This window comes from Nicotiana tomentosiformis, chromosome 7 (assembly GCF_000390325.3).
Source record: "Nicotiana tomentosiformis chromosome 7, ASM39032v3, whole genome shotgun sequence".
Taxonomy (NCBI): domain Eukaryota; kingdom Viridiplantae; phylum Streptophyta; class Magnoliopsida; order Solanales; family Solanaceae; genus Nicotiana; species Nicotiana tomentosiformis.
In genome coordinates, this window is record NC_090818.1 from 100,093,646 (window position 1) to 100,164,976 (window position 71,331).

The 71,331-nt window shown below is 37.0% G+C and overlaps 4 protein-coding genes and 2 long non-coding RNA genes across 10 annotated transcripts; 2 read left to right on the top strand and 4 right to left on the bottom strand.

The window, feature by feature from the left end:
• Positions 1–7,548: 7,548 nt before the first annotated feature.
• Positions 7,549–8,403, bottom strand: LOC108942931 (uncharacterized). The gene is made up of 2 exons (XR_001966817.3): positions 8,085–8,403; positions 7,549–7,978 (listed from the first exon to the last, which is right to left on the bottom strand). It is a non-coding gene; the product is annotated as an uncharacterized lncRNA (long non-coding RNA).
• A 287-nt stretch (positions 8,404–8,690) lies between these two features.
• On the bottom strand, positions 8,691–14,242 carry LOC104120872 (uncharacterized). 5 transcript variants are annotated; one of them, XR_011409880.1, is made up of 4 exons: positions 14,121–14,242; positions 12,628–12,684; positions 9,889–11,995; positions 8,691–9,580 (listed from the first exon to the last, which is right to left on the bottom strand). XR_011409880.1 is itself a non-coding variant. In XM_033652731.2 (3 exons), the coding sequence occupies exons 1-3, from the start codon at positions 14,232–14,234 to the stop codon at positions 12,130–12,132; spliced, it is 492 nt and encodes a 163-aa protein (XP_033508622.2). In that variant the 5' UTR covers positions 14,235–14,242; the 3' UTR covers positions 12,012–12,129. The 5 variants fall into 5 exon arrangements, 1 of the variants encoding a protein (XP_033508622.2); XR_011409883.1 differs by lacking the exon at positions 14,121–14,242 and adding an exon at positions 13,971–14,114 and having other exon boundaries at positions 9,894–11,995; XR_011409882.1 differs by lacking the exon at positions 9,889–11,995 and having other exon boundaries at positions 14,121–14,235.
• Positions 14,243–25,409: 11,167 nt separating this feature from the next.
• Positions 25,410–45,919, top strand: LOC104106349 (uncharacterized). The gene is made up of 24 exons (XM_070181772.1): positions 25,410–25,721; positions 27,167–27,291; positions 28,591–28,675; positions 29,402–29,455; positions 31,272–31,363; positions 31,455–31,558; positions 32,467–32,542; positions 33,344–33,800; positions 34,644–34,982; positions 35,082–35,285; positions 35,387–35,485; positions 35,567–35,636; positions 41,895–42,022; positions 42,125–42,413; positions 42,496–42,716; positions 42,800–42,924; positions 43,584–43,701; positions 43,818–43,873; positions 43,972–44,062; positions 44,135–44,330; positions 44,447–44,518; positions 44,591–44,688; positions 44,779–44,841; positions 45,393–45,919. The coding sequence occupies exons 1-24, from the start codon at positions 25,662–25,664 to the stop codon at positions 45,504–45,506; spliced, it is 3,336 nt and encodes a 1,111-aa protein (XP_070037873.1). The 5' UTR covers positions 25,410–25,661; the 3' UTR covers positions 45,507–45,919.
• A 324-nt stretch (positions 45,920–46,243) lies between these two features.
• Positions 46,244–50,298, bottom strand: LOC104106335 (selT-like protein). Its single transcript, XM_009614861.4, has 4 exons — positions 50,027–50,298; positions 49,851–49,924; positions 48,284–48,602; positions 46,244–46,669 (listed from the first exon to the last, which is right to left on the bottom strand). The coding sequence occupies exons 1-4, from the start codon at positions 50,198–50,200 to the stop codon at positions 46,550–46,552; spliced, it is 687 nt and encodes a 228-aa protein (XP_009613156.1). The 5' UTR covers positions 50,201–50,298; the 3' UTR covers positions 46,244–46,549.
• Positions 50,299–52,788: 2,490 nt separating this feature from the next.
• LOC104106327 (uncharacterized) lies at positions 52,789–54,957 on the bottom strand. The gene is made up of 2 exons (XM_009614854.4): positions 54,005–54,957; positions 52,789–53,191 (listed from the first exon to the last, which is right to left on the bottom strand). Exons 1-2 carry the CDS (start codon positions 54,813–54,815, stop codon positions 52,887–52,889), a joined length of 1,116 nt encoding a protein of 371 aa, XP_009613149.1. The 5' UTR covers positions 54,816–54,957; the 3' UTR covers positions 52,789–52,886.
• A 13,543-nt stretch (positions 54,958–68,500) lies between these two features.
• Positions 68,501–68,856, top strand: LOC138896543 (uncharacterized). The gene is made up of 2 exons (XR_011409885.1): positions 68,501–68,533; positions 68,704–68,856. It is a non-coding gene; the product is annotated as an uncharacterized lncRNA (long non-coding RNA).
• The last annotated feature ends 2,475 nt before the right edge of the window (positions 68,857–71,331 follow it).

Here is a 71,331-nt window from a genome sequence, read left to right on the forward strand (position 1 = left end):
GGATCCTCCCACACTCAATGTGAAGGATACTTCTTAGCGTTGTCCTCCCATTTGGCATTCGGCCAGCTCTTGGGACGACTCTTGGTGAGTACTACATTCTCAAAGTCATAGCATCGCCGCACTGCCGAACAAAGCTCTTTGTTTTCCAACTGTCACTTCCTCAGCAAGTACCCAATGTTTCTGGTAGTAGGTTACTACTCACCCTATAGTCAGGTACTCTCTTGGTCCTGCTAGCAAGGCTTCCCGGTCCGGTTGTGCCACGCACTTGGACTCTCAACGGTCCCCGATCATTCGGCGTACCCCTTTCCAGAATGATGACATCTTCCAACTTGGAAATCCGCCCAAGCTGAAGCTTCGATATTCCCTCGAATGCGTCTCCTCACCTTGACAATGCCCTGAGGCAGTACAAAAGTATATCTCGTAGGAAAGACACTCAACGGATGCATTGCACGCATCTTTGGCAAGATCTCTGCTATGATCATGCCCAACATTTATAGTCCATGGCTCCCACTCTTTGTAATATGGTTGCACGACCTGGCAAACATGGCCTTCTCTTGACCATCCGACTCATCGGCATATCACCTCATTTAATAGAAACCTAGACTTTCGAAAGAAAATGGAATCACCTATTTCTTTCTTCGACCAGCAGTATCGGGTTCTCGATTTCTGGTGGCATATGAACATCAATCTCTGTTTTGACATGATCTCCGCACTGACATCCAAAATGCACTCGCCATCTCCACCCTTGCCTTGACATTGTGTCATGGCATAGTATGGCCTTAATCAGCTCTGATACCACGTATCACGGGCCCGTTTCCTTACGCTCGCCAGCGGCACCGAATTGCCTATGCGGCGCCTGTAGTTCCCTTCGCTGCAGGCCACCCTATCTCCTTTCCCAGGTTTTTAAGCACGATCATGTGCCTGTTGGTGAAGCCTGCCTAAAAGGCATGCTCTAATTGTGTCACCCGTAAGATGTCTAGGCACTTGGCCCTAGACATGTCGTGGCGCTTCTCATCTTAGGATCATAATCCTTTCGCGCCCTGGGGGTTGGCTTAGGACATATCTTGTCCTTCACCTAAGACTAAGGCTGTCCAACGGGACGGGTCGTCGCGTCCCGTCCCGTCCCACTTAATTCTAAACGGGATGGGCCCATGTTAAACGAGACACGGGATGGGACGGGATGGCCATTTCGTCCCGTTTGTCCCGTCCTGTCCCGCCTATCCCACGTCCTACTTATTTATTTATTTATTTATTTATTTTTTAAATTCTAGTCATTGGGCAACGACTCCAATTGCAAAAATAGCCGTTCCCAACGGCCAAAAATGGCTATAATTGGCCTCCATCCTCCCAAAACACCAAAAAAACCCCTACCCTCCCAAACTTTTAATATAACCCCTAAGTTTATTAAATTATACTTTGGCCCTATTTTTTACTATAAATACTCCCATCCTTCTTCATTTTTTCCCACAAAAATCAATCATTCTCTCTCAAATCTCTTACATTCTATCTATATTATTCTCTCAATTTTTTCACTATCAACTATCAAGTGAGTTTTAAGTATTTGGCTAAATATTTGGAGCAACTTTCAAGTTTCAAATTAATTCGTCAAGTATTTGGAGTAATGTTTTGGGCAACTTATTCAAGTTTTAATATTTAATCACGGTGCACTCGTTCCATCTCCTAATTTTAATATAATTTTTGCGTATTATTTTAGTGCTTAATTTTTATGTTTACTTTACGTGTTCTATTTTCGTATTTCATTTGTGTGTTTAATTTTTGTGTTAACTTTTTAAATTTAATTTCATATTTAAATTATGACACCTAAATATGTATTTGGCTTTAAAAAAATTAGTAAAAAAGTAATAGTAAAGGTGAAAGTAGTAGTAATCCTAATCTTAGTCCTAATCATAACCCTTTTCCTAGAATTAGAAATCATATAGATGAAATGACTCATGTTGATGAAACTTCATTTTTAACCCCCCTCCCCTTTTCCCAACCCCTCGCATGTTATAATATTAATTTCGGAGAACAACTAGATCATGAAATATTACAAAGACAATTTGGCAATGATATTTTTATTGAGGACGAAGAAAATGAGGAATAAGATTTAGATGAAACACCCACTAGTCCCGCAATACAAGCTCCAACTCAGACTGAATCTCGGTCTGGAACTTTACCCCTCGTACCTTCTGTAAGGGGTAAGCCTAAGGATGAACGTCCCAAAACATCACTTGTATGGAAAATTTTTAAACATGATAAAGTCAATCAACGTGCTACATGTGGAATATGTAAGCAAAACTTTGTGCACACCAAAAGTGGTGGGACGAGGGGTTTAACTAGGCACTTAGGTAGGGAGCACAAAGCTTTATGGATACAAGCTAAAATAGAAGCCGGACTAATAGCGGATCCTAGCACCGGTACTGGCACTCCTAGTAGATCTGGCGGGGGTTCTAATTTTTTTACAACAACAACCTGACCATACTTCAGGTACTATTTTACGCCCCTATAACAAAGATAGAGATCGTGAGAACTTAACAAAAATGATGGTTGTCTGTGGCTTACCTTTTACTTTTCCTTCTCACCCTGCTTTTGTGCATTATATACAAGAAACTTATAATCCTGCTTTTCAAGATTTTTCTAAGACCACGGTTAGAAATGATGTTTTTAAATTTTAAACTGAATATCTTTAGTATATTCGTTCTGCATTTTTTCACTTAGATTGTAAAGTGTCTATCACATCTGATATAGGTCGTAGTCCTAATGGATTGGGTTGATCATTACTGGAACATGCAAAAACGTATTATTGATTATAAATTTGTTGATTCAAAACACACTGGAGCATATATTGCAACTACTGTTCTACAAATTGTTGATTTTTATGGACTCATTGATAAAGTTTCAACTATCACCTTAAATAATGTTTCTGCTAACACAACTGCAACAACTAGCTTAAGAACTAGACTTTGTCCAATTAATCCAATAATTTTTCATATTAGATGTGCATGACATATTTTTAACTTGGTTGTAAAAGATGGTATTGATTTATTTTCTGATGCTTGTAGTAAAGTACAACATGCTTGCAGCTATATTTTTCGTGCTAATAAAGCTAGTAAAATTCGTGAATTTGCTCAACAATGTGCTAGCGCTAACCTTCCATATAGAAAAGTTCCAAAAGATGTTTGTACTAGGTGGAATTCTACTTATGAAATGCTTAAAGTTGCTTATGATTATCGGGTGCCTATACAAAAGGTATTTAATATGCATAATGGTATCCCCGCTGATCAAATTGTTGATTCTGATTGGGATCATATCAAAGAGCTCTTACTAAATTTTTAGAAAAATTTTATTATGCTACAAAACAACTTTCTGGTATGTATTATCCTACTGTTATACAAATATTATGGTATATTTGTGAAATTTCGGTTGTATTTGGTAAGTATAAAACTAATCCAACTTATGCACCGGCCATTAATGAAATGATTGCAAAATTTAAAAAGTATTTTTTCTCTATTCCCCAAGTTTATTTAATTTCTACTATACTTAACCCATCTTTAAAATTAAGAGGTGCAAATGAACTTGTTCGTAAAATTTATGAGAATTTAGCAATTAAAGAAAATGAACAACTATCTCTCGAAGACTGCGAAGCTAACATATATTCTTATGTTAGATCAATATTTGATAAATATAAATCTATGAAAACAACAGGTGGTGAAACCGCTCCTTCTACTTCTAAGCCTAGAGTAGAAGTTTTATGGGAAGATATGGATGATATAACATGTTTTGATTCCTCTATTGATGATGAACTTGATTCTTATCTTAATCAAGGATTGGAAAGTATTAAAGACGAATAAGGCAACAAACAACTTTTGGCATGGTGGAGGGAGCGTAGCAAGACTTTTCCAACACTTTCAATAATGGCCCGAGATATCCTTGCTATTCAAGCATCATCAGTAGCATCAGAGAGTGCTTTTAGTGCGGCAAGATTTCAAATCGGAGAGACATTCATTAGCGGAGGACAGCTTAGAGATTTCCGTATTATTCAGAGATTTGATTAATTCAGAAAGAAGAAATCTTGGTTTTGAAAAATTAACCACTAGGGAAGAAGAAGAATACAATGAGATACTTAGCACTGGGAGCGATGACGGCATGGAACTCATGGAACATCAATCAACATTGCCAATTCCAGAACAATGTCCGAGAGAAATTATAGATAAGTTACAACGAAGTTATATAGGAGCTTACAAATATTAGTATGATAATTTGTAATTGGCTACTAAGAGGCCTAGTTCAAACAGAACCCTTCCTAGAAGGTGGCTGCGTAGATTATGTGCTCTTCAAAAGAATTATATTTGTATGTGAGATTTAAAAGTTCTATTAATAAAATAAAAGGCTCTAAGCGTTGAATTTTTTTTATGAATTGCCTTACACTCTTACTTAGTTACTTAATGGCTTGAAATTATATTAAATAAATTATAACTCTATTATAAATTTATAATTACTAGAATATTTCATTACAAGTCTTTTGTTTTAATATTTTATAATTCTTTATTTAGTTTCCTAATTTCCGTTTAATTTTTAAATTTATTAAATAAGTCAAAAAACTAGCCGTTGCAAACTTTAAAAACTTAGTCATTGTCAAAAAAATAATCGTTGTCAAACTTAATGCTTAAATAATTTTTTTTTAAAAACGACACTTAAGGCCTGTGAACCTGTCCCGTCCTGTTTGTTAGTGGGACAAGATGGACCTAAATATATTCAATTTTCACGTAAGGGCGGAAAAACCTTGAAGCAAGGGGGTTCAAATAAAACTCTTTGCTAAAAAAATTCACTTACTATACAATATACATACTAGATAGCCCGTGCGCATATCAAACAAAACCAAAAAGGAAGTAATACATCAAGCTAAATATTCACATAATATGATTCATACTATGTATATTCATTTGTGGGACAAAGTTGACTAACACAAGAGTTGATGCTACAGTTGGATAAAATTTGGATTCTAACAGCTGCAGTTGCAGATGGCATCCACCGGAAAAAAAACATTAGAATCAGAAGGTAGCATACCAAGCTAGATATATGATGATTAATGCCAAGCAAGAGAGAGATAAAGAAATGTTTTCTCAAGTCACATAAAATAATAAAGAAAAACCAATATTTCCCAATTTTCCTTTTCAAAATTTTCCGCTTTGGATATATCAGAATCACATACTGTACACGTCACACTTATATTAGGTGTTACTCATGATTTTGGTATCCCATTTATTTTTTTCTAACTTTCTTACATGTCCAAAGCTGCTTTAGTATTTGATTATTCTCTTCTAACATTTTATTACACCAATGATATTCTCGAATTTTAGATATTATTTTGAACTGTTCATTATATATTATAGTAATAATTGTGAAATAGTACACCACTGCAATGTAAGAAGAATTAGATCATCCAAACATGAATGGAGAAAATGACGAATAAACATTCTCAAAAAGTATATCCATATCTGCACATGCAGCGAACAGAGGGCTAAATTCGTCATAATTTATGATAAATAAATAATCCCCTAAGAGTTTCATTAGTTTTTCAATCTCTTGAAGCAAAATCAGAGCAGCATTTATCACTTATCACATGCCATTTACCCGTTAGATTAGACAATGATATATTTCTCTTCATTTCAAAACTCTTACCTTAAATTTAGTCATTTCCCTTTCATGTTCTCTCTTTTGTTGACCTCACAGGTTTGCAGGCAAACTTTACCTTAAAAATAGGCATCTCCCTTTTATGTTCTCTCTTTGCTGATTCAATGATAATATGTATGTACCGCCATTGTTGTAGTCCCTTGCCAAGGAACTTCAACTAATTTGGCCGATTTAGCATTGCGCATCGCTAGACCTGCCTCACCACCAACTTGAACTGGAATTCCTCTGTTTTGCCTTTTTCTTCCCCATAAGCACCAAAGAGAGGAATATAGGTATTATAATCGCAATAACAACAGAGCCAGCAACCCCAGATGAGACCCCTGGTCATTGAATAAGGAGACATAACTATTGCTGGCCATTCTCTCCACTATATTCCGATTGTAATAACTTCCTTCAGAAGCTTCTGTTTTATATGCTATACGGTTCTACGCTTCCGCAATACTCTTCAATATAAAAAATTAAAATAAAAAGGAGATACATACGACATAATACACAAATCAGTACCACAGGTCATTGTCTACATGCAACTGTGAGCAATGCAAATGTAGCATTTCGGACGAAAAGGCATTCTCCCATGAAATGAACCAATTAATGCAATTAGTATGGCATTATCTGCCCAAAGAAGATACATCAAATGAATAGCCAATGAGCTAAAACTACAAAAACTAACAAGTATTTGTGCATTATAAGTCAAGTTTCATAAGATAAGCATCGTGAATACTTTCAAATGCGTAAATGAGTAGACTAATGGTGTGAGATTTACAGTCATTATACAGATTCCTCAGCCTCATTAATTTAATCCCTTTTCATCTTTGAGGCTATGTTAGTTTTCAGAGACATAAAGGTACAAGGAGAGGATAAGTAAACTTCAACACACAGTACTAACTAAAATCTCAGATTACTTCAATTCAAATTTTATGATTAAATTCTTACTTCTAAATGAATTTGAACGCGTATTACGTAGTGAATCCTGATCTCTCATCAACATTGATGTACATGTCCTTAAAAATGTTTTTTGGATAGAGTAGTCCTTGTAGCCAACTGCAATTTAAAGATATTTGAACAGGAGGGTGATGCAAACACCATATAATCTTTTTCTAATATTAATCTCAACAGAATCTTTAATCTGTTTGACAGTATAATAGATGGTAGAAGAGGTGATAGTGAATATGTTGCGCTCTTCACGGTATTAGTTTTTACCATGTTTTATCTTTTTCTTTTTTCCTTTAATCAATAAAATGAAAATTTTATTCACAAAAAGATAGTATAACTAAGATGGAGTTATAAATTGTGCAACCAAATCAAAAGTATAGTTCCTCTTTATTCTGTAGGTACATTTTCATTTTACCCTGTGTATCTTATATAGAAATTAATCAGATATTACAACTTAGCAATCCAGGACTAACAATTAACCCAAAATACCACTTGAAAAAAATATCCAGAAACATGGTATTAATAAAACGGGAATACGAAATTGGACTTTGGCATAGTCAAGATGATTAACAGTTACGGCAGTGACGGTCTTGGCGGCCAAGCCACAACATTCTAATACACAATGTGATCTATGCAAATCGGTGAATAAGAACATGCATGTCCGAAATGGGGTGGATAAATATATAATAAATATGTTTATCCTTAAAATTGGATAACAATTAAACTTATAATGTGGTTTTAAGGATCCGTAATTTCACTTGATACCAATTGATAAATATGAAGATTAATAACATAAATGAATTATAAAGTAAAGTAAAGCAAACCAGTGTTAGAATGGAACTCAGCCCTCGAGTTTGGATACCTTCGAACTGGTTGATGCAAGAACTATTAAAATATAACAAGATGATGAACAACAGTATAAATGAGAAAGAGAATTATATTGCTTTGATATCTATGAACAATGTATCTTACAGATGATTAGAGCCTCTTAAATAGTAGAAGAATTTCACTTGTGGTATAATTCTAATTAAAGAAGGAAATCCATGATTAACTAATTAACCGTTTCTGATTTGATCCGTTTCGATATTTACGCCATGATCCTCGACCAGTCACGGATATCTCGCCTTTCTATTTTTGTGCTATCTTCGATCTTGCTCATGTCTGTTTCATTTGGCTTCGATCGCTAGTAGCCTCGATCTCGACAGGTAACTCGATTCTGAACTCGGTATCTTATCATCGTGATTTAGTCTTTTTCGTTACGAGGCTATCCTTCGATGCAACCTCTAGGTCACCGGTCAAATAGTAAAATCGGGTAGGCCCGATTTTAACCGAATACAAAATAAAATATTTCCTAAGAACCCAAGAAGAAGTCAGTAAAAATGACTGTTGATGGGAAATTAAAATAACCATATAACAATTTAATAGTTTTCCCTAAATGTGAAAATTTTATTTCTTACCTCTCGGTATGAGGCTCCAATAGATCAGTATCAAGCAGCTTCTACGCAGTTCTCTTTGTGTATACCCCTTGAACTCCAAAAACCCATGTCTTTGGAACCTTTCAATTGTTTGGTCCATCTTTGAATTAGAGTTAGATTGATATCTAAAAACCTAATTTCAAACATTAGGTTTAAGAGTCAAACTTCACAATGAAAAATATAAAGAGACACTTCAAGATTGTAAAGAAGTAACAACTAAACAAAGAACAAAGAAAAGGAGAGAGAACTAAAAATATGAGAAGCTGCTCTCAGATGGCAGAGAAAAGCCAAAAAATGTAAACCCACGTAGTTTTTGCAAATTACAATTTGACACGTTGTAATATGTACGAATGGAATGGAGGAAAATCAGAATGTGCTCAGCATGAATGACAGAAATGCCCTGTGTCATCCAACTAAACTTTCACTTATATAACTTATGGCCCCGTGCACGGGCATTTGTGCGAAATTGTTGTGCGCAAGATAGCTTTATTATTTAGTTAGACTATGAAAAAATAATAGAAAGTAGTACCACAAAGCTCAAAGCTAAATATTGGCATAATGTGTTTAATATTAACAAAAAGTACATCATACATATAGATGTATTTTTTTTGATGAAGTAAGTGATTTCAATAGATGGCATCCAGAAGATGCAAGAAGTACATGATTTGGCATTTGAGCTTACAAAAAATATTCCGGCTTCTATACTTAATTGGCTAAGCCAGACCTAAGGAACTAATGAAATCCAAAAGATGATCGATATTATTGATAGGGTAGAGTCTAGACCAAGTATACAAATTTGCAATACACATAGCCTTTAAAGAACCTATAGAAGTTGAGTTTCCATCAAAACATCTCTTGCTTCTCTATCCAAATGCACCAGAAAATACAAGCAGGGACCATTGACCAGACCAGATTTTCATGATGGCTTCATCAACTCTCCATAAACTCCAGCTCTTATAAGAGTCCTTGACTGTGTAAGGGATGACCCATTTGAGACCAAAAAGGCAAAAAAACATGTACCATATGTCTGAGGCCACTTCAGAGTGTAGGAGCAAGTGGCAGGTACTTTCAGCTTTCTTTTGACACATGTAGCATCTGTTAGGTAACTGGAAGTTCAGGTTATCTTGTGTGAGGCATGACTCATATAATGCTCTCCAGGTGTAACAGATAACCTTTGGTGGCAGCTTGGTTCTCCAAATAAGTTTCCAGGGCCAGTTATCTATCATGGGATTACTAGAACACATCTGTTGATATCCCACCTATCTACATATAGATGTATGTAGATAGGTATAGATAGGTATAGATATCCCAGTTATCTACATATAGATGTATTTGCGGAACAAAATTGTGCAGGTACATTCTTAAGCTTGCTAGAAATACCAAAACAGTCAGATTGTTCATGTTCATGTTGGTGAGATTGGATAAAATCTTGAGTTTAGGAGCTGCAACTGACAACACATGCTTCATCTTGTTATTCACTGAAAGACAAGGAAAAGCACGCATTAGAAATAAAACATAGTATGCGAAGCTAAATCCATGATGATCTACAATAAAAGCAATGGCAAAGACAAAATATTAACATCAGGAAATATTGGTGAGGCGTAAAAGTGATAATTGAGAAAATTGAGTCAATGCAGGAAACAGAATCCCACGGTAGCAAAAATTTCAACATAATGATATTCTTATCTCATTAGCCAAGAAATTTCGAAAAAGCACAGAAATAATCTGGTTCAACATATACTTAACTTATTGTAAGATCAGCGGATACATGAGTCCAAAAATGCACGTTACTGCTCATATAAAGTAATTCTTCACCATGGTCATTAACATGGAAACAACAATATACGTAAGTGGCACATAAGCAAACGGGGAAATGTCATCTGATTCTAAAGTTATATCCAAAATTCAGTACCCAAAAGAAGACCAATATTTCATTGTCGCCATTGCAGAGGCAGCACATAATCATCAATTTAATTATAAACTAAACCAAATATCTGAAAAAGATTATTCAACAATGAAAATTAGAGTAATGCACCATCTTTATATGTAATAAGAAAGCTATCAATTGTAAGTTAGAAAACCTTATAACCCCTTTAAAAGGGTAAAGAGAGAACAATTATACGTTATATACAACACCAGGAGGTGTTGCCAAATTTACAACACGGGAATATCTAATAGTCAAAGTATTGAGAAAATAGTATATGTTTTCTAAGTGAACAAAGATAATTCTCAAGTGTTCTGCTAATATTGAATTTTCTTCTTCTTTTTTCCCTTAGAGCAGATTCCAAAAGCATCGGATGAAAACACAAAACAGAAGAGTTGGACCTCACATTCAAGTTTTTATTCAGATGCAAAACTTTACTTGGGGGACTGATTTCAATTTCAATTTCTTAAAAAATAGTATTATTACATCTTAAGTCGAGGCATGATCGTCAGGAATGGCAATACTTATGAAGAGTATATACAATAGTGTCAGTTTGAAAGAGGTCATGAATGCATAGTGGAAGAGAACAAAGTAAATACTGGTCTTTACTAATGAAGAAGGACATCATGACATATGATGTAAAGCTTCCACACATCAAACAAAATTTCAAATATTTTGCTTGATTACGCTCAACATTCTAAAGAGTTTCATTTAACTTTGGGATGAAAAGTGTAGTAAAGCTCAATATGCAACAAAGAAGAACCTTTCAGATTCCCGGCTCAATTTGCTTTAAGAGTACTTTTTATTTTCTATCTTCTTCTTTATTCTGTTTTTAATTATTTTGGTTTTCCTAGAGATTTTTACTACACATTTAGAATTCAATTGATTTACATTCCCATCATGTTTTATCCAAAGAGGTACATCATGTAGAGCTTTTTAATACATAAAAATATTAAAGAATCCAGAATGTAAAGTTCCATTTTCTTCGTCGTCTCTAATTTGAAGTTTGTAGCAGTAATACAGTATTTTTTTTCTTCCTTTCTTTTTGCAAGATTTCTTGTTCTATGTTAAGTAGTCCATCAATTGAACACATATTAGTTACACTTGGAAGTTGCTCATGTTTGCAGGAAGCACGAGGCCTAGGAGAGCTAGTTTTTTGTTGAACCTTTTGGATGCCGCAATGCCATCCATTTTCACCGTAGGGAAAAAACAAAGGATATTGTAATGGGTCGTAGCAGCCATAGTAATAGTGAACTAGTTGGTTACTGTTACTATGGGTGTAGATACGAATATTGGGGGGTGTAGATAAAGAACATTCCAATTCTTCGTCAACCCATATAGCTGCGACTTCTGATACACTGGGTAAATTATATGTTCGCTGGTCCAAGGTAGAATCACACTTAAGTGCGATGTAGAAGTTAGATAAATCTGGAATGTCTGTCAAAGATTTCAGAAAGATAGAGTATGGATTAATTTTTAGAATGTTCATCAATTTTGCAATAACCGACCTGTCAAGTTTTTCTGAAAAGGCCATCTTGTTGACTACATCATCATCATTATCATAAAAATAAAGCTGTAAATTTCTGGCTTTGTTATCTCTAGGGGTGAGGTTATTTATAAAATGGTACATTTGTCCTTGAACTCTAAATGTATAGACACCTTGAGTTCTTTTTGCTAATTTCCTTATCGTACTTTACTCCAAGTGAAGTAAATGCAAACATGTTGTATGTTCTAATATAAGTACGGAAATGATTGGATTCATCGTTCACGTCAAAGTAAAGGCTTTTTAACTCAGAAGGTAGGCGTTGTGAAACTAATTTTACTGAACCATTACTACAACAAAAGCTAGGAGTTTCATATTGAAATCTTCTAGCTCCGCAGAATTTACAATTCGGAACCCTCTTTAGAACGAAAGGACAACTGGGTAGCTGGTTGATATTCCAGCACCCCACCTGTGTTGAGGTGCGTCCTGCAACATTATAAGTACTTAAATTTTCATTATATGATCCTGATGTCGAGCCTGTAATATACAGGCAGCACCTCAAAATATGTTAACTATCTGAGGGTAGCCTAAAATGCCGGAAGTTAATGGAATATTACGGTTCAATTCAACCAACCATTTCGGGAAGAAGAAGGTATGTCTCGGATGAAGGTAGCAGCTTGTCCTGGAATCATCCTTTGAGATTCAAAAGAAGAATGACTTTGATCGGAAGGATTGGCGGAAAAAATTTCAGAAAGACGGCGCTTTCTCGCAACATATTCAGTCTGACGTCGCTCTAGAAGTACTGCCTTTTTATCAGGTGGCATTTCTCTGTATGCGATACATCGCCTAAGGTTTCTTTCACTATTTTCGGCACGAAGATATGGATGGCCTGTCGTGTGATCAATTTGGTCTTCATCCATCTTTCTTTTGTTAGAAGACATCTGACTTGAACGCATTTCATATAGGCCTTTTGTTAAAGTCGAAAGTTTATAAGGGTAACATTTAATCTATTCCTATAGGTACACATATCTACATATCATAACACAAAACGTAAGGTAGACGCAAGTTGCATTGTAGCTAAACAGATAACGTTATAGATCAGAAGTTGCGAAAATTACCTGGTGTTGCAATACTGTTTTCACTTTCCCCCTAGAGCAAAGTTCACTCTCAAGAGCCTGGAAAATTAGAATTGAATAACCATTATATTCTAGCTGAATCGAGGAAACATATGCGATAATTTGCGGGGAAAATATGATATATTAGTATTGCTTGAGGTAAGTATCATGTGTGTATACAGTTGAAGGTAAAAGCAGACAGTGTTGTTTTCGGATGGAAAACCCATTCCCTTTTCTGTTTCTATTAGCTATAGAAGGATAGAAAGAATTACAAAACTTTTCACGAGTTGCAATTGGCAGATATAAATAAGAAGCTGCGAGGGACGTTGCGCCTCCAATTAAGATTCCAAAATTTGAAGTGCACCATCTGAAGAATATATTATAAATTAAAAGAAAGTTTACTTTACTTTCTCCAGCCGGCTTACTGTGAGGGAATTTTTGGAGTTGTAATTTCACTTTAAGACTTAAAATATTTTATAAAATCAAAATGGAAAGACTCTTCAAATTGATAAAGAGTTAGTATATAATGAAGTGGGGCTCTTGGAGTTATATAATCAGGCGCCTACAAATATTTTTTTAGTGAATGCTGGTTCTTTGGAATTCTTCTAAGGTAACAATTTAAGCAAACAAACCAATTCAGTGTAGTCGCAATCTCATAAGATATCGGAAAATACAATTTTGAGGAAAAAGAGAAGCCTAGTTGTAGAATTATTGACATGCATGTAAGCAATCAACAAAAAACTTCCCAAAAGATGGAGGGGTCCTTAATTTTATTCAACACAGCAGATATGAAGACCAAATTTACAAGTAACCACTATAAATTAACTTTCACTATTCATCCCAAGACATAGCTAACACATGCAAGACATAGGATAACTCGGTCAACATCAGGGAAGGCCAAATCTTAAAATTAGAAGATGAAAATTGGAATACATAAAGCATGAATAAAGCCACAAAAAAGAGGAAGACAAAGAACAATCCTGCAAAAATCGAAATAGACAAATGCTGGAAAAAAATTAAGGGAACACCCCATTATTCCAACAAAATTACTGGAAAAAAGAAAGAGGAGGAAGAAGAAGAAAGATTTTTAACAAGAATCATAAATAGAATAGCTAACACATGCAAGACATAGGATAACTCAGTCAAAATCAGGGAAGGCCAAATCCCAAAATTAGAAGATGAAAATTGGAACACATAAAGCATGAATAAAGCCACCAAAAATAGGAAGACGAAGAAAAATCCTACAAAAATCGAAATAGAGAAATGCTGGAAAATAAATTAAAGGGAACACCCCATTATTCCAACAAAATTTCTGAAAAAAAGAAGGAGGAGGAAAAAGAAGTCACCTAAGCTTTGCTGAAGACAGGTCATTGTTCCCGAAATATTAAACCATAAAAGAAAGAGGAGGAAGAAGAAGAATCCAGCCAAAATTTTAAGCAAGGAAATAAAATTATAAGAAGATATAAGAAGGTTTGAAGAAAGTTGGGAGAGTGTACCTTTTTCCAGTGAAGAAGATGAAGTGGCTGGACATTAGACAATGGAAAAATATAAAAGAAAGGCAATGAATGGTAAAGTAAGAAGTGGAGCACGTGGAGATCGAAATGACCCATGTGGTACACTTTCAATGGGTCTTGTAATAATATAATAATGAGTCCAGATTCTAAAAATTATCCATGTATGAAATAACTAAAACACCCTGGGTCGTCCAAGGAATCTTTGCTTATTAATATGTTAATTACTATATACTAGAAATATATTACAAGTCAAAAATATATGATAAATACAAGAGTTGAATTCCCTTGACTTGAAACAAGACCTTGATCTAACCTATTTTTATAGAAGTAAAATTCTTTTAATAAAATCCATGTTTCTGGCTCCATCACTATTTGCATATTGCCCAAGTCTCCCACTAAATGTGTACTTACCCTTTCACGTTAGGTCCCCTCGATTCCGTTATTATTGACTTATGTCGTCAATACCAAATAACACTAGGCCAGGTCCATCCTTCTTTTTGGCGGATCGTTATCCTGATCCAATACTTCGTGAGCAAAATTGAGGGGGTGTCGTTCACCCTCGACCATCTTATCTGATTATACCGTCCTCGACTTTTTCGAGGAGGGTTAATAAAACTTCAGCGTCGGGCTACGAATGCTCTGTTCTCGAGCATTGATGAGGACAGAGACCGGGGCTGGATGGGCAGGTTCGTTCGAGTGAGGACTTCGGACCTGATTCCGACCGAAAAGATACCTTTTCCCGAGGAGTGGAATATGAAACGTAAGTGTGATCCTGTTGTTGCTTCTATTTTGTTCTTTCATTACTTTTCTCATCGACACTCTTCTTTTTGTGATATAGCGGTTCCCTGGATGCCCGAAGCAGTTCCCGATCTCAAGAACTGGGTACGAGCTCTTGTTTCGACCTCCACATACGCCGAGCGCTCATGGCGTGATTTGTCAAAGGGTCGGTGAGAGGCCAAAAATCATGGTAAGCCCCTTTCTCGTATTCTTTGATAATTCGAACGAGGTAGTTTCCGAATATTTTAATAAAATTCTCCATATGCAGGTCTGGGTAAAGATGCGGTTTTGAGGCCCTTGTCCAACAAGGAAGAAACTTTAGCCTCTGTCCCAAAGCCGGTGAAGGGAAATAAAAGGAAAAAAGACATCGTTCCCGAAGATCCAAAATCAAAGAAGAGGACGGCTCGTAAGCCGAACAAGAATGCCATTCCTTTGATCGTGGAATCAGTTCTGTGTCTAAGGTATCAAGATGAAGAAGAAGAAGAAGAAAATGATGGGTCCGCGCTGGAGGCCCGAACGAAGAGAACCACCGATGCCCCATCGGCAGCTGGATCGATGATGCTTCATGAGGCTCCGCCTCAAATTGAGGATATACCGGAGAAAGATTCGGGTGGAATCCCTGAATTATCGGAGATCCAAGACTCATCTCATCAGAGCCAACGGATGGGGGATATGTCTGAAAGGGCCCTTGAATCCCTTCGAACCGAAGAGAATGCTCTAAGTGATTCATTTGGGGCAATATCAATCGAAGATTCGCCTACTTTTCCCGCTTTTTCTGAAGGGGTGATTCGGGAAGCCCAAGCTCTGGGGGCCCTCGGTCTAGAAAGGCCTCACGATGGAGAGGATCCCTTTCATGATCTATTTACTAGTATCGAGGACGTTGTCGGTACTGGTGATGAACCGGATTTTTTTCACGAGGTGCGGCAGGCTTTGAATCAGGTAAGCCTTGAAATTATTTTGTTGGTACTATCTTTATGTTTACTTTTCGTTAACTTCGTTTCTTGTTTCTTTGTAGGCAGCAGCAGTTCATCGAGAAACATGTTCTCGGTCCCAAAATGAGTTGCGTCGATACGAGGCCGACCTTCAACGGGTTACTGATGAGAGGAACTCCCTAACACTTCTCTTAGGGCAGAGAGAAGAGGAAATAAAAGACCTCCGAGCTGAGTTAGCCAAGGCTTATCGAGATCAGACCAACTTGTCTGAGCAGGTAATGATACTTTTAAAAGCCTATGGGCTTGATACCAGAACGATGGCTAAATTTTCGGTCTCACAGTTGCAGCAAAAAATTGAGATTATCGGGAAGCTTCGTAAGGAGGTCGACGTGATAAAAGCGGAGTCTTTGCAGTGGAAAGAAGGTATGGACCGCTTTGCTGTAGAGAAAGAAACAGCTAGAGCCTAGCTATCATCGGCCGAAACCCAACTTCAGAGAATGAAGGAAAAAGGCCTGGTTCAAGCAAGAAGAATAGATGAGCTCCAGGCTCGGTTGGCCTCTGTACTTGCCAAGGCCGAATCTGATGCCGAAAAGGCAAAGGCCGATGCGGATGCACTCGTGGCCGTTTATCAGGCCGATGCTGAAGCTGCCCAGGTCCAAGCAAGAGAGGCAGCCGAGACCACCGATACTCGAGCATATTGGGTCGCCGAACTTGCTAAGTGCCAATCTCGGAGGAAAACCCTCGAGGAGATCCATGCTCGTGGTTTCGATCTCGCTGAAGAGATAAAAAGGGCCAAAGAAATTGAAGCTGATGGTGAAGCCCTGGTTTCTGATGACGATGATGATGACAATAGTGATGATGATGGGAGTGAGAGCGGATCCGAGAATGGGGGGGGAGCCCGATAGAGAAGAGACCGCTCCTGAGGATGACCAGAAAGCTTAGTCCTTAATTTTTACGTTGTAATCAATCATGTAGACAAATTTGTATATAGACAATTTTGCCGACTTGCTTCTGTTTTGTGAAGACTTTATTCATGCCTTATTAATGTTTTCGCAAGGATTTAAACAACTTAATCGAATTTGGACTTTGTAGCCTCTATAATCGAGCGAGTGCTTATTCAAACTTGAAGTGATGTACCCTTAGGCTTATTAGTTGAGTCAATTATTTGAGCTCGAGGAAATATAGCCCGTAGGCGTAATGGTCGAGTGAGTGCTTGCTCGAAATCGAAATAAAAGTAGCCTGTGGGCTTAGTAGTTGAGTGAATGATTCGAATTCGGAGTAATGTAGCCTGTAAGCATAATGGTCCAGTGAGTGCTTGCTCGAATTCGAAATAAAAGTAGCATGTAGGCTTAGTAGTCGAGTGAATGATTCGAACTAGATGTAATGTAGCTCATAGGCGCAATGGTAGAGTAAGTGCTTACTCAAAGAAATAAAAGTAGCTCATAGGCTTAGTAGTTGAGTGAATAATTCGAACTCGAAGTAATGTAGCCCATAGGCGTAATGGTCGAGTGAGTGCTTGCTCGAACTCAAAATAACAGTAGCTTGTAGGCTTAGTAGTCGAGTGAATGATTCGAACTCGATGTAACATAGCCCGTAGGCGTAATGGCCGAGTGAGTGCTTGCTCGAACTCGAAATAAAAGTAGCATGTAGGCTTAGTAGTCGAGCAAATGATTCGAACTCGATGTAATGTAGCCCGTAGGCGTAATGGTCGAGTAAGTCTCGAAATAAAAGTAGCACGTACGCTTAGTAGTCGAGTGAATGATTCGAACTCGATGTAATGTAGCCCGTAGGCATAATGGTCGACTGAGTGCTTGTTCGAACTCGAAATAAAAGTAGCCCGTAGGCTTAGTAGTCGAGTGAATGATTCGAACTCGATGTAATGTAGCCCGTAGGCGTAATGGTCGAGTGAGTGCTTGCTCAAACTCGAAATAAAAGTAGCATGTAGGCTTAGTAGTCGAGCGAATGATTCGAACTCGATGTAATGTAGCCCGTAAGCGTAATGATCGAGTGAGTGCTTGCTCGAACTCGAAATAAAAGTAGCCCGTAGGCTTAGTAGTCGAGTGAATGATTCGAACTCGAAGTAATGTAGCCCGTAGGCGTAATGGTCGAGTGAGTACTTGCTCGAACTCGAAATAAAAGTAGCTCGCAGGCTTAGTAGTCGAGTGAATGATTCGAACTCAAAGTAATATAGCCCGTAGGCGTAATGGTCGAATTTATCTTAATTCTGTTTGCGTAATAAATCTCCAAATAGAGGAAATTTTTCTTGGATATAAGATGTCGGTAAAGAGGAGAACTTTCTTTGCAAGTCACTATACATGTGATCATGTTTCGCGCCTGGGTTCGGGCCAACTACATGAGCATGATTCGTTTTGACCATTTGGCTCTTACAACTTTTCCTATTGGAACCCCATTGTTGCGAACTAACTTTCTTGCATCAGAACTTGATATATTTGAGGGCTAATGCCCCCTCACCCCCCCCAGTATTCGAGATCGATTGTAAAGAGGTCTCGGATATTATTGTAAGTACAACACGATCATTGATTGCCTCGTTAAAAATCTTGCCGAAAACCCATTTGGGATAAAATCGGTCTAAGGAAAAAAAAGTGCAACACGTGCTTTCATATCTATGGCTTCGTATCGAAGGATCCATCTTAGCTCCTGATCGGAATTCTGCAGGGGTCCGTTTTGAAATATAAATGAATATGAAAGGGTCGTACCTTAGCAGTAGTATCGTTTTTAAATGTGACACATTCCAATTGCTTGATAGTTGTTTGCCGTTTATAATGCCGAGCTTATATGATTCCTTTTCGACGTTCTCGAGAACCTGATATGATCCTTCCCAGTTCGGTCCTAGTTTTCTTTCCTTCGAATTTCGGGTATTGAGGGTGATTTTCCTTAGCACTAAGTCCCCGGGCTTAAAATGGCAGAGCTTGGTTCTTCGATTATAGTATCTTTCGATTCGTTGCTTTTGGGCGGCCAATTGGACGAGAGCAACTTCTCATTTTTCGTCCGATAATTCGAGGCTAGTGTTCATAGCCTCGTTATTTGATTCTTCTGTCGTGTATCGAAATATGGTACTGGGTTCGCCGACTTCGACTGGTATCGATGCTTCGGACCCATATACTAAGGAGAACGGGGTTACCCCCGTACTAGATTTTGACGTTGTTCGATATGCCCAAAGGACTTCGGGTAGGATTTCTCTCCACTTTCCTTTAGGGTCGTTCAACCTCTTCTTTAGGTTTTGAATGATAGTTTTGTTCATTGATTCGGCCTGTCCGTTCCCACTGGGGTGGTACGGTATTGATAATATCCTTCTTATTTTGTGATCTTCGAAGAATTTTGTCACTTTGCTGCCAATAATTTTTTTCCCATTGTCACATACTATTTCGGCGGGTATCCCGAATCGACATACGATATGATCCTAGATAAAGTCTATAACTTCTCTCTATCTTATTTTCTCGAATGCCTACGTTTCAACCCATTTAGAAAAATAGTCAGTCATAAATAAAATAAATTTGGCTTTACCTGGGGTCGATGGCATAGGGTCGACGATATCCATTCCCCATTTCATGAATGGCCATGGGGATAGGACTGAGTGAAGTTGCTCTCCGGGTTGATGGATCATTGGTGCAAACCTTTGACATTTGTCACATTTTCGAACAAATTCCTTCGCATCTTTGCCCATATCGATCCAATAATACCCTGCTCTGATTATTTTTCGGACTAATGGATCGGCGCTGGAGTGATTCCCACAAGTTCCCTCGTGCACCTCATATAGGATGTAATCGAAATTTCCCGGACCTAAGCATACTGCCAATGGTCCATCGAATGTCCTTCGGTATAGCGTTCCATCTGAAGCCAACGTGAATCGAGCAGCTTTAGTTCGTAGGGCCCTTGAATCTTTAGGGTCCGATGGGAGCTTTCCGCTCTTTAAGTATTCAATATACTTATTTCTCCAATCCCAGGTTAAGTTCGTAGAATTTATCTCGGCGTGACCTTCGATCACGGATCTCGAGAGTTGAACGACAGCCCCCGAACTCAAGTCACCTTCCTCGACCGACGATCCCAAATTTGCAAGTGCATCAGCCTCACTGTTGTGTTCTCGTGGAACATACTGTAAAGTCCATTATTTGAAATGGTGCAAAGTGACATGTAGTTTGTCCAAATACCGTTGCATTCTATCTTCTCGAACTTCAAACGTTTTATTTACTTGACTTACCACCAGCAAAGAGTCATATTTGGCTTCAATGACTTATGCTCCCAAGTTTTTAGCTAGCTCGAGACCTGCAATTATGGCCTCATACTCGGCCTCGTTGTTAGTCAATCTGGTAGTTTTAATAGATTGCCTAATAGTGTTACCCGTGGGTGGATTTAAAACTATGCCTAGCCCAGACCCCTTCACGTTCGAAGCCCCGTCCGTAAAAAGGGTCCATACCCCCGATGACGTACCCGATTTCAACAGGAGTTCTTTTTCGACTTCGGGTACGAGGGTTGGCGTGAAATCGGCCACGAAATCTGCTAAAATTTAAGACTTGATAGTCGTATGGGGTTGATATTCGATATCGTATCCACTGAGTTCGACGACCCATTTAGCTAATCGGCCTGATAGTTCGGGCTTATGCAAAATATTACGATGCGGGTAAGTGATTAATACATATATGGGGTGACATTAAAAGTACGGTCTTAACTTTCTAGAGGCGCTTATCAGTGCAAGTGCTAGTTTTTCTAGGTGCGGATATCTAGTTTCAACTTCTCCTAAGGTCCGACTTATATAATAAATGGGAAATTGCGTACCTTGATCTTCCCGAACTAGGACACCGCTTACTGCGAAGTAGAGAGAAAAAATTGTGACTTCGATCTGATGATCTCGAAATGAATCGGCCTAAGCCTGCAATCCATCCAGTTAGCCTTTGTACAGCTTTCATGTTGTCCACGATGGTGATATCTTCGATGGCCTTAATTTTATCGGGGTTAATCTCGATTCCCCGATTTGACACCAAGAAGCCGAAGAACTTGCCCGACCTGACTCCGAAAGCATATTTTTCGGGGTTGAGTTTCATGTTGTATTTCCTCAAAATCTCGAACGTTTCCTGCAAATGGGTCAAATGGTCCTCTGCGCGCAGGGACTTAACTAGCATGTCATCAATATAAAATTTCACTAATTTACCTATTTGTTCTTCGAACATTTTATTTACTAGGCGTTGGTAAGTAGTCCCTGTATTTTTTAGCCCGAAGGGCATCACATTATAACAATATATTCCATATTTAGTGACAAATGAAGTTTTTTCCTGGTCTTCCGGGCTCATCTGGATTTGATTATACCCGGAGTAGGCATCATGAAAAATGAGGATCTTGTGGCCGGCCATGGCATCGATCATGTGATCGATGTTGGGCAGCTGAAAATAATCTTTGGGGCATGCTTTGTTCAAATCCTTATAGTCCACATACATTCTAAGTTTGTTCCCTTTTTTAGGCACTATAACTACATTGGCTAACCATTCAGGATATTTCACCTCCCGAATGGACCCTATCTTGAGAAGTTTGGTTACCTCGTCCTTTATAAATGTGTGCTTTACCTCGGATTTGGGTCTTCTCTTTTGCTTTACCGGTCTGAACCCAGGGTCCAAGCTTAGCCGATGCGTCGTTATGTCCGGTGGGATCCCTGTTATATCCAAATGGGACCAGGCAAAGCAATCAATGTTATCGATAAGAAATTGAATAAGTTTCTTCCTGAGTTCGGGGCTCAATCCGTTCCTAGGTATACCTTTCGTTCGGGCCAGTGTTCGATTAGTGTGACTTGCTCCAGTTCCTCATCGTTGATTTGGTGGCGTTGGAGTCATCGGTAATCATGAAGGATCAAGGGATCCTCTGATCATCATCTTCTTTGATCTTCTGGTTATCTGGTTGGGTCAAAGACGATGTCTGTGATTGCTATTTGGTATCTCGCTCCCCTTCTAAGCTCGATCCCTTTACTGGCAAAGGCAAGGATATTGGTTTCGCTTCCTCGGCGACGAACATTTCTCTTGCGACTGGTTGTTCTCCGCACACTGTTTTGACTCCTCTCGCTATTGGGAATTTGAGGACATGGTGTAGGGTTGAAGGTACAACTCTCATGTTGTGGATCCATGGCCTTCCGAAAAGCGCGTTGTATCTCATGTCGCATTCGATTACGTGAAGCTTTGTTTCATGGATGGTTTCGGCCACGTTATTGGTAGAATTATCTCGCCTTTGGTGGTTTCACATGCCATATTGAATCCATTTAGAACTAGGGTTGTGAGTACGATCTGGTCCTGCAGGCCGAGCTGTTCTACGACCTTCAATCTGATAATATTGGCCGAGCTACCTGGATCAATCAACACACACTTAATTTTAGTTTTATTCATGAGTACAGATATTACCAGTGCGTTATTATGAGGTTGTATGACTCCTTATGCATCTTCATCACTGAAGGACAACGTTCCTATGTGTGTGTAATCTCGAGTTCAAGATTATTTTTCTCTCACAATCGACGTCTTAGTGTGTTTAAGCACCGGTCCCTGAGGGGTATCGGCACCGCCGATGATCATGTGAATGACGTGTTGTGGTTCTTCTTATTCTTTGTGCTTGCCGAAATCCCTGTTTTTAAAATGGTTCTTCGCCCTATCGCTCAAAAATTCTCGAAGGTGCCATTTGTTGAATAACCGGGCTACTTCCTCTCTTAGTTGCCTGCAATCTTCCGTTCTATGGCCATGGGTGCCATGATATTCGCACATTTGATTGGAATTCCTCTGGTCAGGATCGATTTGCATGGGCCGAGGCCATTTAGTGTCTTTGAAGCGTCCGATAGCCGATACGATGGTGGATGCATCAATGCTGAAGTTATACTCCGATAATCGAGGTGCTTCCTTAGATCCGACAGGCATATCAAACCTACTTCTGTTCATCAGCCCCCGGGACCCTTCACCTCGATCATTTCTTTTGTTATTTTGCCTGAGGTCATGTCTCGATTCACTGACTCTAGGGCTTCCGTTGTACGGTTGGTATCGATCCCCGATCGGACCTCGTTCTCGATTAGTATCCCTTCGAACAGCAGGTTCAGATCCCAATTGATCATCTTCGACCCTAATTTTTGATTGGTACCGATTTTGCACGTCGGCCCACGTGATGGCTGGGTATTCGATCAGGTTATGCTTTAATCGCCGTGAAGCCGTTGAACTTCGTTCGTTCAAACCTTGAGTGAAAGCCTGAACAGCCCAATCGTCTGTGACCGATGGTAAGTCCATTCGTTCTATTTGAAAACGAGATACGAACTCTCTCAGCATCTCGTTATCCTTTTGCCTTACCTTGAAGAGGTCCGATTTCCTTATTGCGACTTTTATGGTGCCGACATGTGCTTTCACAAAAGAATCTGCTAACATGGCGAAAAAGTCAATAAAATTTGGTGGTAGGTTGTGATACCAAATCACTGCCCCCTTCGAGAGGGTCTCTCAGAATTTTTTTAACAACACAGATTCAATTTCACCGTCTTCTAAATCATTGCCCTTAATGGCGCATGTGTCAGAAGTGACGTGCTCGTTGGGATCGGTCGTTCCGTTATATTTGGGAATTTCGGGCATACAGAATTTTTCGGGGATTGGTTTTGGGGCTGCACTCGAGGGAAAAGGTTTTTGCACGAATTTTTTCGAATCCAACCCTTTTATCATTGGTGGAACTCCCGGGATCTGATCGACCCTAGAGTTATAAGTTTATACTTTTTTATCGTTGGCTTCGACTCACTTTGTGAGTTTCTCGAGCAATTTAGCAATTTCGGGAGTAGTCCCCGATTCTTGCTCATTTGACTTCACTATGGCTGGCTCCGTTCTGCGGGTAATTTCTCGAGATGGATTGGGCTCCGGCCTGCTTTGTAGCTGGGTTTGGCTCTGCAACTGAGCTATTGTTGCATGTTGGGCTTGCAACATTTTGAAAATCACACGTAAGCTAACACCATTTTCCTCAACGTTATGGGTATCTCGAGCCGCATACCGAGTGCCACCATAGATGCTATTCTCGGGTTCAGCATGTAGGTTCGCCTCAATGGCTATATGCGAATTGATGTCTATTGGCACTCCGATTCGAGCTCCAATGGCGTTTACAAGTGGTCTTTCAATACCGGGTGTCAAGTTGTTGTTTTCGTCTTGAAGACCGGCCCCGTTGTCGATTGGTGAAGCCATTTGAGTGATGGTTAGTCGTAGCTAATCCGAAATTCAAGATATTTTTGGAAACAAGCGCAAAACACAAATGGCGTATTTTTTCGGATTCGTATCAAATAACCACTATTATCCTTAGCCCCATGGTAGGCGCTAAACTGTTTACCCGGAAAACGGATAGAGTTAAATTTATACATAATTCTAAGGATATGTGATAAAGCTCAATACAAATCGTAAGGATAAAGGGGAATATCAAATATGGACTACAAAGAATATAAAATAAACAAAGTTGTAAAGAAGATGATTTTTAGGACTAAACAAGATAGATCAGTGTTTTTAGGCTTAAAATAGTAACTCTTGAATATAAGAGGATATGGTGCTTGAATTACAATGTGAGCTCTATCCCAAAAAACTCTCCTCGTTCCAGAAATGACAAAACCCCTCTTTATAGTAGAGGGACCTTACTTTAAATATAATTAAAAAATACTCAATGGGAGATCCATGATAAATCAGATTTTTCACAATTCCTGCCAAGATTCCCTCGTCTAGTGGGATTGCAACAGCTTATGTCTGTGAGTCCGATTTGACTCGGGCTTTTGATCTCGGCTTGAGCCCGATTCTAACTCGAGCTCTCGATCTTTGGCTTAAGCTCGATTCTGACTCGGACCCTTGAATTGATTCGGGGTCAATGTTGGTTGGTCTCCGGCTCATAAGCTTGATAGCTTTACTGTGCATCATAGTTCGATTTGGATTCGAGCTCAATAACAATATCGAACTCGACATTGATCGGTCTCTCGGGTTCGAGGCTTGTTTGCTTCATCTTCGGAAACCATCTCGAAATCTCACTTCGATCGACTATCATTCGAACTCGAGCAGACGTGCGAAGTCCGAAATCTATTTCGACCGTATACACAAACTTCTAACTCAAGAATATAACCAATTATTTTAGCTACTTGATTTTCCAAATTCCTTTGTAGTGGTGTACTTAACATTGCTTACGGCATATAATGGTAAGAGTAAGTAATAATCAAAAATTCAAAAGGCTAAAAATTAACCATAGTTATTTAATAAGATCTAATTGAGCAGTAGGAAAGAATGCTGCAAGATGAATAGGAGTAAGAAAGTATGTTGCAAGATGAATAGGAGTAAGAAAGTATGCTGCAAGATTGAAGTCAATTTGTAGCACTTTCACTTTCGTTTATTCCAAAAGAATAATATAGTTTTATATTTAGATATAATTAATTTTAAATTAAAAGCTTAAAAATAATTATTTTTCCTTAAATATAATGCCAGTCAAATCATTATCATATAGGACGTAAGAAGTAGATAATATTCCTTTTTCTAAAAAAATTTAACAACAAATCTTACCAAATAAAATTTAGCTTCTAAAGTGGTTGGAATTGATTTTGAGTTTCTCTTGAACAGCCTATTTTTGGTTGTAAATATGCAGCAAAGATATATTCAGTCCAACCCTTTTATTTTAGCGTACAATTCGAGAAATGCATAAATTTTAAATTTAAATTAATACATCAATCAGCATATAGCTCCCAAAGCATTTTTTTTAATCCATTTCAGCCAAATAAATGCCGGACGCCTAAGCCAATTCAAAATTCGAAACCGATCCAAAAATCTTCACTTCTCATTTCGCCATGTTCGCGAAGAAGCTTTTCCAGAAAGCCACACAATATCATCATAATCAACATCAACAGGTAATTTTTTTTTTGTCTTTAAGTGTTCTTCAGTTGACTTTGTCTACTTTGTGATTCTCTAGAAATGATTTGACGTTGTAATTAGTGATAGTGATGTTCATTTAGCAGTAATCATGATGTTGGAATTTTTGATGCGAGATTGAAGCACTTCGTTGTAACTGAGCTGCGAAATTGCAATTATTTGATTGATCGAAGCTGATCATAGTGAAATATAAGTGGATAAAAATCTTTGCTCGAGTTTTATATCGGAAATTGAAACAACTCCTTTTGTTTTCCATTCTGTTTGCTAAATGCGGTAGATTTTTTTATAACTGAGCTGCGAAATTGCCAGTATTTTGATCGATCAAAGCTGGATTATAGTGAAATAAGTCGACAAGAAGGCTTTTGATACTCTTCTCATCTGCCTAATCCTTGGTGGACAGAGTTTCTTGATACTTGTGCAGATGGGAGGTAGCAATGTTGGAATAGTCGAGTTGCACCTCAAGTTGGCCTAGACACCACCATAGTTAAAAAAAAAAAAACAAGTTTTATATCGGGAAAATATGTGGAGCTGTTACTTATGAACTCTGCCTATTTGAGCTTTGCAAGATATTGCTGGTCTCAAGCCTGGATAAAAGAGTATGGTAGCAGTAGGTTGATAGTCAACGTAAAGATAGTGAATTGATATAGATGATTTATATAGCCAGGCCAATTAGTTTGGGACTGACGCTAAGTTGATTGTTATGTATGATTTTGAATCTCATTCCCCGTGGTGGAGGCAGGAATTCTAACAAGGGAACTAAAAAAATGTAAACTTGCACAACGAGCGAATGACTTAACTATCAAGGGGATTTGAATCCTGCTGCAAACAGTGAGTGAATGACTTAAATACATGGAACTCGAATCTTGCCCCTAGGGCTTTGGTCTAGTGGTAAGAGCATAACTTGTGATGTGTGAGTTAGGCACATGTCACGGGTTTGAATCTTGCCGCAGACAAAAGCCTGGTATTTAAGTGGAGAAGGGTAGTGGGGCGGACCCATTATCCACCAGTTTCAAACGATGCATCACTGGCCCTCAGGGATGTCTTAGTTATCAAAAAAAGAAAAAAAAACTATCTACGGGATTCAACAATTTATATACTATATAATAATTCCGTGTACCCTATTTGTACAGTGTAATTTTTTGATGTAGGGGATCCCATTGAACCCTCCTTCAACACACTTAGTTCTGCCACTGCTCATTACAATCTCCAAGAAATATGGAAAAAATGTGGAGCAACATATAGTGCATTACTAACTGAAGAGCAATATATAGGGCATTGTTTTTAGAAAATGCGATGCTAATTTATTTGGTCGTTGTTACTCTATTGGTGCTTAATTGGCTATGGTATTCATTCCATTTGACTTTTTAAGACTTGAATGTAGCTGGTGGAGTAATTCTTTTATTTCAACTTTTCTTGTGTTCAGCGAAATGGCAGTGGTTTGACAGCAATTGACCTGAATGTTCGTGCTACTGTACATTATGGTATCCCGTCAACAGCATCAATTCTTGCAGTAGATCCCATCCAGCGCCTATTGGCCATTGGAACGTTGTGAGTCAGTTTTGATTTTTATGCACTTAATATGGACAGAAGCCTGTTAGGTCAGCTGTTAAGTAAAGCGCTAACTCTGTTTTGGCTGATAAGACACTTCCTTGTGCACAAACATAACAAGATTCTTACTCCTGATATGCTTCTTTGGAAGCAGTGAGTCATTGAATCCTGATCATTTCAGTTTCTAGAGTTCAGTTCTGCATTGAACTTCCCCCATTATACTCCAGTGAAGGTTGAAGAGGCTAGAGAAAAGGTTAAGGCTTGTCAAAATCATATTTTCACCAAGAGATAACTGGTGGATGCAATAGGCGTATAGCCACTATTGTTTGGCTGCAGGCCAGTTATGGTCATGTGGCACCCCCGCTCCCTTGTTTAGTAAATGATACGTTTACCAGTACCCTGTAGTGTTGCTTGACCTTTCAGCCCCTGAGATCCCTGTGTATGGTTTTTTAGGCTGTTTAGCTTTGTACAAACTTCCCTCTGTGGGCCTCCACTGTTAATTTTAAATAATACACCCTCTGCCCAATTTTTTAGTCCATTTGCCTTTTAAGGGCCCATTCGACCGATTCTGGACATAGATTAATTCACTTAATCATTAAAAGTTTTGGCACTTAAAGCTACATGAAAGTACTATAAATTGCGATATTTCTACTTTCAAAGATGACATAATACATCTCAAAATTTAAATTTACATGAAAAATACTACAATATTAAATTACGATATTTTTAATTTCAAGATTATGACATAGTACATCTGAAAATCTTAACCAAAGGTTTATGTCTTTATTCTTGGGAAGCTAAACTGGACTAAAATTTTGGGATGGGAGAAGTAAAGGTCTGATTGATTCTTGAAGCAATAGTTCTGAATAAGAGGGTGGATCGTGCCCCATTATATTAGGCTGATTAAGAAGGGGGTTCCTCACCACATTATTCCGGAACATAAAGAAGAAATGGAAACTCTGTTTAGTTATACAAATCAGTCAGGTACTGGTTGGTGGGGGGTGGGGGAAGGAGTCTATTCTGATAGCATATTAAGCTCAAGAGAGAAGTTGAGTCTTAATTAAATGAATACAGAAGTAGCAACGCATTTTCATTTTTCTTTTCTCTTGCGCTTTCTTATTTTGTGATCGAAAAGGACTTCCGTTTTGAGGTAGCGACAATCTATTTCAGATGGATTAAAGTTAGGTGAAGGCTCAATGTATATTATAATCTGTCCATACTATCTTGCAATTAGAAACTATTTACATAGATGGCTTGATGGCTGTATCTTTTTAATGTAGTATCCAAATTTTTTTGCAGGGATGGTAGGGTAAAAGTGATTGGTGGGGACAATATTGAAGGTCTCTTGATTTCTCCAAAGCAGTTGCCCTATAAATATTTAGAGGTTTGGTTTTTGCACATGAAGTCATTCATAGAGATTCTTAGCTCAGTTCTAAAGGTTCCAAGTCTATATTATTCGATATTATTCGTGAGCATTTTGTAACACCTTTGGAGCCTGGTTTCCTTATCAACATATTTAAGAGTCTCTGAGAGATAATGGTCTTTAGAATTGATAATGTTAGGTGTATGAGCTAAGTCAATAAAGAGCTGGGGTTTTAATCAAAATGTCACTCCAATACTTTTGGATGACAAAGTCCAATGATGACCATTTTCGTTTTTAGTGTTGCATTCCATGGGTTTACCTAGAATAAGAGGACAATTAACTGAAAAGGGCCTACATTAATGGTATATGATACAAGGTAGGAAAGGGTATTCACTTTTTTCTTTTCTCTTTTCCTTTTGAAAAGGAAGTTCCATCCCACTGGGGCCTTTTTCATCCTTGAGGCTAGGTGTTTGCTTGTTTGTCAAAGCTAACATCCAGCTTTTCTCTTTTCCTATTTTGGGTAGTATTGGTCAGACATAGAAAAGGTTCTTTGCTGAATAATACGAAAGTTTGCTATTATTTTTTAAAATAATCTGGCTCACTATTTTCCTGTAGCGCCAATAAACTGATGGTGTCTTCATATCTTGCCCTTGTATCATATTCATGATTTCTTTAATCCTTCTCTTTTACAATCTCAAGGTATATGTTTAATCTGTTCTCTTTTATTTCTTTTTTTGTCTGTGGCAGTTCCTTCAAAACCAGGGTTTTCTTGTCAGCATCACAAATGAAAATGATATCCAGGTATTATTATTTTTTCCAATAAGTTGGTTTTTAATGCCCTTCTCAGTGCAGCATTCTCAAATGTTAATCAAAGTTGGGAAACTTAAGACCATTTATGCTCCGTAGCTTGTATTTTATTTCTTGTTGGGTTTTAATGCCCTTCTTGGTGCGGCATTCTCAAATGCCAATCAAAGAAGGGAAACTGAACATAATTTGACGCCTTAGCTTGTATTGTATTTCTTGTCTGTTCCTCGGTTTCTTTTCTTTTTTTTTTTTACATAAAGAAGGTTGCTTCACTGAAAGGCATCAAACAGATGCAGTGATTACAAAAATAGAGATTCTAGCTCCTTTACAAGATGTTATGATAGGGTCTGGAGCTAGCCAATAACCAAAAGACATATCTCAAAGAGGCTAGTCTAGAGTGAGGGAGCTCACAAAATCTAAAAAGACAGTAGAATTAATTACATAGGACTGTTTGGCCCAACATAAAAGACTAAGCAAACAACTGGCCTTTAGCAAGTGTATTGGAGTTGAGACTCCATCGAAACATCTGAGGTTTCTTTCAGTCCTAGTCACCAAATAATACAAGCTGGTATCATCCTCCAGGTGTCCCTGATGGCCCTATCAACTCTGCTTTCTCTGCTGAGATATGTTAATTTTGGCATTTGTAATCAAGGAATTCCTGCATGAGCTTGGCCGCGCCATGACCTTGCCTAAGCAAGTGAATGATATAAGTCTTGCTTTAGGTTTGTGGATCTAGCTCTACCATATATATTATAATATCTTGGTTAAGTGTTACTAGGGTTGCGCAGGAAAATGTGAAAAAGCGTATAATGTACATAAAGAATTAAGGTCTCACTGGAACTTGTTGGTATCCTTAGTGATAGTAAACAAGAAATAGCATCTACAAATTAATGAGAGATCATTACTTCTAGTTATACCGTAAAGAGAAATTGCTAGGAGGTATAGCAACTGTAGTTTCTTGAAATAACATTTTGGTGTAATGTGAAAAATGTATATAACATAGGTTCTATATTGGATTTCATACGCTCTTCTATACTAAAAGATTCTAAATCCACCGTTTTACTGTATTTGAGAACACACTTGGGTGCTATAATTAATGAAATTGTACCTAACATATCCCCCAGAAAATAAAAAACAAAGAAGCAACTGATGGATCTTGCAATTACCCAGGGCAGAATCTCTACAATTGTGTGGTGAATTGACTCGTTTTTCATTTGAACCTGCTATATTGTACCTTGGACATTGTTCTTTCAGCTGCAATGGTAAAACACAATGATGCAAGAGGTTTGAAGAAACTCATGTTTCTTGTTGTGTTTAATTACTATGACTCAATTTGCTTAATCTCAAAACCTGCTCCATTTATTTCCTTGAACGTGTTTCTCAGAGACACTTATACATTTATGTTGAACGTGAAATATTGCCCGGCAGTTTAATGAAGTTTTGTTGTATAATGTCAAATGTCTAGTAATCACCAATTAAATTACGTCACTACCTAAAATTATAAGAAGACCATTTCCATGATTTTCTGCTTTTTTATGTTTTGCCTGAAAGCAAGTACACTTTGACTGGTGAATGGTTTCCTTTCAAGGGTGCATTCCTCTTGAAAGCAAGAACAGTTTGAATGGCCAATGAAGACCTCTTTGCAAACCCCGCCCCTAAAGATAGAAGAAGCCCAGAAGAAAAGTCAAAAGAAAAATCTTTCATTAAAGGTTGCACTGACATTGGTGCTCAGAGGGCCCCTGTAAAACATGGGTTAGGAACTGTTTGTGGTTAGTAGGTCTGTAAGATTTCTCTTTCTCTTGATTTTCTGCAGGTTTGGAATCTCAAAAGCAGATCTGTAGCTTGTGATTTGCAGTGGAAATCAAATATAACTGCTTTCTCAGTTATCAATGGCTCTTCCTTCTTGTACGAATTCGATGTGCATACAAGAAAGTTTTTACAGTGCAAAAAGTTGAGAGTATTTTACGCTTATAATAAAGTTCTCCTGTCATTCCAGGTATGTTGGAGATGAATATGGAACAATCTCAGTTTTGAAGTTCTGTGTTGAGAACAGAGAGCTTCTGCAACTGCCATATCAGATCTTGTGGAGTTCTCTTTCTGGTGCTTACTGCATGATCTTAGTGAAAAATCTTTTATCTGATCTATTATTTTATATGATTATGTCTGTTTCTTATTCTTGTAAAGTGACTCTTGTTTAGTTGAGATAATTTTTAATTTTAGAGTATTTTGAACTTTGAGCTATTTTTGGTGGATGTTAAAACTTTGGATTTACAAGCACAAATAGCTCATTCATGTTTAAGGCAGGAATCAGGATATCTACTTAAAAAACCTGTAGGTTGGCTGTACCAAGATATGCATTTCCGTATTCCAAAGTCTAGGGATGCAAATTGCAGATAATTAGGCCTAGTTCGTGCAATTCCAATACATGGGCATGTCTCTTGATTCAGAAGAGATTCACGTTCATTATACAATGGTTGAACCATTTTGTAGCCAGCTGCCAAGAAACACAATCCTTACGTTTAATATAATTTGTTCTAGTAATAGAGGCTATTCAATGAGCTTTTTGCTGGTACCATATGCACCTGTAATTAACACAACTATATCTTCTCCTTTATAGGGTTTTCGCCTCCTCTACCTTATTCTGGCATAACTTTATTTCAAGTCCATTAGTTCTGGATCTAATTTCTTCTAATACAATCAACCTCGAGTAGCTTTGGTTTCAGATCCTACATTATTTAATATATGTGGGATGTATGTGATTGAACTAGCTTCTCTAGAAAATTATGGCCACATGAAGACAGTTGGCTCTATTTTGGGATTTCAGATCTTTTCTATCAGACTAAGCATCTCCACCAAGCATATTTCATTTGTTCAGAGAATACCGACTGGCTTGATTTAACCTCATGAGTACCTAACAACACGTTTGTTCTTTTGTCTTAAAGAATCTTATTATCAAATTCTCGTGTGCTTTTATAATTCAACAAACCTCTTTTTGAATTATTTTGCAGAAGCAGCTGGTTTTGCGAATGCAGATCATCAACCAGTTGTTGGAATTCTCCCCCAACCTTTTACGTCAGGAAATAGGCAAGTCACAATTATTGTGTATAGTTTCTTCCTCACTCCTCACTAACCTCATGTTAACCAAACTAAGCCCTACCCTTTTGCATTTGTTTATTTTTTTCCTTATTAATTGTCTTGCAAGGTATATGTTATGTTAATCGTTGCTGGTTTTTGACATACAAGTTGGAGAATCTTAAATGTGAATGAAGCAAGAAAACCGGAGAAAGATCTATCCTTGCTTACAGATTTTTTTTCCAAGATACATGACCCAGTTATGAGGTGGCATTCAGTGCTTCTTTGGGATAAAATAAGTGGTTCTCGTGGGATAAAAAAGAATTGTTGTTGAGCAATTTCTAAAAGTGATTACCGAATGCCAATATATTTTGGTCATAAGAAGCTTGTCAATGTAGTAAAAGCTATAGAAGTATAGATGAAGTGATGTCTCCACTCATATACCATTTGGTCTTATTGTAGATGTCTTCTCTGGCCAAAATTCCTTTGTTGCGGTCTTCTGAGTAAGAACCAAAAACCAAGAAAGTAGTATATTTCTATTAATCGATAGGAAGTGCCTGGGTAAGTACTAGGCAAAATTGCATGGTGGAGGAGGTATAATTTACTGGCAAGAAACTATTATTCCTCTTTATTGGTCAACTAAATCTGTCAGTTGCTGTACGGCAGTCAGTTGTATCAAATGAAGCATGAGTGATGTATCCTTCTCTACGTAGTGTGGCTTTGTCTTTATGACTTAGTAACTGTAATGGGTTCTGTTAGAATCTTGATTATGTTTTTTCTTATAAGTTCCTGAACTGATGACATTTATTGCAGATTATTGATTGCATATGAGAGTGGTTTAATTATACTATGGGACGTCGTTGAAGCCCATGTTATCATTGTTAAAGGTGATAAAGATCTCCATTTGAAGGATGGTGCTGTAAACTTTAAAAAGAACGCAGATTCCAGCTCTCCTGATGATTTATTGCAGCATGAATTTGAGGAGAAAGAGATAACCACACTTTGCTGGGCATCCACTGATGGATCCATTCTTGCTGTTGGGTACATAGATGGAGATATTCTGTTTTGGAAAACATCAAAATCAACCTTAAGCAAAGGTCAAGAAGCCGGACCATTTGATAATGTTGTTAAGCTACAGTTGTCTTCTGCTGAAAAAAGGCTTCCTGTCATTGTCTTAAACTGGTGGGCGAACAGTAAATCCCGGAATAGCAGCGATGGCCATCTCCTCATTTATGGCGGTGATGAAATAGGATCCGATGAAGTCATTACAGTAAGTTTTACATTTCATCACTGAAATATTCTCATTATTGTTTTATCGTTATGCTATACGTAAGCTCGCTAGCCATGCAGACTTAATTATTTCAATATTCTCTGTACCTCAAGATTATAAAATGTTGCGTTTCTGGGTCAAATTGAACTGCACTTTGGGACAAATAAAAGTCAAGCTATATCTTAGTGTGTGTATTTCCAAATTGTAATATATATTGGCTTTTGAAGTATGAAATGATCCTGATTGAATAACTATATTTGATATCTAATGGAATCTACCATTTTAGAGTTTTAGTAGATACCTCAAGTTGTTCTTGTTGTAACATTTTCAATGAGTCAAAACAGATTATGATTTAAAATCTATATAACATTTAAACTGGTGCTTGACGTGTAGAGAACTTTTAATTTGACATTTCTAACCCATCCATCGATAAATTCCAATCAATTTTAAATGCTAAATTGGGTTATCAGAAAACTGCCTTAGGTGAGTCAGAATAATGAATAATCTATGGTAGTAGAAGTGCACACATGTACATAAGGTTGCTTTGAAAAGTATCATTTCCCTACAATCTTCATTATATTCTAGTTCGTTTATATTTTCTGACTGTTTGCAATTTAGGGGAGGATACATTTCTAAATTAGGAACTAGTGGTAAAAGTCCTCACAGATTCAGCTCTCGGTCTTCATCCCTAGAGAGGGGAAAGAATTTGAACAACAACTCTTAAACTTCTGTTGGGTGCCAATTGTGTTCTTGGGATATTACATACCATCATACTACCTACACTCTCAAACATAATCGTATGTAATGATAAAAACATTAATTTCTTCTGCTTTGCTGCTGCAGATTCTTACCCTTGATTGGTCATCTGGAATGGAGACTTTGAAATGTGTTGGTCGTGTTGACCTCACTTTTAGTGGCTCATTTGCCGATACGATCTTATTACCAACTACTGGGACAGCAGCAACTGATGAAAAAGCTGCTTTATTTGTGTTGATGAGTCCTGGACAACTAAAACTTTTGGATTGTTCAAGCTTGTCTGACTTGGTATCCAAAGAGTTGAAGAAAGTATCTCTATCAGCTGAGGATTTTCCTGTAGAATTACCGACAGTTGATCCTTCCATGACTGTGACAAAGCTTACCCAGTTGCATTCAGATGGAAACTTACCCGAGCTTCTTCAAGAGGTGCTGCTTCCCCGTATCATTGTCTCCCCCCTTCTCATTTTTCTAAAAATCCAGACTTATTTCTAATTTAGTTTTTTATGGGATTTGTATCTTAACCAGACACCTTTATTCAAGAAGTTCTGCACAGCAACATCATCTGGGGCTAACGGATGGCCCTTAACTGGAGGGGTGTATAATCATATTTCTCAAGCTGAGACTAACAGGATTCAAAGAGTTTATATAGCAGGTTACCAGGATGGATCTGTAAGGATGTGGGATGCCACTCATCCGGTCTTCTTTCTCCTTTGTGTCTTGGATAATGAGGTTGAAACAACAGTTACAAGTTCCAAGTTACTTCTAATGAGCAGTTTTTTCATTATGTCATTTGAATACGGAACTCTAAATTTTACTCTGGTGATTTTCAGGTTAAAGGTGTAAATACAGTTATATCAACCGCTTCAGTTTCAAAAATAGATTTCTGCTTCCAGACATTAAGATTGGCAGTTGGGGATGAGTGTGGTCTGGTGGGAAACACCTTATTCTATTTCTAATTTGGTGTTGGTGTATATCCGTGCTATATTAATCCAAACTAACATGAAATGCAGGTACGCCTTTATGATTTCAAACATAGCGATATGGAGAACTTCCATTTTATTACTGATGCTAAAAGTGAAGGTAATGTAACTATTATTCCAGTATACAATGACCTTCTTGTCATAGACTAATGGCCCGCCTTAAGAGTAGAATATGCTTGACATTGGGTTACAAAATTCCTTATCCGGACAACTGAATTTCAACAAGATCTCATGGCTTATATCTACAGCAATATTTGGAGGTTTTCTGTGAAATGGATGGAAAAAGTTTTACCTCTGTCAGAAATAGACAATGTTATAAGATCGAACAGTTGAATTCTTTAATATCAGGTAGTTGCATTCAACTTTTGGGGTGGAATTTTGAACTTAATCTTAATTTCCTAACTGAAACTTATAGACTTTTGGCTGAACTTGGGATTGGAACTTTGGCCAAATATTTAAGTCTAGCATTTGATTAACAGCTTAGCTTTGAAATTGGTCCTCCAAATGCAGCTGGATGAGATAGTGAAGATTACATAAGAACTTTTATCAAAAGATCTCTTGTTGAATAGCTGCTGCAAGATTCATGTCCGATTCCATTGAAGTAATTTTTTCCTGGATGAATGTTTTCGGCCTCGTCTTGTATATTTGTACCAGCCTTAGTGAATACATATTTGTATAATTGTAGCACAGGTTTCATTATTTGTTAGTCAACAATGTTGATTCTACCGGGTCTTGTGGGGGTCTCGTCTTGTGGGGGTCTCGTGGACTTTCTCCCCTGTAAAACCAATGAAGCAAGTTGAGACAGCGCAACACATTCTTAAACAGCCACTGTTAATTTACAGCATGTATATAGTGTAGTATTGTCCCACATTGGTAGAGGAGTAGTATGTCCTTGTATAGTATAGCTATAAATAAGGACCTCTTGTGTAGTATTATTCATTCATTCAATATATCAATAACATATTTTCTCCCGTGCCTTCTCACATGGTATCAGAGCAATTGTGAGAGACTTATCGCTTTGCATAAATTCCAGCGATTCCGGGAAAGAGAAATCAGTATTTTTTAAGGTTGTTTTCTATCTGGTTCATTTCTGTCAGTGTTGTGCAAAATCCAACACTACCACAAGAGTCGTCACTGTCCGGCGACCAAACCCCAGTGAACAACTCCGGCAGAAGCAGCCTCACGCGCCACCAGAAGCTCACGCGCGTGAGCTCACGCGCCGGCGCGTACGACCACTTCCGGCCATTTTTTGAAAATCTTCCTTCAGAACAGTTGGGTCGCCTGGTAATTCTGATCCTACCCCTACTGTTTTCATTTCATTCCGACAACTTTGAGTTTTTTTCCGGTAGCTACAGTACTATTCCGACAGCTACAGTAGATTCCAGCAGCTACAGTAGATTCCGGCAGCTACAGTTTCAGTATTCTGTTTCTGTGTTTCCGTACACTGTTTCAGTGGATTACAGTTGATTCTTTCTCCTATTTGGTAATAATTTGCAACAATGTCTTTGGGATTTGATGCTTTTGGGTCTAGAAACATGAGTTCTGGAAACTCTAGTGCTATTATTACCTCGGAACCTTTAATGGGAGGTTCAAACTACTTAGCTTGGGCTTCATCTGTCGAGTTATGGTGTAGAGGTCAAGGTGTTCAAGATCATCTAATCAAACAGTCTAGCGATGGAGATGAAAAGGCAATAGCACTTTGGGCAAAAATCGATGCTCAGTTATGTAGCATCTTGTGGCGATCTATTGATTCCAAGTTGATGCCCTTGTTTCGTCCATTCCAGACATGTTATTTGGTTTGGGCAAAGGCACGCACCTTATACACTAATGACATATCTCGCTTCTATGATGTGATATCACGGATGACAAACTTAAAGAAGCAGGAATTGGATATGTCTACTTACTTGGGTCAAGTACAGGCAGTCATGGAGGAATTTGAGAAGTTGATGCCAGTTTCGGCTAGTGTGGAAAAACAACAAGAGCAGCGACAGAAGATGTTTCTCGTTCTTACCCTCGCTGGACTTTCCTAATGATCTTGATTCAGTACGCGACCAGATTTTGGCTAGTCCGTCTGTCCCGACAGTTGATGAATTATTCTCTCGATTACTCCGCCTTGCTGCAGCACCAAGTCCACCAGTGATCTCATCACAGATACTTGATTCCTCTGTTCTTGCATCCCAGACAATGGATATTCGGGCATCTCAAACTATGGAGCATAGACGAGGAGGAGGTCGTTTTGGAAGATCTAGACCCAAGTGTTCTTATTGTCACAAACTTGGACACACTCGTGAAATGTGTTATTCCTTACATGGTCGTCCACCCAAAAATGCTTACATTGCTCAGACCGAGACTCCAGGTAACCAAGGATTTTCTTTATCTAAAGAAGAATATAATGAGCTCCTTCAGTATCGAGCAAGTAAGCAGACATCTCCACAAGTAGCCTCGGTTGCTCAGACTGATACTTCTGTTTCTGGTAATTCTTTTGCTTGTGTTTCCCAGTCTAGCACTCTTGGCCCATGGGTCATGGACTCCGGCGCTTCTGATCACATCTCTGGTAATATATCACTTTTGTCAAATATTGTATATTTACAGTCTCTTCCCACTGTTACTTTAGCCAATGGATGTCAAACTAAGGCAAAATGAGTTGGACAAGCTAATCCCTTGTCTTCTATCACCCTAGATTCCGTTCTTTATGTCCCTGGCTGTCCTTTTAGTCTTGCATCTGTTAGTCGTTTGACTCGTGCCCTCCATTGTGGTATATACTTTATTGACGATTCTTTTATTATGCAGGACCGCAGTACGGGACAGACAATTGGTACAGGACGTGAATCAGAAGGCCTTTACTACCTTAACTCACTCAGTCCTTCCACAACATGTCTAGTTACAGATCCTCCAGATCTAATCCACAGACGTTTAGGACATCCGAGTTTATCCAAACTTCAGAAGATGGTGCCTAGTTTATCTAGTTTGTCTACATTAGATTGTGAGTCGTGTCAACTTGGGAAACATACCCGAGCCTCCTTTTCGCGTAGTGTTGAGAGTCATGCAGAGTCTGTCTTCTCCTTAGTTCATTCTGATATATGGGGTCCTAGTAGAGTCAGTTCATCCTTGGGATTTCGTCACTTTGTCAGTTTCATTGATGATTATTCAAGATGTACTTGGTTTTTCTTAATGAAAGATCGTTCTGAGTTATTTTCTATATTCCAGAGTTTCTGTGCTGAAATCAAAAACCAATTTGATGTTTCTATTCACATTTTTCGCAGTGATAATGCCTTAGAATATTTATCTTCTCAATTTCAGCAATTTATGACTTTTCAGGGAATTATTCATCAGACATCTTGTCCTTATACCCCTCAGCAAAATGGGGTTGCTGAGAGAAAGAATAGGCACCTTATTGAGACTGCTCGCACACTTCTAATTGAATCTCGCGTTCCGTTGCGTTTTTGGGGTGATGCAGTTCTCACAGCTTGTTATTTGATTAATCGGATGCCTTCATCTCCCATCAAGAATCAGATTCTGCATTCAGTATTGTTTCCCCAGTCACCCTTATACTCTCTTCCACCTCATGTTTTTGGGAGCACGTGTTTTGTTCATAACTTAGCCCCTGGGAAAGATAAGTTAGCTCCCCGTGCTCTCAAGTGTGTCTTCCTTGGTTATTCTCGTGTTCAGAAGGGATATCGTTGTTATTCTCCAGATCTTCGTAGGTACCTTATGTCAGCTGACGTCACATTTTTTGAGTCTAAACCTTTCTTTACCTCTGCTGACCACCATGATATATCTGAGGTCTTACCTATACCGACCTTTGAGGAGTTTACTATAGCTCCTCCTCCACCTTCGACCACAGAGTTTTCATCCATACCAACCGTTGAGGAGTCTAGTGTTGTTCCCCCTAGTTCCCCGGCCACAGGAACACCACTCTTGACTTATCATCGTCGTTTGCGTCCTCCATCAGGCCCAACTGGTTCTCGTCCTGCACCTGACCCTGCTCCTGCTGCGGACCCTGCTCCTAGTACACCGATTGCACTTCGGAAAGGTATAAGGACCACACTTAACCCTAATCCTCATTATGTCGGTTTGAGCTATCATCGTCTGTCATCTCCCCATTATGCTTTTATATCTTCTTTGTCCTCGGTTTCCATCCCTAAGTCTACAGGTGAAGCGTTGTCTCATCCAGGATGGCGACAGGCTATGAGTGACGAAATGTCTGCTTTACATACAAGTGGTACTTGGGAGCTTGTTCCTCTTCCCTCAGGTAAATCTACTGTTGGTTGTCGTTGGGTTTATGCAGTCAAAGTTGGTCCCAATGGACAGATTGATCGACTTAAGGCCCGTCTTGTTGCCAAAGGATATACTCAGATATTTGGGCTCGATTACAGTGATACCTTCTCTCCCGTGGCTAAAGTGGCTTCAGTCCGCCTTTTTCTATCCATGGTTGCGGTTCGTCATTGGCCCCTCTATCAGCTGGACATTAAAAATGCCTTTCTTCACGGTGATCTTGAGGATGAGGTTTATATGGAGCAACCACCTGGTTTTGTTGCTCAGGGGGAGTCTCGTGGCCTTGTATGTCGCTTGCGTCGGTCACTTTATGGTCTAAAGCAGTCTCCTCGAGCCTGGTTTGGTAAGTTCAGCACGGTTATCCAGGAGTTTGGCATGATTCGTAGTGAAGCTGATCACTCTGTGTTTTATCGGCACTCTGCTTCAAGTCTCTGCATTTATCTGGTAGTCTATGTTGATGATATTGTTATTACTGGCAATGATCAGGATGGTATTACCAACCTGAAGCAGCATCTCTTCCAGCACTTCCAAACTAAGGATCTAGGCAGATTGAAGTACTTTCTGGGTATTGAAGTTGCCCAGTCTAGCTCAGGTATTGTTATTTCTCAAAGAAAATATGCTTTAGACATTCTTGAGGAGACGGGGATGATAGGTTGCAGACCTGTTGACACTCCGATGGATCCGAATTCTAAACTTATGCCAGGACAGGGGGAGCCGCTTAGCGATCCTGCAAGCTATAGGCGGCTGGTTGGAAAATTAAATTATCTCACAGTGACTAGACCCGACATTTCCTATCCTGTGAGTGTTGTAAGTCAGTTTATGAATTCTCCCTGTGATAGTCATTGGGATGCAGTTGTCCGCATTATTCGATATATAAAATCGGCTCCAGGCAAAGGGTTACTCTTTGAGGATCGAGGTCATGAGCAGATCATTGGATACTCAGATGCTGATTGGGCAGGATCACCTTCTGATAGACGTTCTACGTCTGGATATTGTGTTTTAGTAGGAGGAAATTTGGTGTCCTGGAAGAGCAAGAAACAGAATATAGTTGCTCGGTCTAGTGCAGAAGCAGAATATCGAGCAATGGCTATGATAACATGTGAGCTAGTCTGGACCAAACAATTGCTCAAGGAGTTGAAATTTGGTGAAATCAGTCGGATGGAACTTGTGTGCGATAATCAAGTTGCCCTTCATATTGCATCAAATCCGGTGTTCCATGAGAGAACTAAACACATTGAGATTGATTGTCACTTCATCAGAGAAAAGATACTTTCAGGAGAGATTGCTACAAAGTTTGTGAGGTCAAATGATCAACTTGCAGATATTTTCACCAAGTCTCTCACTGGTCCTCGTATTAGTTATATATGTAACAAGCTCGGTACATATGATTTGTATGCACCGGCTTGAGGGGGAGTGTTAATTTACAGCATGTATATAGTGTAGTATTGTCCCACATTGGTAGAGGAGTAGTATGTCCTTGTATAGTATAGCTATAAATAAGGACCTCTTGTGTAGTATTATTCATTCATTCAATATATCAATAACATATTTTCTCCCGTGCCTTCTCACAGCCACAACATGCGTAACACAAATGACAAATTTGATTGCCCCTGATTATGGTTTTTTTTCTTAGTTGAATTTGATTATGACAACACAAAACCTCTAACCACCTCTATGGCTCCAGGTACAGTCATCTAAAGCTACTTTGCGGCCAATTAATTGAATCTACTGCACAGCACGTTTTTTTACCAGTATCTTTTTCTCCCTAAAATGAGTGATGGGATGTCGAGTATGAGGATCAAACCCTTTAGTTTTCACATTGATTTCAGACATTTATTACATATTTACTCTGCACAAAAAGTACTATAGCCTAAAACTTAAAAAAATTGAAAGCGCTTAAAAATTATTTCAGAACATTACAGTCAAAAAGCTGTCTGACTCTTCAAATTGTAATATTGTTTGACAGAATTGGACAGAGAAAGTAATATGTCATTGGCATGTTGATATTTTCCAGATTTACTTTGCATAATTCTTTGAAAATCAACTATTATCTTTGAATTCACTGGTACATACCTTTTCATAGTTCATGAGTTGGCACAAGGTCAAGGACCTAGCTGCAGAGCTGTTATAAAGCTTCTCGATGTTCGCGTCCGAGCGATCGAATTTATAAATCATGGAGCCAAACTTGCAGTTGGATATGAAAATGTTAAGGTCAGAAACCCAACATCCTTCTCTTCAAGTTTTGTGATGATCTTATGATGTCACTCTTGTTGATTGATGTGGATACTTATTCACAAAGGCCTCCAATTTCAGGTTGCAGTGCTTGATATGACTTCATTATCAGTTTTGTTCTTGACAGATTCCGTATCTGTTGGTAGCTCTCCACTGGTCTCAGTGATTGCAAAGAGATTTATGCATAGTGATGGTCATAGCAAAAGCCCAAAACAATCAGAGCTTCCAGAAAATCATATGGAGGAACTCATGTTCGTTTTAACTGAGGATGCAAAGATCTATGTAATTGATGGTGGTAGTGGTAAAACGTCCAGTTTAGAGCCCCTGCATTTAAAGAAAGTGTCAACAGCAATTTCTATGTATGTCATAGGCAAGTACATATTTGTAGAGAAATTCAAATTGTTTTTACGTGTAAGTTGCACTCAGTTTTGTGTTGATTTATTGCATTTCAGAAAACAACACCCCATTTTCTGGTATAATAAGTAAGAAGCCACAGTCCAGCAAGGATGATGCAAATAGTAATGAGCCTTCACAGGACATGACCACTAGTGATCAATGTGATACGGCTCCCTTTCTACAAAATGACCCCTCCAGGAAACACTTTGAGGAGTCCTTTGTTCTACTTTGCTGTAAAGATGCAATACGCACTTATGCTACAAAATCTGTGGTTCATGTGAGTTTATTTTTTCATTGCTTCTGATTTCTTGTAGTTCTATGTCCTTGAATGTTCTATATAATTCCATTTGATATTACTAGGGGAACAATAAATCTGTGTGCAAAGTGAAGCTCGACAAACCTTGTTGCTGGACAACTACTTTTATGAAAGATGGGAAAGTTTGTGGGCTACTATTACTCTTTCAGAATGGAGATATCGAGATTAGGTAAGCTTTTTCTTTCGTAAATGTTCCAGCAAGTACCATTTCCCAACTTTAAGGATGTTAGTAAGGCATAATCAGATTGTTCTCCAGTATTTGGCTGCCTTAAATTGTTAAAAATGTTCTCTCCAAGAAAATAATCACATCAACCAATCAATCAACTACACCTCGTTCCTAAACTAGTTTTCTTCAAATGGAGAAAATTTACTCGTGATATTTATGGATGTTATTCATATTTTCTTTGAAAGTATCTTAATTCGTATAGTCATTTTCCTGTACAATTATCACGATTCATACCATATATCACTTCCTTCAATCAGCACATAAACATTGTTGTAAGCTCTTAGTACTGCTCCATTACCAAAATATTTTCTGATGCCCTATACCCCATCTTCTAGCATTAGAGGTGGAGACGAGAATTGCTTGAGACTTGTCACCTACCTTTATATTAACCAAATGTCGGAAAACGATCTAAGAAAAGTTTTTCAAGGTAAGATTTTCCCGTTTTACATCATACTAAATGCACCTTGAATATGCAAGTTTTATGTGCCTTGTACAATTCCTTATTGTCAATAATGAAAGATTGCTTCTTTGCTGCATGTCCTAGATAATATATTACAAAAGAACTGTGTGTTAGAACATTGCTAACATGTATATATCTCCAGATCTTTGCCTGATCTAGAGTTGGTGGAGCAGACCTCCTTAATGTCAGTTTTAAGGTGGAATTTCAAGCTAAATATGGACAGGGCGATGAGTTCCATGGAGAATGGCCATGTTACCTTGGTAAAAAAAGTTGCAGTGCATGCTATTATCCTATTGTTTAGCATTATTCCTTGCTTATTAAAATTTCATCCTATTCTTGCATGGCCTCTTAACATCTTTGTCATAACAAATATCAGGCAAATGGTTCTGAACTGGCTTTCGTGTCCCTATTAGCTAGTGAAAATGATTTCAGGTATATGATCAACCAGTGCTACTTTCCATCAAGTGAATAGCTTACTCATGAGCTGCATAGATTGTTCAAAATTACTGATTCAGCAATGTGTTTTCCAGAATTCCAGAATCTTTGCCGTTTCTTCATGATGAAGTGCTCGCAGCTGCAGCAGATGCTGCCATCAAATTCTCCACTCAGAAGAAGAAACAGGTCTGGTTGATGAAGATGTTTCCTTGTGGTCTATATTTTGCAGTGGCTGAATTCTTATCAATGTTGCTGCAGGGTAGTGGGCCAAACATTATTGGTACTCTCGTTAAAGGATTTAAAGTGGGAAAAACGAACCATAATATGGATCTCAGTGAGATGTCTAAGTCAAACTTTAGTCATCTGGAAGGTATCTTTATGAAGAACCCACTCAACCCAGAACCGTCCCCAATTATCACTAAGGAAGTTCAAGGAGCAGTGGAGCTCGATATAGGTTATCCCTACATACCTTGCTTCTTCAAGAGTGACACTTTTCTGTCCCTATATATTGGTCTATACAACATTTCTGTAGTTGAGGTGCCCCTAACTGAAGATTTACTTCTGACGCAGATGATATTGAAATTGATGACCCTGTCCCTGTGGCTCCTACTTCATCTCATAGCACACAAAATAGTAAAAGAGGTAACTTGCATCAAATCAGTCATCTGCAGTTTCAGAATTCATAATAACAAATATTTTCCTTGTACATTGCAGGAACTGAACGAGGGAAGTTGCTTGATTCTGAGGGTGACGATGTCAAGCCCAGACTTAGGACACGTGAAGAAATCATAGCAAAATATAGAAAAGCGGGGGTAATAATATTTGTCGGTGTTGGAACTTTTTCAGACCCCACTGTGTCTAATAAATGTTCTCATTGTTTATTCAATCATTATATCTTCCAGGATGCATCATCAGCGGCTGGAGAAGCTAGAAACAAGCTTCTAGAACGCCAAGAGAAACTTGAGGTATTTAAAATGGTGAAGATACACATATGTAACACAAAATATTGAGCATGATAATACCGGTGCACGAAGTATCCCACATTCATAGAGGGTCCGGAGAAGGGCCACACCCCAAGGGGTGTGATGTAGACAGGGTATCTACTCTGATGCAAGCATCAATGGTTGATTCCACGGCTCGAATCCGTGACATATAGGTCACACAGAGACAATTCTACCGTTGCTCCAAGGTTCCCCTTCTTTGAGCATGATAATACATGAAATAAATTCTTGCTTGTAACCAAAATTAGTTGTGAGAGTATATTAAGCTAAGACCACTCATGGTTTAAAGATTAAAGAAAGTGGGGGATAGAACCTCTAAGTTGCATATTTTCTGGAAGATAATATGCTCATTCTTGTGTTTGTGTTGCAACTTGGTCCCTGACCGTTGTCTGGTTCTGCACTGTGCTCCTCCTTGAAATTTGTTCAACTTCTCATTATACTGTATAAACAGTTTTCTTGTGCAAACCTTGCTTATTCTGGTTTATGATGACATATAACTTTATATGGTTTTGCAGAGAATTAGCCAAAGAACTGACGAACTACGCAGTGGGGCTGAAGACTTTGCATCATTGGCAAATGAGCTTGTCAAGGTAATGGAAAATCGCAATCGCAAATGGTGGCAAATATGAAGATAGGCCTTTTCCTTGCTATTAATCATCCTTCACTGGGCAACGGAAGATTCATCATTTTACACCTAAGAAAGTGTCAGTGTGGACATATAACCTGTATAGATCGGCCTGCCTTTGAGAACTTTGGGTTAAAGCAACTAAATGAGAGAGTAGCTTAGGTTATTTGTTATTCTTGACTGAATAACCTAGCATTTTTTCTTCATTTATAGTCTGTTTGTTTGCCTGCAAAGGAAAATTATGTATGTAACGGATGTCATTGATGTTGTTTGTGAAGTGTGTATACAGAAAATACAATGACGGCCAAGAATTATAATGTGCAACGTGTATTAGATCTTGGAGTTTCTGTGTAATCGGAAATCGATGAAACATGTTTTTCTTCCAACAATAAAAGCACGTATATGATTTACTATTTATATTGGATTGAAGCATCTTCAAAGCTCGTTTTATATGGGTCACTAATAGAACTGTTGGTTCTTTAGAATCTAACATCGAACCACCTCTGACGTTGCCCAGTCTAGTTTCAGATCAACAGTTACTATAACTGAGAGCAGATATTCATATATGGCCGAAGTGCTTTTTCAGTTTGTTATTTGGTTCTTACTCATGGGCTTAGTAGCAGACGGTTAAGGAAAAAAAGTTTATTCCTCCTGGCACAGGCACGTACAGATTTACCATTAACTAGCAATCTCACACTTGCAAAGATGAGATGAAAGGTTAAGTCTCTAATCCACAATGTCTAATGACAATTAAGCATATTATCCATTCAAGCTTCTACTAAATACTGTTGGATTTGCGGGAGAAAGTGTTTATACAATATACAAGTCAAATGTCACAAAGATTTGTGGGAGGAAAAACCTTCAAGAGATTGATCAATACCAGATCCAGTCCCTAGAGTTGAAAGTTTCTTTGCAAAAAGTTTTACTATCTAACCGCGAATCAACAATTTCTAAAGAAGATGCTGTTGGACCTGTATGTCTATTACAATGGAAGACCACAAGGTAAAGAACTCTAAGGTAATGTGGAACAAAGTGAAATCTCCACTTCTACGACCAGGAAGATGCACCAAGTCCATCCACTACCCTTGGGTTAGCAATCCTTCTGCCAACTAGATCTTTCAGCTCAATTTCGCCAGGAAACCTATTCTCTTTCAGTTTAGAGAATACCTGTCATATAAATTGAAATTGAACAGTGAGAGGTGACACAAGAATTTACAGCAAGCTACTTGCTAATTTTTGCTATGAACTGAAAAAGGAAATTCAGTACACAGTAAGTGTTGCTGAGAAGGAACGCAAAAGGCAATTACCCTCCGGCTCGCTTGATAAAAATAAAATATCTCAAGGGGTAAGTTTCAGCTGCATCTGAAATTGTCTTAAGTGGAAATAGCTTTCTTATCATTTAATGAGGCATCTTGCATTTCATAAAAATTGCGGGCAAATACTTCTTACATAAGGGCCATTCTATCCAACTTTCAGGCATTATGATGCGTTTCAAGAATGGATGATTATCATAAGAAATTCCAACATATCATAAGATTCTCGTTCTTGAAAATACACATTTTTCCAAAAATTGATGTTATCTATGAAGCTACAAAAGCCCAAGTATAGGTGTTCGAAGAAGCTATTCGCCTAAGGATGATGTGTACGACTATTGTATATTTTAATAATCCTTCTGTCCCATGTTATATGATACACTTTCCTTTTTAGTCCGTCCCAAAAAGATGACACATTTCTATATTCAGAAACAATTTAAGTTTAAACTTTCCATCTTACTCTTTAATAATTTGATCTACAACCACACAAATGTCGATAACTTGTTTTGGACCACGAATTTCAAAAAGCTTCCGTTCTTTCTTAAACGCCATGCCTAGTCAAGAACCTCCACATAAACTGGGACGGACGAAGTAATAATAATCCCACCCAATGGAACACTTTAGTAACAAGACTAACGGGTTGTTTGATGTTATAAAAAAACGGTTGGCAAAGGCAGCCAAATGCCTTTTTATCTTATCATAGGTAGAGCAGTCATGCATGGCATTGCCTCTTAATCAATGTTTCTGTGCTTTTCGGATTTTTAAGTCTAATCAAGCAGTTTTTTCAAATTGCACAACATCCTACTAAGAGAATGCGTTTTTATGCTATTAACTGACACACAGCTGACTCCATACCTCAGGTTATGCAACAGACAAATGTAAATGGACCCGACATTGACTCACATTCTCAAGCCTTATAAATTTGACATATTCTAGGCAGTCAATTAAAAAACTTCATATCACATGCTATAGGGGCTACAGAGATTTCTGTGAACCTTTGATACTTCAAAAGTTAGGATACACTTAAAATCCTTTCATATAATGGTACCGCCCGAAGATGATTCTCACCAAATTTAGTAGAAACATTTTATATCATTGAAAAGGGAGTATAACATGCCAACGGCATCCTTATTCCGAAAATGAACCATAATTTGTCTTAGGCAATTTTCTCTCTGTGAGAGGTGAAAGAGAAGGAGAATGAGAGCTGTGCAAAGAGTTAAGGTCAAAGTGAAGTTCTATTTCATTTTCTTTTCTGAAAAGAGCAAAGAAATTAACATAGTAAAGATGGACATCTATTTAGTCTCTAGTAAAAATGGTTTCCAGAATTTTCTTTTCTCCTAGATCAGATAGTTTTAGGCTTTTATCCACAAAAAAAGCACAAAAATAGTAATCATCTCCCAATGTTTTTAAGCTCAAGGAAAAAGGTAAACAAATAAGATAAGCATCGACAGATAGAGAAAGTACGTACCAGTTCACCATTACAATACACTTCAAAAGCACCAGAGCTTTGCAGCATGGACTGAAAGAAATTTCCCAGGAGCCAAGTGGTTGCCATAGTTCCGAATCTGTTAGCACGCAAGTGATAGAACCATGGAGGTGGTACAGCAAATCCCAACCTAGGAAATATTTGTTCGCCACCCATTACAAGGCCAATGACGCCAAATTGAAAAACGGGTACTACTTTGCTCAACAAACGTTTTGGAAGTGGAGGAGGATAGTTAGCAAGGACGACATGGACACCAGGAAACTGATTTTCCAACATGTTTTTCATTGTCACAGCTGTCCCTCTGGAAAGAAAGATGAAACTTAAATGCAGTTTGTTATGGTAAGAGTGCCAAGGGAAAACAGTTGTACAGCAAACATAATAGATACAACAAGAACTAGATGACCAATTGAATGAAGTAATGAAAGGTAAATACAAATTCCTTTTCGACATTATGACGCTGCCATTATCTTCTCTTACGCACACAAAGGACCGCATCCATGACTAAAATTGTTTACGCACCAAACTTACCAAGCATGCACTTCTATGCAGAGGCGGATCCAGGATTTGAACTTTATGGGTTCAAGTTCGGGAAGTCTGGAATCAATTGTTTGTACTTATTTGATGAATTTTGTTACATATATACAGGGTCTGTACCAAAGCTACCGGGTTCGGATAAACACATAATCTGACTCTACATCTGCCCCTGCTTCTATGGATTCTGTATATTGGCATATATGGGAAAGGCTTTTGCATCTTAATGGCATTCAACAGACGGAACAAGGAAGGTGTACAATGTCCTCTCTACAAATCAAACAACAAGGTTATGGCCTTATAAGAGGCCTATACAGTAAATTCTCCTTTAGTTTTGGGAACTCTTTTCCATCCTGCAACTAAGACTATTCCACCACTTAACTTAGAATGAAATAAGCACTCAATCAAACGAGCTCAAACCATGTCGGAAAGCCAAGAGATTATGCTCCTCAATAACTCAATATCCTTGACAGTATCATCTCTTTTTCTTGAGGATATAGAGGATTTATACCACAAGTGGTAGGAGCCCGAAATTTGTACAAGGGGATTCATAAAAATGAGTATTAAAGTGTCACACCTAAGATTTGAACTTGTGAGCTAAGGCAATTTTTGAAACCCCTTTACTCCTGTGTCAAGAGGATTCACAGTTCATATATAACCAAAAAAAATTGTTTTTTACCCTATTTACTCGTTGCGATTTTCCGAGGAAGGGGGATTCACCTTGTCTCCCTTTAGCTCCGCCACTATATACAACCGACCCAAGCTAGTTTGGGACTGAAGCCTAGTTGATTGACTGACTGATAACCTATTATCTTGACTTTCCCACTTTAAACAACTTGTCCATCACATAAGCTAACATGCCATTTCAATTGCTAATTTATGAGAGAGCATTTTTGGAAATTGGAAGAAAAATTCCAAACATTGCCAAGAATATACTAAACTAATATACTTTGTCCAAAAATTTCGATAAATCAAGCAACCCCATATGATGCTATAAAAACAGCATTAGAAACAAAACCTGAAAGAACATGAAGAGCAGAAATCAATGCTGACGGTGTTACCAATACCAACTGCACCAATACCAGCAGTTTTCTGCAAAGTCAAACACAAACAAAAAAAGAATTAAAAATTAAAACTAAAGATACCATTTTTGTTAAAAAGAAAGAGAAAGAAAAGAGAACATTTTTGAGGTACCTGAGTAGGGAAATCAAGAGTCTGAGGTGGTTGTTGTTGGATAACTGACGGCGGTTGATGGTGGTGGTGGTGATCGGAAGAGGGTTTTTGAGGGGGCGGAGTAAAAAGATTGAAAAGATCGGAGATGAATAGGAAAAGGGGTAATCCCACCAGAAGAAGCTGAGTTCGATCCATTGTTTGTGTGTGTGGGTGTGAGAGAGAGAGAGAGGAGGGGAAGAAAGAGGAGTGGGGTTTTCTCAAGGAAAAGAAAATGTTTTTTAAAAAAAATGTAAAGTCCTTTTTTGGGTGAGAAATTAGATCTTGAATTACTTCTTTCTGTTTTGGTCGTTGTAAAAATTGGTGACATTGATGCTGTTTAAATTGACGATGTTGTTTTAACTATATTTTAAGTATTTAAAATGAATAATAATATTTAAGTATTAAATTAAAGTAAATACTAGTATAGTCACACATTTCTATAACAATATCTTAATATAACAGTTATTCACTATAAAAGTCAAATTTACTCGGAACCAATCTTTTATGTTATGTTATATTATATAACAACTCTTCAAACAAACACGGTTATTATAGAAATGTTTGACTGTATGATTTTTATGAGATTTTTACCTATATATACTATATTAGAAATTTATTTACCCTCACTGTTTAGATTTTAATTTAATTATAAATTAATATATAATTTACCAGTTAAATATAAATAAGTTTAAATAAATATTCTTGATTGTAGCCTTTTAATATGAAAGTCAAATTCCATAGATGTATCGCTTCTACATATCTCTCCCACTCTCTCTTTCTATTTTCTATTTTCTTTTTTTCTGCCCAACTTCTTCATTCTTTGTATTTCTATAATTTTCTCCCCTTTTCTCATCTTCTTTTTCTTTTTTCCCAGAGAATTCAATAATAGATTTGGTGTCGATGCTTGTCACCATCGAATCAGTTGTTGTTTGTTGCCCCGCCAGCTATTGAAAGCCATCACAAGCTTCGAAACTTTGGTTTTGAATTCGAATTTTTTAAAATTACTATTTATTTTGATTGGGTATTGTTGCAAACGATTAAGGATATTCTTTGATGTTTATATCTCAATTTTAAGGGTGTTTGGTGAAAATTAGAGTTGATTTTGGATGAATTTTTAGATTGAAACTCGAAGACGAAGATGTATTAAAGTTATATTATAATTGTATGTAAATTGTATTTAAGTTGTGTTATGGTGTAGTTATATTTTTTTATTTGAATATTGTATGAAAGTTGAAAATAGTTGTATAATGTATGAATCATTGTGAAATTTGTATTTAAATTATAAATACTTTCTTTTTACATAAAATTGTTGATGTGTATCAAAATTATATTAAGAGATGAAGTTTTGATTGGAATTTCATAGAAGAAGAAGAAGAACACACCACATACAAAATATATACAAATCATATATAAAATATATACAAAGACATATTTGTATAAATTTATATGAAAATTGTATATAAGTTGTATGATGTTATGGTTATTTTTGACTGGGTAAAAATGATGTATGAAAATTGTAGATAAGTTATAAATAAGTTGTATAATATATAATTAATTATATAAAAAATATTTTTAATTTATATGTTGTTGTAAATGTATCAAATTTGAATATTCCGGCATTAAATTCGTTTGGTTTAGGTACTGTCTATTGGCAGTGTCTCTATTGCTTTTGTTGGTGCTACTTTCTGGTTCAAGCTATTAAAATAGTTTATAGGACTTGGTTCTCAATTAAGTCTTGAACGATTTTACGTTACTGTGGTTCGGGCATTAGTGGAATTGCTATACTACAGTTAAGGCACTATTGGAAAGAGTAGAGGAGAGAAAAAAAAGGAAAAGGTATAATTGTATCCCATAATTTAATACACTAATAATGGATTATATATGGAGAGAGGCGGCAAAGAATAGGGAAAGAGGAGAGAAGAGAAGAGAAAAAGGAAAAATAGTGTAACTGAATAATTTAAGGCGCTAATAATGAACTGTAAGCAATTCTTGTTTAAGACATGTAATATACAAAATTAAGATAATTATAAATAAGTTTCAAATGTTATATAGAAACAAAAAAATCCCAACTTTTATCCAAAAGTAATTAAAATATTGCATGTCCAAACACGTCCGGGAAATTCCAAGGTTTGAAAAACTCGACTTTGTTGATTTGATTTATAAATTTAAAAACCCGAAAACATTGATTTAGTTTGATAATTGAAAAATCCGAACCAACCAACCTGTACACCCCTAGTTTCAGTTGCAAATATGTACTCTACTTGTTAAGGTTGTTGGTGTGATAATCGATGAATTAGAATTAACTAAATCTAAGACCAAAAGTGTAACTTGCTTTATTTATATAGATCGCTCTTAAACTTGTCAAACAAAAAAGTTTCTTTTTTTTGTTTTTGTTGATTAACATTAACTTTTAATGCTTCATTAGGCATTTTATGGTCTAAATTGAAGACCCAATTAAAGGTGACAGATATGCATACAGCATATAAACACTCATTGGTAACATGACACATTACGTATTTTACAACAAAATTGGGTGGGTGTAATGCCTATTATTTTCGGCCATTATTTTCCTCTCTTTTTTTCGGACCAATTCCTCCAAAATCAGTCGAATGAAAATTCATTCAAATCAGTTGAACAACTTCGAAAGAACAAAAATGAATAACAGCAGAACATGATACAAGGAGTTATAAATCTCAACTCTAAAGCCAGTCATGTTATAAACTTTCCAGATGCTGAGCCATGAATAATTAGAATTTGTAACTAAATTTTTTCTAGCCAAAATTTGAGACTTAGATATTATAATTTAATAAGTACGTATGACTCATATACAAATTGTCATTGTCTAAAATAATAAAAGTTCATGGACAACCTGATCTAATAAAAGTTCAAGAATTTCTTGTCCAAAATTTAGGCATAAATCCTCAAAATCTTCAAACTTGAAGTTTCCACTATTTCTAGTAGCTACCCAATATGACTCATTTAACTCTTCTTCTGTTAATCTACAAATTTCTCCAAGTACCTTTAAGTAATAATCTGCCTCTTTATTAATCTCCTTTTGTTTCTCAACTTTGCTTGTGATTGCAAGTTCTGGATTGGTGACTCTTGTTTGAGACTTTCTTGAATTAAGCTGCATTTTCCTTTCATTTCCTGCCGAATTTCATACAAAAGAAGGTATTAATAGCTGTTTACTCTGGGTAAAATAATTTCAAGGTAAAGACTAAAGAATGAACACGTGATTTCGATAGCTATCTACTAAAAGATACCTACAGTAGTTACTTGGATCAAGTCTATTTCATAAATCTAAAAAGAAATAGTATATCATTTCAATATGGATTCAACGGGATTTAAGAACTATGAGCTGGAATCACCTAAATCTATATTTGATTATTCAAATGGACTTGGAATGAAAATCTATGTTAATAAGTGGAGCTAATTATTTGAAAATAGAGGTAATTACAGGTTAAATTATACAGCTATAATGTAAATTCTTTTTATATTTTTATCCTTAATGAGTTAAGGTGATTCTTGAGGTGCTATTTGGTATATCATATATTTGCTTGATTTTAAATTTTATACACTGATAATATATAATATATTTGCAAGTTAGGTAAAGTTAATCCTCAATAACATGGAGTAATTTATAAGCCTGATACGCAAATGTAAAAAGCAGAGTAATACCCTGTTATAGGCTTATATATGTTTAAATAATATTATAAAAAGTCTTTAGACCTTACTTAAATTCTTTTCAGTTACTTTAGATTGACTAAGTCAAGCAAATTTATCTCTCTAATATATATATTTATTTATTTTGAAGAAATAAGCATCCTTGGTTTTCTTTTCTACCAAATTTCATCCAAAGGTAGAAGGAGTCAAATTAAACATTAAAATACTCAAAAAGGAAAAAAAAACAGAAACTATGGAACAAGTTAGGAAAATTAGGAGTCACTTTGTGAAACACACCTGCTGGGGTAGCAACTTGTTGAGGATGATGAATTGGAATTGAATCTGCTGATTTAAACAAAGGCTGCATTTTAGTAGACACTACACATTTGCTCTTCTTCTTCTTCTCCTTAACCTGGGATTCAACAGATATTTTCCTTGGATAATCCTCAAACTTCACTTGCTTTTTCACCTTATTAGCAATCCTATTTTGTTTTCCACAAACTTCTTTCTTCTGGCCAACAGTAGACATATTTAATGATGTTTTAGCAACATCAACTTTCTTCTTCCCTTTTTTCTGAACATTTTTTCTACTGCTATCTGCAGCATTCTTTTGCTTCATTTCTTGATTTCCCACCTTATTGGATTTTCTAATATTAAAGCCCTGTTTCTCTTTTTCATCATTGAAGCAAAATACTAAAAACTCTGACTTGAATTCTTGATCAAAATTTGGTATTTCGCGAAAAGACAAGGATGTTCTAACTCTTCTATGATGAAAATTTTCAGTTAGATTAAACTGCATCAAGTAATCAAGAGAATTAACTGACCTGCTTCTTGGAAATGAACCAACAAAAGTGTTGTTTTTTTCAGGTAATGAGTCTAATCCCATTAGCCTTGCTACAATTCCTGGACTATTGGCTGTAACTTTATTACTAGTAATGTTTTCATCAGCCTTGAAAGGTAATTTTTGACTAGAAAAATCAAATTCTGTTTTATTTGGTTTTGTAAATTGATCAGAAGGGTGTGTTGGGAGGCTCCCACCACAAAGTAGTCTTTGAAAAATGCCTGAAAAACACTTAGCTGAAGTTACATCCTTTGGATTTTCAGCCATGTTTTGAGTTTTCAAGAAAAAGAGAACAAAAAGTTATCACTGGTCAGTGACTGAAAGAGAAGAAAAGTCACTAAATAGAATGGTTTTTATAAAAAGGGGTTGATAGAGAATGATGAAAGGAACATCAAGTTGGCTATATCAGGGAATTGAAAAAAAAACCTCTACTTCAAAAAATTAAGCATGAAAAGGACCTTTTTTGTTGTTTATTTTTGCAAGATTGAAGAAGGGGGTGATTTAAAGAAAGGGGTAGATAGGAAATAATGAAAGGAACATCAAGTTGGTTTTACAAGGGAGTTGAAAAAACAGAACAATTTCAAGAAGCTTAGCACTGAAAAGGACTTGTTATTTTTTTTTCTTGTTTATTTTTGCATAGTTTGGAAAAAAGGGGATGTGTAGAGGAGGACTAAGAGTTTGAATGATGTTTCTGAGAAGTGGGGGGACTTGGAACTATTTGAAAGCTTTAAGAATGAAAATTTGATTGAAAGACTTCTGGCTCATTGAGTTCACACTATAAGTTTGGAAAAATCTTGGACCTGAAAAACTGTTATTTTATTAATCCAATGCAATATCACACGCTTATCTACCCTTATTCTTTTATTTTCTTTACATCTATTTTGGTTGGTCCAATATTATAATTACTCATAAGAATCTAACATATATACTTTGATAGGGATAAAATAAGTTTTAACATTGTCAGTTTATTTTGGGAAGAAATTCAAAAATAGTCAGATTTACAAGTGGTTATTGAAAAATAGCCACAATTTCAAAATCATCGAAATTTAGTCACTTTTCATGTAAAGATAAATTTGAACGAAAACACTGTTCATAATCCGAAAAATACTCCAGCATAATATACTGAAATTCCAGTATACTTTGCTGGAACTCCAGTATATTATACTGGAGCCAACAAAGTATACCGGTCCAACATAATATGCTGGAAGTTCATACACAGGTGCACCGAACTCCAATATATTATGCTGGACCGGTCTCTGTTGCAGCAAAATAGTGACTATTTTTCAATGACTTGGCAAACGCCGACTATTTTTGAATGACCAGTCCGAAAACTGGCTATCCCGTGCTATTTTAACTTTATTTTGATATATTGTAAGAAGCGGACAACATATCTTATTTTTCATGATTTCAAGTTGTACTTTTTATGGACAAATTTAAGTTATATATACTAGTAGTGTATTTTACACCATCTATTTAATTTAATTGTATATAGCAAATTATTACTTTATTTTTCAGGTTACTCTATCATATTCTTATGAAGACCTGTTGTCAAGTTAACCTAATGATCAATGTACAGATTTTAAACTATGGATGAATTTAAGTTATATACATCGACAGTAATAATTACGGGCGTACATGAGTCTAGTTGGTTCGGTTTTAACCAAAATCAAATCAAACCAACTATATCGGTTTGGATTGATTTGATTTTGTTAGGTTTTTTCAGGGGGTTTTTTGTTACATGAATATTATTTTAATTTTACTTTGTTAAAGTTATATAAAGCTTGATAAATAAATATATGTTTAGTAAAAATTGAAAAAACTGACAAACATATATATTATCTATTAAAATATTCTTATGGGAGAATTTTTTTTTATTCACATGATAGTTATTTTCTTAGTTGTTGATGTACACTTTCAAGGTTAACTGAATTTAATAATTAAACACAAAAATTAATATATATGAAACCTAAATAATAATATTTTATTTAATTAAAATTACCGATAAAATACCACTTCAAATTCGAAAAAGATATAAGAGTTTAATAGATCTTGACATATGAATATGGAAGAACAAAAAGATTGACGCATTTCAATAATACTTGATAAGATAGTAATGATACAAACTATTATTTGAAGTAAATAATAATAGATGCATTTCAGAATTCTATTAAATATTACATCTCATGAGAGGGCTCACAAATATTTTTAGATATTTTTTAAAGAAAATCTATATAAAGTCTTAAAAATATATTTAAAAATTATATATTTATAAGTCGATTTGATTCGAAATATTTTACTCAATACCAAACCAAATTAAATTAAATCTAATCAAATTTTTTAATCGATTTAGTTCAAGTTTTTGATTTGATACGATTTTTGAGTTCGATTTGAACACTCAAGTACATAGTCCAAGGGCATTGAAGTTTGGATGTCACAATACAAAGAAAGAGACCTTAATTGGTTAACAATTCAAGACCAGTTAAATCAACACGTACCTATCGTTACTAAAAAATAACACACCAGTATGAGAAAAATGGTCTGATTTGAAAATCCCAATTCTGTTTACTTATGGATCGTGTTTTACATGTCAGCGTGTGTTGACTCAATGTTGCCGAATTTGTTGACTTTTTATCTGTTCAGACAACCGTTTTCTCATTTCACCGACATCTTTGACTCTTTTCATTTACATCCATTTTTTTGTACATTCCCTTTCAAAAATTATGTGGTCCAGTTTTTATAATATCATGATTTTCCCTATAAATTTTGAGGTAATTTATTATCCAAAATTTGATAAATAAATCCCAGAACATTGGTCCACGAGTTACGAGTTGAATAACTAGTTCAATTAGAAGTTGTTACTTGAAGTAGGAAAAAAAATTGGGTGTGCCTATAACCCAACAGTCACAAAAATTTCATAAGAAGGCTGTTCCTTTTTTATAGTGCTTTTGACAAAATTAAACAGCCCTAAACCTAACTTTTTGCTTTTAAAAAAAACCTATATTAACCAGAAAAGAAATTGAGGAGAATATATGCACTACTGGTGCGATTCTTGGCCAAATGTTTCTCGTGCAAGAGCAGAGCGAACTAATCAATAGGTTAGCTGAAAATATATTTTTGGACAAACGAACATACTTTTTCAAAAAAGAAATTTGATCCAATTATTTGTAAATGAAATGTGTATCCGAAATGATGATAATATATCGAAAAGCATTTTCCCTGCTCTCTTTTATTCTCTATTCAATTATTTGTTTATTTGATTGATCACTTATGTAAGTGGGAATAGTACAAAATTGATATTAGGATTAATAAGGTGACACTATATATGTTTCGATTGAGTTTCGTATATACCCTTAAATTTGAGATAGTTGGAGTCACAACGAGTTCCTTGAAAGTCTTGCGAGAAAATGGAAAGAAACATGGTGGATTAGACAGCATTATTAAATCTCATGATTCCACTTAATTACTTTAACAGACTTTTGAGACGTATTTTGTCATTTTCCTTATAAATCTCAAAGCTATATATGTTCAAAAGTTTGCTAAGTTGATACCTTGACGACCTTAATTTTCAATGGTCTAGCATTAAGGTTTTCTTTTCTTCTTTTTTGTCCTCTTAAAATGTAGTTGAATTTAAACCATAGGAATGCACCAAGCCACCAAGTAAAGTGGACAAAAACGACATGACCATCAATTGTGTGATGCTCACGTTGGAGGGTGGATGTAGCAGTAGCTATGCTCCAAACTCACAATATCAAACAGGAAACCCACTTGATTGTATTAATAGAGAAGAACGATTACAACTTCTGAAATTGCAGCAATGAAACAGTAACAAACATGGTAAGGATAAAATCAAAGAAAACCCTTTGGGATTGCCCAGTTGGTTTAGAGGGCGGTCATCCATACGGATGACCTGGGATCGATTCCCCCCTCAATATCTTCTGGGTTGAGCCTGTCACACGGGGTTTGTCTAGTGCAGTTTATATTCCCTGTGTGGTTTGCAGGTTATTACACATGGGGAGGTTTACCCAGTGCGTACAAAGTGCTCACCCGAAGGGCAAAAGCTGTGACAGAGATTGTAGCGGCCGGCGGTTGCGAGTTTTTCCTCTTACCAAAAAAAAAAAAAAGTTAGAACCAAAGAAGGGGAGATGAGCTGGGACAGAGTAGTGCAGAAGGAGGGTCAGAATAATCAGAGACTTCACAACTTTTTGCCTGATACTGAGTGCGCGAGTGCCCTTATTGTAACAACCACAACTTATTCTCACGCGTAAAGTACGTGCCCTCTATTAACTTGGACCCAAAACGTAGTCACCAAGTCTTTTATTTGGAATTCTTGGCCTGGAGCTTTTAGACCGGCAAGCTCTCGAAGAGGAAGTGCAATCTCACATCGGAATAAGAGGGAAAGTGAAGAGTTTTATAAGTTATAGTATAAGTTCACAATATGGTACGTGCACTTTTAAACTCGATAATGGTAAACCTCAAAAAAATAAATCGGTGAAGTCTGTTGAGCCAAAGCAAATAATAGGTGTTATGGTCGCGTTGTGACAAATTGGTGGGACTGCAAGTTCAGTCACAACGAAAAAGAGTAAAAACGGAACCTTTTCGTTGATGAAATTTAAAATTTAGCAAAGGCACTTGATCTTAGTTAATAATCTAGCTAGAAGAGACCTAATAAGCTAATTAATCTTAGACAGTAACACTAATCTAGAGAAAGGGACATAGAGGTTGTTTGGATTGACTTTTAAGTTGGTCAAATCAGTTTTTAAACTTTTTTTAGCTTTTTCAGTGTTTGACAAAGTCAAAAAGTGCTTAAAATAAATTTTAAAACTGCTTAAAATAAGCCAAAAGTAATAAGCTGGGCAACCCCAACTTCTTATTTTTTGGCTTAAAAGTTATTTATGCTGAAAAACTACTTTTTTTTTTTTTTTAAGTCATTCCTTTAAGTCAATCCAAATGGGCTCATCCTAGCTCTTAGGCTCATTTGCTTTTATTCTTGCTCATTATAACACTCGTGTCCAAAGAAGTAACCATTTCGCATTTATGCTGTTACACCATTTGAGGGCACAGAGAGATAGAGTTTAAGAAAACAAAATGCTGCACATAATGATATTATTAAAAATGATTTTATATAGGAAACATTGTTTAAAACTTCGCAAAAGCAGGGGGTTTATGATTTTCCACTGGTTGGTTCAAGTTTTGAATTTTTTTTTTAGGTAAAGTATTTTTCACCGGAAAAAAAGGAAAAATAATCTATATTGCTGATGACAAAAGGTTACTCTCTTTGACTAACTATGAATTCTTACCCCATAATACTTAATACTTCAATGAATACATAAATATGGAGTATTATTAATTTTTAATTGATACTTAAAATTTTGTCAAGATACTATACTCATGGACTATCTTTCACCTTGTGTGATTACAACATGTCATTAATTTTTACATCAAACTAGACATAGAAAGTTAATCAAAATCAAATTCTCTCTAAAAAATAAAAAAATATTTTGTTTTCCTTAATTAAGAAAAATACCCCTATGGCTGGAAGAGTACTGAGAACTCAAGACACATATTCTATTGATATTGATGGTGTATGTGTGCTCTGAAACTCAAGAACGTACGTACTGCAGTTTTGAAACTTGAACTAGCTGGAATAATGCAATAGACTTTTGAACAGAAATGAAGATGGATACAAGGAAGAGCTAAGATCTCAAAGTGTACTGTTACTTTCTATATGACATTTAATTTGGATTGAAAGGAACAACAAATTGTACCAGAAAAGAACTAAAGGAAGGAAGAATATAATATGCTACAATTAACTGCATGCACTAGAGTTACGTTAGACAAACACAGGAAACTAAATTTCTGATCAGCTCTTTGTGAGAATGGATATATATGTTGATAGCTCATAGGAGGAGCGTGAAAGTATTGATTTCCATGGATTGATTGGGATTTTATGCTAGGGCTTGAAGAGTATCGAGAGAGAGAGAAAAAAAAGGAGAGGGAGATATTTTTATTTTAACTCTGCCAAAATAAGGAAATATTTTTTCTCTGTCTAGAAGGATCCAAGAATCGTTTGTATATACAGAACCGGACTAATCCTACTAATACAAAAAAAAAAATGGGCCTCACTATTACAAGTGGGCTGATACAAATAAATACATCAAGTGGGCTTATTAGCATCATATTGGGCCAGCTTATTTAACTCCAACACCCCCCCTTCAAGGTGGAGGATGACTGAATCCCCAGCTTGAGCATGAGAGAATGATGAACAAGGCCTGTCAAGGGCTTAATAAAGACATCAGCAAGTTGAGAAGTAGTAGGAACATGATTCAAAGCAATCAACCCCTCATGAAGCTTTGTCCGAAATGGCAGTCCATCTCAATATGTTTGGTCCTCTCATGAAAGACAGGGTTCTTGGCAATGTGAATGGCTGCTTGATTATCACAGAAAACAGGGACAGCAGCAGGAACAGAAATACCAAACTCAGAGACCAACCTAACCAGTCGAATTAACTCAGCTACAACTTTACTAATTGCTCTATACTCGGCCTCAGTAGAAGAAAGAGACACAGGTTGCTTCTTAGCCTTCCAACCAATAAATGAGCCCCCTAAGAGAATGCAGAACCCAGTACTATCACAATAAGCAGAAAAGTGAAAGATCAGGGGAGTTGCTTATGAATACCCCAACTTCAGAAGATCGCATGCATATGAGAGGAGGTAGGCTTCTGAAGATGTTGTGCAGCAAAAGCCAAGTCTGGTATGGTGTGGGTGAGAAAGTTGAGCTTACCCACCAGACTTCTATAGGATTTAGGAGAAGGAAGAGGATCCCTCGTGTCTGCCTTGAGCTTGACAATCAGGTCAAGAGGACAAGTAACAGAGGTAACAGTCTCACAATGGTACTCTTTGAGAAGGTCCTTAATAAATTTTCACTGGTGGAGTAACAACCCACCAGAAATGTATGCAACTTTAATCCCAAGAAAGTAATTGAGAACTCCCAAGTCTTTGATCTTAAACTCATTATCTAGAAAGCTCTTTAATGCAGTAATTTCAGCCAAGTCATTACCAGTAAGAATAATATCATCAACATATACAGCCAACAAGGCAGTGGAAGTACCAGATTTTCTGGAGAAGAGAGAGTAGTCATTGAGAGAAGAAGAGTTTCCCCTAGAGCATAAAGCTTGAGACAGCTTGGCATACCACTACCTTGAAGTCTGTCTCAAATCATATGAAGACTTTTGAAGATAGCAAACCAAAGGAGAAGAAGATGAAGCAAAGCCAGATGAAGGAGTGGCTGACAACCCAGGTGGCAGCCTCATGTAGACCTCTTCATCTCAGTCACCATGCAAAAAAGCATTGTTGACATCAAGTTGAAATAGAGGCCAGTTTTTCTTGACAGCCACAACAACAAGGCACTTAACAGTGGAAAACTTGACAACAGGGGAGAAGGTTTCATTGAAGTCCACACCCTCAACTTGGGTGTCACCCCTAACAACCAACCAAGACTTATATCTTTCCACAGTCCCATCAGCCCTATACTTGATCTTATAAACTCATTTGCAACCAATGGGTTTCTTACCAGGTGGCAACTGAATAATGGACCAAGTATGATTGGCTTCTAAGGCCTCAAATTCCTTCCTTGTGGCCTCCTGCCATGCAGGAATGGAGGCTACCTGCTGATATGAGGCAGACTCAATCTCAGTAGTGTTAACTAAATTATGAAGACAAGCAGAAGAAGAACTGGGGCCAGACAGGGATGGAGGAAGGTTACAAACATATTGTTGTAGATGAGCAGGAGGAACATTAGTCCTACTGGACCTCCTAGGAGCAAGTGGAGTGGGTGAAGAAGAGGGAGATTGTTGAGAAGGATGAGATGGTGAAAGAGAAGTAGAAGGTGAAGGCATAGGAGCTGGAGGAGGATCATGTAAAGAATTGTCATTTGGGAAACTCCAACTAGCAGCAGGATTGGGAGGAGAAGGAGATGGAGAAGCATTGGGGAGATTGAAAGAGGGAGCAAAGGAAAAAACAGTTTCATGGAAGACTACATCCCTGGATATTAAGGTAAGCTTAGTTTTCAAATTGTACAGTTTGTAGCCCTTCTTAGCTAATGGATATCCCAAAAAAACACAAGGGTCAGCTCTAGGCTGAAACTTATCCCTATGGCATTTGGGAACTGTGGCAAAAGAGAGACAACCAAAGGTTTTAATATGGTTATAAGAAGGAGGTTGCCCAAAAAGTAGTTCAAAAGGTGTTTTGTTGTTAAGAAACTTAGAAGGGAATCTGTTTGTAAGGTATATAGCAGTAAGCACACAATCTCCCCAGAATCTAATAAGTGAGTGAGAATGAAAGAGTAGGGCTCTTGAGGTTTCTAAAAGGTATCTATGCTTTCTTTCAACCATACCATTTTGTTGTGATATATAAGGACAAGAAGTTTGGTGAACTATTCCATTTTCAGCAAAGAAATTACTGCCACAATTACTAGTCCCAAGCTCAAAAGCATTATCACTTCTAACAGTTTGTACAACAGACTTGAATTATGTTTTGATCATGGCAATGAAAGCTTTGATAAGAGGAAAAACATTGCTCTTGGACCCCATAAGGTGAGTCCAAGTAGCTCCAGTGAAATCATCAACTATGGTTAGGAAATATTTACACCCATTATGTGTAGGGCTTCCATAAGGACCCCAAGTATCCACATGTATAAGTTGGAAAGCATTTGTAGTTTTGATAGAGCTATCACGAAAAGGTAGCCTAGGTTGCCTTGCTAATGGACAAACAGTACAGGTGAAAGGCTGTTTAGTAGAGAATTTACAAGGTATATGAGGAATTTCTCTCATTCTAACAAAAGGTATATGCCCCACCCTATTATGCCATAATAACTCCATTTTATTCAATTCAGAATGATATGTACAATGAGAACAAGAAATAGAATCAATAACTAATGGAGAATGGTATTTACAGGGAACATTTTCAGAAAGTAAAGGAGCATTCATAGAAGTAGATTGACATGTTGTTGCATGGGATTGAAAAGAAGGAGAAGACTGCATAAGCCTGTAAAGTCCATCATCCAATTTACCAATTTCCAATGGCCTCTTCAGTGAAGGGGTCTATATCAAACAGGAAAACTTAGTAAATAGGACAATAGAATCCAACTGGCAAATAAGTTTGGATATAGAGATAAGGTTGTAATGAAAGCTAGGAATGTAGAAGACATGATGCAATGTGAAAGAGAGAAATTGAATGGAACCAGTACAAGTTACCTTGACCTTATAACCATTTGGCAAGGTGACTAAGTATGGTATGATTAAGGGTTTAATGTCAAAGATAAGGTCTTATTGGATGTCATATGGTCAGTGGACCTAGAGTCTATAATCCAAATGCATTCATTCATTTAGTTAACATGCAAGTATCATAAGATACATTTTTCACACAACTGGGTGAAGAAAGAATACCAGCAAAGTTAGCAGATGCCATGAGGCTGGACTGGGGTTGTGATTCTGAAATTTGTGTATGCTGAAGTAACATCATAAGTTGTGAATATTGATCCTTGGTTAACCCAAGGATCAAAGACTCTGAATCAGAAGACCATTCAGCTGGAGAGTGAGAAACCTCAACAGAATTCTGAAGACCAGCATAATTTTGATGACCATGCACCTCAACATTTGCAGCAGTCCTTTTACCCTTGGTAAACTTGAAGCCTAGTGGGAACCCATGGAGCTTATAACATTTGTCAACTAAATGTCCAGGATTCTTACAATACCTACACATTATATTTGACTTGTTGTATTCAAAGTTGACTCTTTGAGTGAACTGTTTGGGAGGGGCAGGAGTCCCTGAGAACTTGTTAGTGAGATATGCATTGAAAGAAGTAGAATCAGTACGGAAATGGGATAGTGAGGACACTTGTCTTTGTCTCTCATCCTGAAGTAAGATGTTGTTGTCACACCACTTTTTTCCGAGGGGATAGGAGAGTTTTTTCAATTAAAGTGACATTATTCGAAATGAGATTATTTTATCAATCAGAGTCGCCACTTGGAATAATTTATGGTATCCCAAGTCACCAGTTTATTTTAAATCCCAAATCGAGGAAATGTTTACTCTGTTTTAAAGTCTACGAAACCAAAAGACCGGTTAAGGAATTCTGTTAACCTGGGAGAATGTGTGAGGCACTCCCGAGTTCCGTGGTTTTAGCACGGTCGCTCAACTATTAATAATTGGCCTAATTATCTGATTTATTACATGTTTAAAACCTATTATGTATTTTTAACCTTTTAAACCGCTTTTAATTATTTATGGAATCTGTTTGAACAAGTTGCGATGTCGCACACTTATTGTTTTTTAACACATTGCGAATCGCGTCACATGAAATGCACCCGCTGTTTACAACATGTTTATTTTTATTATTATTTAAAGTTATGGTCGGGTCACATGAAATGCACACCCGAATTGGAATTTACGTATCGTGACTATGCCACGAGAACCGTACCCATAGTCACGATAATTTATTATTAATCGCGCCTAAAGCAACTAGCGATGGTTTATAAGTTGTTTAATTACCTAAGCTTGAGATTATTGTGAGGTCATGAATTATGGATATGACATTGTTGGAAAAGTATAATTTTAAGTAAAACATACATTCTAACAACACAATTAGACAAAAAAACATAAGTAAAATAATAGGAAATGCTCTCAAGCCCAATTTCTTTTCTAACGTCAAATAAACTTCCTCGACCAAACCCTTTTCCAATTTTATCAACCTGAGCCTAACTCACTGTGTGCTTCTAATTTCAGGCAAGATTTCCACAACAAACCATTTATAATTAAAACCAACTTAAACCCAAATTCTTTCCCTAATTAACCAACACAGTAGCTCAAGTTAAACAATAAAAAAATTATCAAGCAAGTTCAAGATAATAGTGACTTAAGTACCAACTAGACGTGAAGGCTAAACTAAAAACAACAGCATACTATATCCCTGTGGCGCACCAAATGCCTAAATCAATTTCAACTCAAGTCTTTTCCTTCGCCATTTTATTTACCGGATAAGTCACGAAGCTTTCAGTGATATAAGTCAAAGTTGCATTGAAATATCAATTCATCCTATTCACTGTCACGAATTAAGACATTTAACCAAATAATAAAACTAAGACAGCAAATGCAAACAAACCAACATAACAAAATACCAAAATCATTCAAAATCCTTCAGCAAACTAGAATAATGAGATGAAATAAGATGAAGGTTTGAAAGGTGCACCTTTACTGTTGCACACTCTTTGAAAGATTGTATTAATGAAAAAATACTGAACAAATCCTTAAACGAGCAGATGAACCTGTGACCGGAGACCTCGATCGGCGACCTCGAAGATCGCAATCCTTCGAAAATCAGACCACAGAAATAGAACCTCTGTTTCGTATGGAAAAGAAAAGAGAGGTGATTTATTTCTTTTTGAACTAGAGCCTCATGGAGAAATTGGATTGAGAAGGGGGAAACATGGTTAATGATTGGTGAGGATGAAAGGTTGCGGTTTGGATATGAATTTAGTTGCAAAATCGTAGAAGGGGATGGAAAGCTTGCTTCTGTTGCGCCGCTATCGATTTTCTCACGTCCCCTACATTTTTCTATCTGATCTCCTCCCATGCTTCTTTCGTTCCCTTTCTTTTGGTTTTTGCCTCTCCCATTTTTTTTCCTTTTTTTCCCCTATGGTTAGCTTTAGGTCTGTATATATAATGTGTGTGGGCAAAGTCTTGGAGACAAAGAAATTCATATCATGAAAAATGTATGAATGGATAAAAGATCCAAAATAAGGTGCATGTGATTACTCTGTGAGAAAAATCACGTGAGGGGGAGAGAATATGCCATATGAGTTAGTTATTTTGGGATAGGGAGGAATCTTTTGACTAAAAGACAAAAACTCAACAAGAATACAAAAGAGTTGGCACAATTTGATTGGTTCTTTATTCTTGTTTTTTTTTTTTCTTGTAAAAGATAACAAAAAAAAATTAAAATATTATGCCTACTAAATTGAGATAGAAAAATTAAATATTAACTAGCTACTTCCAGTCTAGGAACTATTAAAAAGCAATTCCAAAATTACTAACATACTAAAAATAAGAGGAAAATATATTTTTGTGTGTTTTCTTTTCTTTTGCCAATTAGAACAAAATTGTATACTCTATCATTGTGAAACCTTTTTGTTGATTTTCAGTTTATCTAAAATAAAACTATAAAAAGGTAAAATAAAACTAAAATATTAAGATTAAACTTAAAAACTATTTAAATACTAAAAAGTGAGTGAAAATTCAAATATGGTCAAAATTTAGGTGCTCACAACTGCCTCTCTTTGCTTGGAAACATGAACAGTTTTCAAGCAAAGACAAAGTGAGTCGTGTGACTAAGTTTTTGACCATATCGTTATTCAAAACAGGAAGAAAATAAAAGAAAAAGGTGCAACTGAGTCCTGATTTTGGACAACCTACATATCCCAGGTTATAAGGGAATCAGGTCGCATGTAGTTCAAGGAGAATGATGGAGTGTGTGGAGAGGATGAGAGAGTCGAGTGAGGTACCGTTCCGTCGAGGTTCCAGCCCGCGGTCCTATTATTACATCAAAATCAAAAACGGAAAAAACTAACTATGCCTGCTAGCTATGAGTTACAAGATTCCTATCTATAAGTCTTCTGAAGCTTGATCTTGAGTCTTGAATGGTTCTTCACGCAGAATTTTGATTTAAACCTTGATGCTTGCTAGCTGCAGGTGTTGATTCATTCTTCCACAGCTTTTTCGGATCAAGACCGGACATGCAGTGCTCGTGACTTCAGCCATGTCTTGAGCAGTTCACATATTTCATCTGCTTTTGCATTTTGGATTCACTTCTCTTTTTTCTTTTCTTTTTTTTTCTCTGGATTGAGACTTCTTCTTTTGGTCATCTCAAACCCTGTCGACTCTCATTCTTGAGGCGAGCTTCTTCTACTTCTAACTTGAATTGACAACAAGACTGGAGGTTGCCCCTATTCTTCAGGAGGGATCCTATTATCTCTGACTTGAACTTGAAATGAATTCCCTCATTTTTCAGGTGAGTGCCTGCTACTGACTTGAAACTTAAAATGACTCTAAAATGAATTCTGAAATGTCTTCCCTCGTTCTCCAGGTGGGTACCTGATGATGGCTTGTAACTTGAAATAAATTCCCAGGTGGGGCGCCTGATAACTTAAAACTTGAAATAAATTCCCTCATTCTCTAGGTGGGCGCCTGCTAACTTAAAACTTGAAATAAATTCTCTCGTTCCCCAGGTGGGCGCCTGATGACTTAAAACTTGAAATAAATTTCCTCGTTCTCCAGGCGGGCGCCTGATGACTTAAAACTTAAAATAAATTCCCTCGTTCTCCAGGTGGGCGCCTGATGAATTAAAACTTAAAATAAATTCCCTCGCTCTCCAGGTGGGCGCCTGATGACTTAAAACTTGAAATGAATTCCCTCATTCTCCAGGTGGGCGCCTGATGACTTAAAACTTGAAATGAACTCCCTCATTCTCCAGGTGGGCGCCTGATGACTTAAAACTTAAAATGAATTCCCTCGTTCTCCAAGTGGGCACCTGCTGACTTAAAACTGAAATGAATTCCCTCATTCTCCAGTGGGCGCCTGCCAATGACTTGAACTTGAAATAAATTCCCTCATTCTCCAGGTGGGTGCCTACCGATGAAATGAATTCCCTCATTCTCCAGGTGGGCGCCTGCTAATGCCTTGAACTTGAAATAAATTCTCTCATTCTCCAGGTGGGCGTCTGCCAATGACTTGAACTTAAAATAAATTCTCTCATTTTTCAGGTGGGTGCCTGCCACTACAACAAAATGGAAACGACAAAAGAAACTCTTTCTGCCTCAGTTTACACTAGGAAGATTTGTGAGTTATTAGCAGAACTATAAATCACCTATGCTATTGATGAAGGATGTAATTGTGAGAGTAAAATTGAAGACCCGACTAGGATGTACGTCTCTTGTGAGTAAAACCAAGAAAATTTCGACTAGCAAATACGTCTACTAAAAAACCTAAATGACCCAGACTAGGAAATGCATCTCCTAGGGGTGAAACTTGAATGAACCAAATTAGGAAGTGTGTCTCCTAAAAGTATATCCTGAAAGACCCAGACTAGGAAGTGCGTCTCCTAGATTTGAGATTGAGCTTGCGAAAAACTATAAATTAAGCTTGACTAAACAAAAAACTGACCCTATTCTCCAGGCGGGACCCCTGATTTCAAGAAATATAAAGATTAATAACTTAAGAAAACTAAAAATTGACCTTTGTTTTTTAAAAAAAGAAAATCCAGACTTCCCTTTTTTTATATATATTATTATCCTAGGATAAAATTCATTAGACTAGGTTTTCTTATCTTAGGAGAAAAATTTATCAGACTAAGACTTCGATCCCAGGAGAAAATTCATTAGACTAAAACTTTGTATCCTAGGAGAAAATGCATCGGACTAGATCCCTTTTTTTTGTTATCTTAGGAGAAAGATTCATCAGACTAAGATTTCGATCCTAGGAGAAAGTTCATCAGACTAGGTCTTCTATCTTAGGAGAAAGATTCATCAGACTAAGATTTCGATCCTAGGAGAAAGATTCATCATACTAGGGCTTCTTATCTTAGGAGAAAGATTCATCAGACTAAGATTTCGATCCTGAAGAAAATTCATCAGACTAGGTTTTTTTTATCTTAGAAGAATAATTCATCAGACAAAGATTTTGATCATAGGAGAAAGTTCATCAGACTAGGTCCTTTTTTTTGTTATCTTAGGAGAAAGATTCATCAAACTAAGATTTCTATCCTAGGAGAAAATTCATCAGACTAGGTTTTCTTATCTTAGGAGAAAGATTCATCAGACTAAGATTTTGATCCTAGGAGAAAATTCATCAGACTAGGTTTTCTATCTTAGGTGAAAAATTCATCAGACTAGGACTTTTTATCCTAGGAGGAAAAATGTGAAGAGCAATGACAATATTTTATGCACACTAGCAAGACAAATAAAAGCAAAGATTTGAGAAACTTCCCTTTGTCGGCTTTTCTCTTCTTCTTTTCTTTTTCTTTCTTTTCTTCTCTTTCTTTTTGTTTTTGAATCAACTTCCTTGCACTGCTTTGTTCCTGTTTAAAACAAAGAAAATTTTGTCAGTTTTAAAAGTGATTGTCGGTTTGTGGCCTTGAGTCTTGGGCAGCTTGGCTTTTGCTCAATCAACTCGAGTCAGTTTCAATAGACTTTTTGCTCTTCATCAACCCTGATTGTTTCACACCAAGTACCATTTGTATTTGTGGCTCAGTCAGCCTTATCTCAAAAAAGAGATTTCTTTTCTTGGATAACCTTTTCTGATATCTTGAATGGCTTTGCTTTTGGAGCAATTTGTCTGTCAGAGAGAATCACAACTGGTAAGAGCCTTTTGTATGATGTGCATACTTCATAGTCAATGTTCGGTACTACAGAGAATCTCTGATTAACCTTGAGGTTTGCTTGTTTTGACAAGAACTGACTCAGAGTGAAGGACACAATGATGCAAATAAACAAGTATTAACAACAAATGCCCCTGACGAAAGGACAAAAGGAAGATTTTTTTTCACTTTTTCTTTTTTTTCTTTTTATTTTGCGGTAACTAGCCTTAATGATCATGACATGCATTTTGGACTTAACGGTCTGGCCTATCAAACTAACCAAATCTTCCCTTTTACCATTCTTATGACTTTGAAGTCGGGCTTGTTCGTGCCAATCCTTTGCATCAGTTTCACGACTCACTATCGACTAATGGTGCCCCGAGGGGTTTTCACCACCAAGTCTCTCTCATTTATTCATCTCAGCTCACCGTCGTCTTACAGTCCCCGTGAGGGTTTTCACTAGTAAGACTCTTATTTTTTTCTTTTGCTTTCTAATGTGAGCAACTGACAGTGTTCTATGTTACGTGACAACTGTTGCCCATTGCATGCTTCTCTTGGCATTCTTGAAGGCATATTGGGAGGTCTTTATTCGGAAGGTTTTTGGATAAGGTTGGAAAGAAAGGACGACATAAGGCTCAAAGTACACTCAAAATGAAAGGGTTGTAGATTTACAACTCTTGGAATCAACTCTTTCAAAAGTGGAATGAAATCTTTGTCCCAGTTTCTCATACTGGGGATTTTTGGATTTTTTTTTTTTGAATTCTTATTTGGTTGGACCGAACCGTGTAAGGCTTCATACGTATCCTTTTTAAAGGAATCAGGTCTAACGTAGTTCAAACATCTGACCTAATATTATTATTATTTTCATCTTTCTTTCTTTTTTTCCTTATTTCTTCTCTTTTTTTTTCTTTTTTTTTTTAAAACAAGTTGCCCCAGCTTTTATTTTCTGGGGGCATGGACATTGACTGTTCTTTTCTTATTCTTTTTTTTTCACTTGAACTTTCTAAGAGTCGCCCCAATTTGTACTCTTAGGACATGGACTTTTTTTTCATTTTTTCTCTTTTTTGTTTTTTTTTTTTAAGACTTTTGACTCTAAACTTGATTCCAAAAGGGGGTGGTCAAAGAAAATAACACAGGCTCGAAAGGGGTAATGAAGGGTATAAAGTGTTTGGATAGCAGAAAAAGGGCCTTCCAACCTCGAGAATGTCAATCATGTTAGCCCTTCACAATCACGACATTAATGGACATGTTGCTTTCTGGTCTTTTTCAGTGTAAAGTTGTATGAGCAATACTTTCCTCGCAGTGAATGACCCTTGTCAATTTGGGTGACTTTTCTTCGATTTTGTCTTGATATAGAAGATGCATTTTGCCAATAAAA

What these genes read in the sequence shown, in the direction of transcription:
- LOC104106349 (XM_070181772.1), top strand. Translation starts at nt 25,662, where the DNA reads ATGTTCGCGAAGAAGCTTTTCCAGAAAGCCACACAATATCATCATAAT. An exon ending in TGCCCTATAAATATTTAGAG is followed by an intron (nt 28,676 to 29,401) that starts GTTTGGTTTTTG and finishes TGTCTGTGGCAG; the next exon opens with TTCCTTCAAAACCAGGGTTT. An exon ending in CCACTCAGAAGAAGAAACAG is followed by an intron (nt 44,063 to 44,134) that starts GTCTGGTTGATG and finishes ATGTTGCTGCAG; the next exon opens with GGTAGTGGGCCAAACATTAT.
- LOC104120872 (XM_033652731.2), bottom strand. Translation starts at nt 14,234, where the DNA reads ATGGGTCATTTCGATCTCCACGTGCTCCACTTCTTACTTTACCATTCA. An exon ending in ATCTTCTTCACTGGAAAAAG is followed by an intron (nt 12,685 to 14,120) that starts GTACACTCTCCC and finishes CTAATTTTCCAG; the next exon opens with GCTCTTGAGAGTGAACTTTG. An exon ending in AAACAGTATTGCAACACCAG is followed by an intron (nt 12,451 to 12,627) that starts GTAATTTTCGCA and finishes CGTTCAAGTCAG; the next exon opens with ATGTCTTCTAACAAAAGAAA.
- LOC104106327 (XM_009614854.4), bottom strand. Translation starts at nt 54,815, where the DNA reads ATGGCTGAAAATCCAAAGGATGTAACTTCAGCTAAGTGTTTTTCAGGC. An exon ending in ACAAGTTGCTACCCCAGCAG is followed by an intron (nt 53,192 to 54,004) that starts GTGTGTTTCACA and finishes GAAATTCGGCAG; the next exon opens with GAAATGAAAGGAAAATGCAG.
- LOC104106335 (XM_009614861.4), bottom strand. Translation starts at nt 50,200, where the DNA reads ATGGATCGAACTCAGCTTCTTCTGGTGGGATTACCCCTTTTCCTATTC. An exon ending in CTCTTGATTTCCCTACTCAG is followed by an intron (nt 49,925 to 50,026) that starts GTACCTCAAAAA and finishes TTGACTTTGCAG; the next exon opens with AAAACTGCTGGTATTGGTGC. An exon ending in TGTATTGTAATGGTGAACTG is followed by an intron (nt 46,670 to 48,283) that starts GTACGTACTTTC and finishes TTTATATGACAG; the next exon opens with GTATTCTCTAAACTGAAAGA.